Source organism: Rana temporaria, chromosome 1 (assembly GCF_905171775.1).
Source record: "Rana temporaria chromosome 1, aRanTem1.1, whole genome shotgun sequence".
In the NCBI taxonomy this organism is placed as follows: domain Eukaryota; kingdom Metazoa; phylum Chordata; class Amphibia; order Anura; family Ranidae; genus Rana; species Rana temporaria.
In genome coordinates this window covers 162,396,339-162,466,443 of record NC_053489.1, presented here as the reverse complement: position 1 = coordinate 162,466,443, position 70,105 = coordinate 162,396,339, and the positions used below count along the sequence as shown (strand labels likewise).

The 70,105-nt window shown below is 42.1% G+C and overlaps 1 protein-coding gene across 3 annotated transcripts; it reads right to left on the bottom strand.

Moving 5' to 3' along the window:
* Nucleotides 1-25,680: 25,680 nt before the first annotated feature.
* Nucleotides 25,681-69,659, bottom strand: LZTR1 (leucine zipper like transcription regulator 1). Of its 3 annotated transcripts, XM_040345137.1 has the most exons (21): nt 69,252-69,659; nt 67,088-67,150; nt 64,381-64,437; nt 64,021-64,100; nt 61,965-62,073; nt 59,338-59,421; nt 58,559-58,616; nt 58,098-58,237; nt 56,504-56,705; nt 55,496-55,555; nt 53,638-53,748; nt 52,018-52,110; nt 50,959-51,054; nt 50,472-50,658; nt 49,335-49,504; nt 47,642-47,798; nt 45,806-45,932; nt 44,606-44,755; nt 38,119-38,224; nt 29,125-29,205; nt 25,681-26,135 (listed from the first exon to the last, which is right to left on the bottom strand). In XM_040345137.1, the coding sequence occupies exons 1-21, from the start codon at nt 69,398-69,400 to the stop codon at nt 26,019-26,021; spliced, it is 2,397 nt and encodes a 798-aa protein (XP_040201071.1). In that variant the 5' UTR covers nt 69,401-69,659; the 3' UTR covers nt 25,681-26,018. The 3 variants fall into 3 exon arrangements, with proteins under 3 accessions (XP_040201071.1, XP_040201079.1, XP_040201088.1); XM_040345145.1 differs by lacking the exon at nt 55,496-55,555; XM_040345154.1 differs by lacking the exon at nt 25,681-26,135 and having other exon boundaries at nt 29,145-29,229.
* Between the last annotated feature and the right edge of the window lie 446 nt (nt 69,660-70,105).

The window sequence follows — 70,105 nt, the reverse complement described above, 5'->3', positions numbered from 1 at the left end:
TTAAATGCCATTGGAAGAAATTGTGTCCCATCAATGGTATCATTGGGCCCTATTGTTGGTGTTGTTGGGAGAAATTGTGCCATGATGCCCCATCATTGGTGTCTTTGGGAGGAATTGTGACCATTCATTGGTGTCAGTGGAGAGATTTGTGCCCCTTCATTGTTGTCAGTTGGGGGAATTTTGCCCCATTATTTGTATCAGTGGATGAAATAGTACTTCAAGGGCCAGATGAAAGGGCCGCATCTGGCCCCCGGGCTGCAGTTTGGAGACCACTGACCTAGAACATGTATATAAACAGTGTAGGCTTATTATAGGCAGAAGGTAAACACCAGAGGAGATCACTACTTTCCTAGCTGAAATCAAACCCGGCGCTAGTTTACCCTGATCTATAGTGGTCTACTGGCAAGCATCCTGGCTTTGCAGCACTGGGGTCCTGGTTTAATTTCCTAATAGGGACATTATCTGCTTGAAATTTGTATATTCTCATATGTTTATTTAGGTTTTCAGTGGTTGTTCACCCCTCAACTCAAAATTTTCTTGGTATAGGTAAAACTGAGGAAGTATGGAGCTTGTCAAAGCTTGAGCTGCCAAGTGCTGCATGCAGTCCGCCCATTCCTGCCAATGGGGACTCAGGGGCTGCAAGAATACAGCTGCTCATCCCTAGTTAACAGCCATTCAGGCGCTCAGCTCCAAATGCACACTGTTTGCATGAAACACCTGGTGGCTCGAGCTGCATAAACACATGGCCCATCCATGGACCACGGGTGTCAATGCTCATGTAAATGAGGCCAAACATTGCTATGGGTCTCAGTACATCATATTATAACATCAGGCTATATCAGTACCAAATCAAATCTTGTTTCTAGTCATATATACAAATTGTGCTTAATAAATAAAATATTATAACATGCTTAGTCTACAAAGTGATTGTTCAATAAACTTAGTGAATGAAGCAAAAATTCACTTTGCAAAGAATGCCCAATCATGTGCAAGGGAGCTGAAAAACAGGAATTGCTAACACATGATTGGATGATTGTAGCCAGTTTGACCTCATACACTAAACTATAGTGACAATTTACTTACCAAGTAAATTACTTTACTTAACATGATCTACTCTTTTTGTAAAATTATCCCCAATGTCGCTCACTTATAACAAACTAGAAAGAATGTCTTGATTATTATTTTACCACTCTTACATATGGCTATACATTTACAGAACTGTTGTCTCTAGCAAGTTAAACTGGACATACAGTGAGCGAAATTGACCTTTGTTAAAAGATCCTGCTAAAAAATGTTTGGGATAAACAGCAGCTGCATCAATTCAGACATTGTATGGCCAAGCACAAGGAAGACCAGTTCCATCATTTATGTCATCAAAAGAGTTAGAATTCTGTAAATACAGCAACATGTTTCATGGCTTTAGACAGAGTATTGGCATATTTCTGAATTTTATCTGGACATTTTTTTCAAATTCAAATTCAAATTTTTTCATAAGAGCTACACTGTTACAGGCAGCCTATGGCATGCATAATTGTGCAATGCAAGAGAAGTGACAAGAGAAGTTTACACAAAGCTTCAGAATGTCATTCGTCAGGTAAGGTCAACATTCACACATCTACTGCCTAATATGAAGGCTGAAGAGATTGTATGTCCCCTTCTACAAGTGTTATGAGAAAGAAACATTGTACAATAGACTTAAGCTGGCCATAGATGGATTGAAATTCAACCAGTTCAGCATGGAGCACGTGTGTGATATTTTTAATCTGTCGAAAGGGGCATGCTGAAACCACATTTCAGAACAAAGGCTGCAGCTACGGTTCAGTGTATTCTGATAGCAGTCAGTCCCGCTGTCAGTATACAATGTCCCGTCAGGGGGGACTCCTCTATATACCTAGTTTTTGTGGATGGGAGAGTCTGTTAGTTTTTTTTTTTCATTTAGCCCACTGGCTGAATAAAAAAAAAACGATTTACCATATACACTTGCGCCAATGTCATGGGCGCATGCTCACTAAAGAAATGGCTTGCTCGTGCCATTTCTTCAGCAACGTGCAGTGACCGGCAGCTCCAGGCCAATCACAATCCACAAACCCCGGAGATAACTCGGGGAGACATGACACAGGTCACAGTGGTGTACGAGGACCGCTGCAACAGCTTCGATCTAAGGTTAGTATTTCATAATGTCTTGCAGGTTTTTCCTTTTTTTTTTTTCTTTTGTTATATGGGTTTACAACCACTTTAATGGGCAGCTTTATAATGTAATTTCCTCCCTTCCTGGGTAATGCATATCCTTTTACTCTGACTTACTATAAGATGAGGGGAACTAGAAAGCACAAATCAGTGTTTTTAAAGACTCGTACACGCACTTTAATTTTTAGATGACAGAACATCCGATTTTTGTGGCATTCTAGTCTCATGTCGAAAGTGAAGAGGTTACTCACAATACGAGAATTTTTGTTTTACAGAATACAAATTTCAGAAGTGACGTAATGTGTTGAATAGTTTTGTATGTGTTCTTTTGTCTCTAAACATGCGTAGTCTTGCTCTTACGATTTTTTTCGGACGAAAACCAAACTAATGAAAAGAAAACCAGACGTTGTGTTCACATAGTCTGCACATCCAGCTTTTGTCTGACGAAAAAGTAAAATTGGCTATCAGAAGCACCGTACAAACGGTAAGATTTGCGGACGATCGGTCGTCGGAACACAATTGACATCCGAAAATCAAAGCGTGTGTACGGGCCTTTAGCTTCCCAGTCACACAGCATAACTAAAAACAATAATAAAATCGGACATAGGACTCTATAGGCAGTTTGTATTGTTCAGAATAGCCTACATAGTGCACCTAGCTGATAGATGACAAGTGCATTACTGTACAATGAACAATCAAAGCCTTGAGATCTTTAAAGCTGAAATCCAGGGGGGGGGGGGGGGGGAAACCTTGCATTGAGATATGTTTATGCCTTGGGTACCAGTAAAATGGATTTTACTTACCGTATTCTTTGATACAATAGCAGCTGCTAGCACACAACTTTTCTCAGGGTGTGGGTGATCCCTCAATGTCCTCACATACAATGTAGGGCCAACTTTAAGATGCCCAAAGACATGGGATTTGTATTTCTTGTTTGGGTGTCAGCTTAATGATTGTACGATCTTTAGTCTAACCATGGTACTAATCCCATATCAGCCATTCTGTAGTGAAACTTGAACACAAAACAAGGGAAATAATGTTTCTAGCCTAACAGCCTGTTCTGTGATTTTCTTGTTCAAATATTTTATTAAGATGGTACAAAGTTCAATTGACAGAACAGAAAAAATGAAATAAAACGGGGGAATAGCACCAAACATCAATAAGGGGGGGTTACAAGTAACATGTCCATAACAATAACAGGAGATGGTGACAGTGATCCATAGGGGGTTTGTGATACAACAATAGATCAGTAATGTAGCAATGTGGGGTATGGATTAGAACATGTTTTAGAAGTGCTGGAAATCTAAGTGGGCAAAGAGCTCATGAGTATCCACAGGCGACACCTGGGAAACAGGTTATAGCATATTAGCAACAGTAGAAATGGGGTGAGTGGGCACTCTGCTATGGGAGTCTATATGTGCTATGCCAGTTTGAGTGAACTGATTTAGGGGGAGATCCCGCCAATGAGAGAAGGTACCACAGTTTTATCAAAGAGAAAGAAGGAAAGGAAATGACAAGAAGAAGTAAAAAGAAGTGAGAGAATAGGTAAGGGGGGAGAAAGTGGGAAAAGATGGAGAGTCGCTGGAAAGAGAAGGGGAAAGGTGGGGTCCGTTGCCAACAGACCTTAGAGCCCTAGAAGATGGATAGTTAGGGGTGGAGGAGGGTACCGTCAAAGTCTGGTGGAAAAAATTGGTTCACCCAGGGTTACCAAAGACGCTCATATTTGGAGACTTTGTCAGGGACCACGGCTTCAACTTTGGCATGGATCATTGCCCTGTTGACTCTGTGTTTGACTTCAAAGGTATGTAGGCTGGGGGATTTCCAGGCCTTTGCGATCGTTTGCTTCGCAGCAGAGGTAACCTGTAGGAGCAATTTGAATTGAAGGCGAAATACCTCAGGGGGCTTTGTATTAAGTAGGGCGATAGAAAGGGCTGGCTCGAGGGTCACGCCTGCTAGGGCAGAAATAATTGGAAATATTTTGGTTCAGAACTTTTGAGCTATAGGACAACTCCACCAGATGTGGCATCTCCACATCTGGTGGAGTTGTCCTATAGCTCAAAAGTTCTGAACCAACCTCGAAAGCATATAGTTGGATAAGCTGGGAGGTATTTAGAAATCCAAACAGGGACCAAGTATCAGCACAATAGCACTTTATAGTTTGTTTCCGAGGCCACTACATTTTGGGAAGCGGACTTTGTGGCTAAATGGAGGTCCAAGTCTGTTTCCCACTTGTTCTTCTGTTAATTTTAATGAAAATGCATTCCTGACACCAGAAAAAAGGGCCAATATCCTGTGGAATATACAACAGTATGCCAACACCAGAACACAGCTCCCAATCTTTACAGGGGTCTTCTATAGACGACGTTAGAAATTCTTCCTGACCTTTCTTGTTTCAATGTTTTTATTGACATTTTTTACAAAGAAAAAAGGAATACAATCTTGAATTAAAAAACAAGTACAGTATAAAAAGGTTTACCAAAATCCACAGTCATCCGAACATTGAGTTAATATCCCAACAGTGCAGTGAACAGTGTTACAGGTTCCCTCATTTCCATGAGGTATTCTCAGAGCTCTCTAGGAGTTTTAGATAGAAGCAAAAGCTAATGCTATGTAACAGGTGTATACCATTAAAGATAGAGCTTCTATGTCAATAAAACCAATCGTCCCTATATGACTATGTATATATACAGAAATTATGGACGCACTTATGGACCCCTAACCGTATGAGTAAGAGGAGGCGAGTAGCTTGTTGGTAAGAAAATCACCCCACTCAGTTCCCTGAGATCAAAACACATTCTGTAAAGGTACTCTCAGTTGCTGGATTATAGAGCACCAATCAGACGACTCACTTATAACTATAACAATAACCCAGAAAGAAAGACCTACAAAAATAAATAAAAAATAAAATAAAAATGGTAAAATAGAGGAGGAAAGGAGGAAAGAGAGAAAGGATAGAATGGAAGAAAAGAGAGGAAGTAGAGAGGATAGAGAAAGAGAAAGTGACCCCGTGCTCCAACACCCCCCAGTCAGAGACATCTCTAATCTGGGAAAGATCTGGGATCTCCCGTCAAGTATTCAACCCATGGGTCCCAGACTTTCTTGAACATCTGCATTTTGTCTTGTAGTATCGCTGTCATACGTTCAATAAGCATAATCCAAGAAAGCTTATGCTTAAGTTGTGCAAATGGCAAGGCTGCCATTTTCCAGGATTTTGCAATAATAATTTTTGCAGACAAAAATATAAACGTTATAAGACATCTCTGGGATTTTGATGCCGTCTCCACCTTACTGCCCAGGATTGCCTGTTTCGGGGATTTCACTAAATTTACCTGGGTGAGGTTGTAAATAAAATGATACACCCTAATCCAGTATTGCCGTACCTTAGGGCACTGCCACCACACATGGTAGATGGTTCCCTGCTGACCGCATCAGCGGAAACACAGTGGGGATGCTCCTGGCACATATGGTCGCAAGCCTAGCTGGAACCATATACCATCGCAAAAGCACTTTGTAATTGGCTTCAATGATCGATGTATTAATGAGCGACTTCGAGGCCCCCTGAGCTATATTATGCCATTCATCCAGTTCAATAGTCTCCTGGTGGTCTGTCTCCCATCTAACCATGTAAGCCTGTTTAATAGAGGAGTTAGTCAAGACCGTATACATTTCTGAAATATGTCCCCTAATTTTATCAAAGTTCTGACACAGATAATCCATCGGAGACATAGCAGCCATGTCAGAAACCCGCGACAAAGTACTTAAAAATTGCAAGATCTGTGAACATCTGAAATGTTCAGAGTGCTGCAACTGATATTTTGCCATTAACATTTGTCTTGTTAGTATGCCCTTATGGTCACATAAATCAGCTATTCGTAGGAACCCTTTGTTGGACCACCAATCAAATGGTCTGGGAGTGAGGCCCGGGGTGAAATTCAAATTTTCGAGAATAGGAGCCAATGGGGTATGCTGGGATTTAAATTTGTATAATTTCGGTAATCTATCCCAGATGTTCAGGGATGAGGATAGCGCCGGGCACAGAATTGGGGGCCGTTCTTTAGGCAATAGCCATAGAATGTGCGATATCGGCCTTTCCCTACATGCATACATCTCCATTTGCATCCATATAGGGTGAGGCTTGGTAGAATGAAACCTGGCTAGTTGAGCCAGCTGTGCTGCTTAATAGTATTTTAGCAGGTCTGGGGTACCCAGCCCACCTTTGCTCTTAGGGGTAAATAGTGTGCGTTTATTCACCCTAGGCCTCTTTCCTCCCGAGATAAAAGATATAAGTCTATTCTGGAAGGCCAACAGTTCCGAGCGGACAATCAATACCGGTAGCGTTCAAAACAAATACAATATTTTTGGAAGAACATTCATTTTTACCGAGTGTAGTCTGCCAAACCACGACGGCGGATCTGGCCAAGACAGCCATCTGGCCAAGTCAGCTATCAAACGTTGAAATAATGCAGGATAATTTTTGGAGTACAAAGTGCGTAAGGTCGTGGTGAGATTTATGCCCAAATATGGGAGTGCCTCTGTGTGCCAAATGAAATGGAAAGATTGTTTAAGTGTCAATAGCGTATCTTCCTTTAGAGCAGTGGTTCTCAACCTGGGGGTCGGGACCCCCTCGGGGGTCGAACAATGATTTGCCAGGGGTCACCGAATCCTGGGCTGTTCCTGAAGCCTGCACAACTCTCCCAGCCTTTTTGCGGCCGCCCAGCTGGGCTGCCTTTTTACAGCCACCCATCAGTTCATGGCATGGGGGCAGAGACTAGAGGTCAGCTGACTGGTGAGGAATGTGAAGTGGGAGGGGCTGGAGGAGACCCCATCTCCTGATTTCGGCATAGGTGTCACTGCTACGAGACACCACAAAGTCGGAGACACAGTGAGTAACTCTACCTGTGATTATAGTTGCCATTAAAAGTCCCCACTACAGTTCTCAGATCAGCAGATGACCTTGATGAAGAGAACCTAAGTTGGCTGATCAGAACACACCCCAGCACTGCCACTCATCCCTACTCCCCGCCAGCACTGTCACTGATCCCATTCCCCCCAACCCCCACCAAGGAGTAACAGAAAGAATAAAAATAGAGGATACATTGAAGGGAGAGGAAAAGAGGGGGAAGAACAAAGGAAAAGGGAGCGAAAGAATAAGAGAAAGAACAAGAAAGACGCTAGAGACAGAGATGGAAAAAAAAAAAGAAAGAAATTAGGATAGAGAGAGAGAGAAAACAGAAAGAAAGGAGAACAAAAAGAGAAAGAGTGGTACATCCTAGAAATGTACCATAAGGGGTTTTAATACTGTACGAGTGGAAGGGACTCAGGGAGCGCTAAAATTACTTGTCTTACCTTGGGTGCTGACAACCCACACTACGAAAATAATTTTACTGTTAGGGGTCCCCACAACTTGGGAAATGTTATCAAAGGGTCACGACACTAGAAAGGTTGAGAATCACTGCTTTAGAGAGATGTTCATGGCCTGAGACTTGTCATGATTTATTTTAAGTACCGAGATTGCTGTGAATGGTTTGAGAATAGCGTATTGTAAGTTGGGGAGAGTGGTGACTGGCGACGAAATAATCATTAAGATGTCATCCGCAAAAAGGACACATTTATGTTCATAATTGCCTCATGTATTGCCTTGTATGTTAGTAGAATTATGTTTCCGTAAATTCCATGTCCATGAGGTTCCGAATGGGCCTTAGTCAGTGTGGGTAAGGGGATGTCACTAAAAAAGTCGTCCATTTTACCCTTGTCACTCTGCTCTGAACTACTGTATAATGTAGAGTAAAATCTGGTAAACTCTGCCAAATGGATGCAGAGGCGCATTGCGGGCGGTATTAACCCTTTATCGGTCGCTAGCGCGGGTTAATACCGCACCGCTAGCAGCCGAATCCCACAGCAATTCCGACGCTAAAGTGCCACGATATTTTTAGCAGCGCTATACCGCCACCACGCCTCCCGCCCCAGTGTGAAAGGGGCCTTAGTAACTTCTTCATTTTCGATATGAAACTAGCATCCAAAAAATAAATAAAAAATGGACGATATTTCGTCTGATAAACTCATTGTGTGTGGGCTTTAGAGAGGTGCAGAGTCAAAGCCACACTGACTTGGGAGCCGCTTTGACTCTGTATCCCTCTTGCTGTGCCTATGTGTGCGATACTAGTAATAATATCTAACAATATCTAACCATGTCTCAGAATACCTGGCACTGTTATCTGGGCATTATAAACAGTGCAACAATTGAATGATTGTGTTAACATTCTGTATCTTATATTTAAAGTCTATGGGTAACTAGTTACATTGTGTGTTTCTAGCTTTCTAATTATGCTTTAAAAATTGCCCAAATTTGCTGTACTTCTGTGTTACAATAAGAGATTGTTGGATGGCTGAAGAGGGATTAGTGTCATTTGTGTATGAAGATAGAATAACTGTCTAAAAAGCTGATAAATGCAGAGTTAATTGTTTCTCAGGTCAGCAGAGGTGACTAATCAAAGAAGGTCAACCAAGCAACTAAAAAGCAGAAATATTTGTTGAGTCTGCAGGTTTGGGCATGCATCATGTACAAGAACACAGATAGGAGTTGTTTTGTTTTATATAAACCTGACAGATCGTGAATGATTATGAAAATTGATTTTTTTTTTAATTGCCTGGAGGAACTTAGCCCTACATTTTATTACCTTGTGATTATTACAGGCATACCCCACTTTTAAGTACACAATGGGACCAGAGCATGTATGTAAAACGAAAAATGTACTTAAAGTGAAACAATACATTTTTTCACTTCTAGGGTGTAGTGGGGGGTCAGGGACTGTACTGGGGGTGTCAGGAGCTGTAGTTGAGGTCTCAGGGGCTGTAGTGGAGGTGTCAGGGGCACACTGGAACAGGGCGGGCTATGCTCTCTGAGCTTCAGCTCCTTCTACTGCGACTGCAAAATGTCTGTACAGTACTTGTAATGCACTTTACATACACTCGCAGGTATGTCCTTACTCGCGAGTGTATGTAAAGTGAGTGTACTTAAAGTGGGGTATGCCTGTATTGTTTGTGACAAAGTATACATTGCTATCACATGTGCCTTATGGTATAACAGTATATGGCTCCTTCTGGTGGTCTTTTGGGGCTGAGGAGTTCTCTAACTAGAGACGTCAGAACCTCATGTGGGGCATCTAAACTGGTGTTTGGTTGCTGGAATTCATGATGCATGTGTTTCTCTGTTCGCCTGAGCTAGTGTTTGTTTGCTAGAGTCCATGCTGTAGGTGTTTCTCTGCACACCTGAGCTGAATGCTGGGGCTGGTGTTAGTGCTGCCTTTTCTCACACAGGTTTGTGCTTTCTGTTTTTCCTCCCTTGCCTCTACCTTAATTAGGCTTCCTAATATTTCCTTTGTGGGAGCGATTTTTTTCTTTCTTTGGTCTGCAGTTTTTCCCTTTAATCTGTGGCATTTCCTGTGACTGGCGTGCATGCACGATCTGGTCCAGGTTTTGTGGTTGTTTCCGGTCTCTTGGTCGGATATGCACTGTGCAGAAGGCCCTGTGTGACAGCCATCTTTGTTTTTGCATGTCCAGGCTCAGGCATGCATAAGGTGGGTTCTGCACTGGAAACATCTTCGGTTTCCCCTGGCTTATGCTGCAGGTAAATGGGGGGGGGGGGGGGCGAGGAAGGTGATTTTGGCACTTTCTGCATAGTGCTGACATCTTTGCTCCAATATTACTATTATTACACAGGATTTATATAGCGCCAACAGTTTACACATCGCTTTACAATATAAAAGGGAGACATTACAGTTATACTACAATAAAATACAAGTTTAAGAAGGCCATGCTCAGAGGAGCTTACAATCTAATATGAACTTATTGCCATATAATCAAGAGACCTCCATGTGCTCAAGTTGGGACCAACAGTGCGGTAAGTAAGAAGAGGAAAAAGAGTGCCTTTCCATGAATATGGCCATAATCTTCTGGTGCAACCTAACCCGCTCTCGCTTAAGGTCAAGCTAAAAGTGCGTTACCATGTCATGACAAGTCCAGTGTGGACAGCGGCTCATACGGCCGCACATGTCTTGCCCAGGAGGTGCAGAAAGTAACCAGAGAGCATCGGCATTCACCCTCCCATGCGTGCTAACAGCGAGAAAAGGGTAAGAACTGCTAGGCCTGTGGTGCGGACCTATTACCAGACTAACATGTCTATGGATATTGCCCCCAAGACCTCTGTAATCTAAGGGCCCTTCAAAGACAAGTAGTAAATGAGCCTCTATGGAGGTTCAGACACTCAATACAACGGAAGTTAGAAAAAAGAAGGCAAAAATGCACATAGTGTAAATCCGTTTAAAAGTTTACTTGATAGCAAAATCAAAAAATGGGTTACACTCACATTTTCAGCATTGGTAACAGGCATGTAACAAAGAGCAGTATTGTCAGCACATTTGCTGACAATACTGCTCTTTGTTACATGCCTGTTACCAATGCTGAAAATGTGAGTGTAACCCATTTTTTGATTTTGCTATCAAGTAAACTTTTAAACGGATTTACACTATGTGCATTTTTGCCTTCTTTTTTCTAACTTCCGTTGTATTGAGTGTCTGAACCTCCATATGGACCCAAGTCTACAACCTAATACAAGGTGCTTCTGAACTGACTTTCACCTGATCCTGTGTTGGACTTCACCTCCTCGCTGGTATCATCAACTTTAAAGCGCAAATGACCCACTAGGTATATGCCTATTCTGGGTCCACAGCTTCTGGTAAGCCTCCATTCATTTCGGTGCTGGATTTATACATCTTTTTTACCTATGAAGATTTATTACCATTTCTTTATTGAAGTTTATTTTGCACATTTATCCACTGTGAACTGAATTTTGAGGATTCATTTATTATTAATTTTTTCACAGTTTTTTATGGACTACTTTAATGTGTTTCATACGGACACTTTTCAATGATTGGTTAATTATTAATATACCCAATCCTTTATCTCACTTATAATTAGCGCTACACTTTATGTTTTATTTTGTTTGTTTTTCGGAATTGATCCATTCCGTGGTGTTGGCTGCATTTTATAAGTTTTTTATAGTAGCGCGGTGTTTATCTATACTTCTAGTAAATGAGCCTCTTACTGAGTTTCCAGCCACTTATGCTAGTGGACTCTGAGCGCAATGTCAAGGATGCTGCCCTGCAGGTGAGTTCAGGCCATTACAGTCACAGACATCCTAATCAAGAAAGCCCCAAGCCCATCACAGCCATTCTTATTCATGGATCTAAGGGTACCTTTATCTAAGCCATTCACCCCTGCCTTTACCAGAGGTAGAAGAAGTTTGGTTGTCCTCCTTAAAGAGGCTTTGAGTGTCTCTTGGGTCCAGTCATTCATTAGGGCAGTTAAGCAGGCCCGGAATGGGATGACCCAGATGACTGCCTTTGAAGTTAGAACATACTTCATGTTTTTAAGGCATGGCCTTCCATACTCCTCAATGAATAGAAAGGTGAAGAGGTTGATTGAAGAGGAGTGGCAGTACAAATATGAAGTTTTACATAAGAAAGCAAGCAGTGGAAAAATTATACCCTACCCCAGAGCTAAACGGCTCTTCTCTGGTCAAAAGATTGGCATTGCAATGTGCTAACGCACCTAACATGCATTTAAGTAACACACACTTTACAGTACTGCACCCTACTGCTGCAATGTATGGACGCTACCATTATGCATTTTGTCAGGAGAGTTATTTTTCCTAGAAACGATTCAGTTTTTGTTGGCTGTGTCCTCGATTGATGAATTTTCAGATATCTGAGAGATTCATATCGAGAGGTAGGGGGCGCTTTTAAGCCAGTAATCGCAGGACGTCATGGCAAGTGCAGTACTGTTGAGACCCAGAATCTTGACATCATCATCACCCATGAATTGCTGATAGAGCAGATTATTAGTGTTCTTGGTGAGCTTCAGTGCTTGGTGGATTTTGTGGATGAAGTAGCATTAGTTTTTATCAATGTTCTCCTAAGTCAGTGCTGCATTTATTGACAATGAAGAGGGCTGTAAAGCACATTGTCAGGCAGGGTGTTTTTGGTTCCCAATGAATGGGTCTTTAATCAGAAGATCTTGCCCAAATTACTCAAGTATGGGGCATCCCTTAGCTGAACCTGTTTGCATCACCATCCATTCACAAGGTGCCCCTCTTGCTACCCTCACCCTTTGGTGGAGGAAGTGGCTGCTCTCTCACCCAAAGATTAGTCACCTAGCAGATGTCTTTCCTTTACTGCCTTTTGTTATGAAGTTTTAGGGGAGACTGTTGTCTGAGATTCTCACTGTGATAGCAAGCATGCCGATTGGCCCGCAAGCCTTGGATTTACCCTGACCATGGAACCTAGTCTGGACCAAGCACTTCAGCTACCAGTGTTTCCACAACGCCTGTGCCAGGATGGACTGGAAATTGAGAGGGAAAGGATTGGAGTGCTTGGGTCGTCCTCTGGAAATGGTTCAATCCTGGCAAGCTTCCAGAAAGAACATTAACAAACAAACGCTATTTAGTCCAAAGTCTGAAACAGGTTCACAATCTTCGTAGCTCAGCAGAATTTTGATCCTCACAACCTGGAGGTAGCCCAGTTGGTATAATTTCTTCACATGGATCTGGATTTGGGACTCTACCTAATTTTGTAAGGGTTTAAATTTCAGCCAATTTACCTTTCACCAGGGAAAATGGGCGTGTGAGCTGCCAGGGGAATGCTTTGCCCTGAGGAGAAATAACGTTCCCCAGGGTTTTTTTTTTTTTTTTTTGGTCCTGGATTTCCCTGTTTGCATCATCAGAAAGCAGTCCACAGTGGGACATCACTCAAAAGGCAATGTCAATCGAGAACTTTAGGTGATAACATCAAGGGGCATTGGATCAGCAGGTGCTTGGGGCTTCAGAGTCCTACATCTTATTCCTTCCGGACAAGTTGGGGTCTATGCCTCTCAAGCACCTTTGTTCCCAAGGTGGCTTTCGTTTTAATCTTGCAAACAAGGTTACAGTTCTATCCTTTCTGGCAGGGACAGTACCTAACCTACAGAAGCTGGATGTACCAAGTTTCTAAAATGCCTACCTTCAAGCTGCTCCCTAGTTAAAATCCTCCGGGAGGCTTTTTGTGTTTCCATCAGGCAAGTTTGGAGGAAGAAGCTACTGCAAAACCTTGTCATCTTGGAGTGTCAAGGTCTTCCAGAAAACGACAGGGCGGCTAGGCAAGAGCCTCCAGAAGTGATAGAGGCTCATTTAGCTAGCTCCATTTTTACATCTTTAAGTTCCAGTCAGCGCATGCAAAATGTCTATGGACATTCCCAAAGCAGCAGGCTGGTTGCCACAGTACACCAGCCTTAGCGCTACAGTTAAGATCCAGGGACTTGTACGTCAATGGACCTTGACAGAATGACTGTCCAGGCTTCCATGTCCATTGTAATAAAGTTGATTATACATTTTAGCTCTCCTTGTTTAGCTCGTTATGTATCACATGTAGGCTGCCATGTTGGCATCAGGAAAATGGAAAATTGTATCAAATACAAAATTTTCTTTCCTGATCCCAATCCGTGGCAGCATATGAACCCTAAACTCTCCTTTTTTTTATCTTGTTATTTTTGTGGAGAATAGGGGAGGTTGCGCTATCCTTCCTTTTATAAATTCAAACAGGTCCTGTGGGTGGATAAAGGGGTGGAGCTATACCACATGCATGCTTCCATGGATTGGCATCAGGAAAGGAATATTATGGTAAGTATTTAATACAATTTTTAAAAAAATTCCCTTCAGGTGCAAAGAGTGCATTGCTTTGCAATTACCTTAAGTCACAGGTGTCAAACACAAGGCCCATGGGCCGAATCTGGCCCTCCAGGCCATTTGATGTGGCCCTCGCACCTCTTCTACAGCTGCAGGAGAGCTCCAGCCCTCTTCTGGTCCTCCTCCAGACCCTTACTTTCTGCTTTCAAGCAATGCATCCAGCTTCTTCCCAGCAGCAGCATAAGGTAAGGGGGTGCACTGTGATGTAAGGGAGAGTAGGGAACTCAACTTCTGATGGTGGGGTTGCTCTTTTGACATCTAATGTAAGGGGAGGGGATGCGCTGGACATCTAATCTTGTAGATACAACCAGCCCTTTTGAGGTCAATTATAATGCTGATGTGGCCCACAATGAAATTGAGTTTGACACCCCTGCCTTAAGTGAATAACTTTTATCAAGTTCATTATAGAGACCATTTATGCATTTATACAAGTTGATCATATCTACCTCAAACTTCTCTTCTTAAGGGAGGAGAAAATCTCAAGGTGGCCCATTTATCTGACTCAGTAAACAAAGTGTACAAGTTTCCAGCCTTCTTACTGCAATACAATACACGCAGCACTTCCACAAAAATGATTTCAACCACACTCTCAGTAAAAAAAAAAAATATATATTTTTTCCAGTTTGCATGTGAAAAAGGGAGGAAGACGAATAGTGCAGATTATCTCTTAAGATGTATTAAAATACACATAAAAGCTATGAATGACAGTAAAATGCCACCATTCAATCCCACCAGCAGACGTGGTGAAAACAGTGTACTATGCTCCGCCCTACGTTTTTCATAATAAAAGGATGTTTCAGGGGCCTTGCATGAGCATGTTCACTAATCTGGGATTAACTGTGCAATTTGAAGCCCTCATACTTATTTTACACACAAACTGGAGAGGAGCTGTTGTGCCTTATTACAAACCACAACTCTATGGATGTGCATGAGCCCTAAAGCTTTAAAAAGGCATCCAGCATTCTCAAAAGCCTGTCAGTGATGGCAGTCTGCATATAACACTATGGGGTAGATTTCTAAAGCAGTGAATCTGACATTTACTAAATATTCACCACCAATGAATATTTGATGAAAGTCACACCCACTTGCTTTATAAATATTCCTATGAGTGCAGGTGTACCTGTGCCAAATGACGGATACTGGTATCGGCTCATTCATCTTCCGAAGTGAGATTTGATTCCAGGAAACCTTTTCTTTATTTACAGGGTGTTTTTGTCGGGAGAATAGTTGAAAAGAGCTTCTGCAAACCTAAGACAACCCTAGGTTCACCTTCTCCTGATTTTTAACCCAAATTTAGGACAGGGATGAGGTTCTGGCGTGAGTTATTTTTTCTACAAGTGATCTGAGTTGGATACACAGCCACCTGATCACTTTTATAGGGATTGGAAGAGGGTCTCCCCGCTCGCTTGCTGCCTTTCTCTCACGTTCCCCCCAGGAGCTTGGGACCAATGGAAGCAATGAGGATTTTCTAAGAACTTCTGGTTTAAGTTTGTTACCTAGCTGTTACTGGTTAGTAAACCAGCTGATCATACCGATCTTGGTTTGATCGGCTACTTTGGAGGGAAGATGAGAGATCTAGGGTCTAATAACTTCTAAGCTTTAGCTGAGGGACAACCACTCTGATATTATCCTGTAGGATATTTTGGTAAACTTGGGAACTCATTTTTCCCTCAATGATGGCAAGTGGTTCATGCCCTGAAGCAGAGAAGCAAGCCCAAATCATGATGTTCCTTCCACCATACTTCTCAGTTGGGATGATGTTTTGATCTTGGTAAGCTGTGCCCTTTTTTTCACCATACATAGTGCTGAGTATTCTTTCTGAACAATTCAACTTTTGTTTTATCAGTCCACAAAACATTTTTCGAGTAGTGTTTTGCCAAGCTGTTCTTTGGCACACCTCAGGTGTGCAGCAATGTTTTTTTTGGAGCACAGCAGCTTCCTCTGTGGTGTTCCGCCATGGAAACAAACCCTGCCTGTTCAAAGACTTACGTATGTTAGACCAGTGTTTCTCAACTCCAGTCCTCGGGGCGCACCAACAGGTCATGTTTTCAGGATTTCCCTCAGATCAAACTGCTGTGGTAATTACTAAGGCAGTGAAACTGATAAAATCACCTGTGCACAATAATGGAAAGCCTGAAAACAAGACCTGTTGGTGCGCCCCGAGGACTGGAGTTGAGAAACACTGTGTTAGACTCATGAACAAGGATGTTTGCCAGTACCAGTGATGTCTTCAAGCCTTTAGCTGTTACTCGTGGGTTCTTTACCTCACTAAGGATTCTGCATTGTGCCTTGGGGGTCATTTTGGCTGAACCCCCACTCCTAGGAAGAGTAGCTATAGTACTAAACTGTCTCCATTGATAGACAATTTATCTAACGTGTGACTGATGGATACAGTTGTATTCAAAATTATTCAACCCCCACTGAAATTGATTGTTTTGCCCAGTTTGACATTGATTTTGATCATCCTGTCATACTGCTTACAATTAAATCGAAGAGGCACGTGTAGGTCAGACAAATATAACATAACATTTATAATGAAATAACCACAAATGTCTTTTCTGTGCTCACATCATTAGCAGTTTTATTCAACCCCCAATTGACATTCAATCTTAGTACTTAGTACAACATCCTTTTACAGTTATAACAGCATTTAAACTTGAAGCATAGCTTGACACAAGTGTCTTGCAGCGATCTACGGGTATCTTCGCCCATTCGTCATGGGCAAAAGCCTCCAGTTCAGTCACATTCTTGGGCTTGCGCACTGCAACTGCTTTCTTTAAGTCCCACCAGAGGTTCTCAATCGGATTTAAGTCTGGTGACTGCGATGGCCACTTCAAAATGTTCCAGCCTTTAATCTGCAACCATGCTCTAGTGGACTTGGAGGTATGCTTGGGATCATTGTCCTGTTGAAAGGTCCAACATCTCCCAAGCCTCAGGTTTGTGACGGACTGCATCACATTGTTATCCACTATCTCCTGGTACTGAAGAGAATTCATGGTACCTTGCACACGCTGAAGCTTCCCTGTACCTGCTGAAGCAAAACAGCCCCAAAGCATGATTGACCCCCGCCATGCTTCACAGTAGGCAAGGTGTTCTTTTCATCATAGGCCTTGTTCTTCCTCCTCCAAACATAGCGTTGATCCATGGGCCCAAACACTTCTAATTTTGTTTCATCAGTCCACAGAACACAATCCCAAAACTTCTGTGGTTTGTCCACATGATTTTTGCATACTGCAGTCGACTCTTCTTATTCTTTGGAGACAGCAAGGGGGTGCGCCTGGGAGTTCTGGCATGGAGGCCTTCATTACGCAGTGTGCGCCGTATTGTGTGAGCAGAAACTTCAGTACCCACATCTGACAAATCTTTTGTCAGTTCCTCAGCAGTCACAAGGGGACTTTTCTCCACTCTACGCTTCAGATAGCGCACAGCAGTCGAAGTCAGCATCTTCTTTCTGCCACGACCAGGTAGCGTTTCAACAGTGCCCTTTGGCTTGAATTTGCGAATGATGCTTCCTATGGTGTCTCTTGGTATGTTTAACATCTTTGCAATCTTCTTATAGCCATTGCCCTTCCTGTGAAGAGTAATCACCTCTTCTCTTGTCTTCCCGGACCATTCTCTTGACTTCACCATGTTTGTAACCACACCAGTAAATGTCTAGAAGGAGCTGAGTATCACAGTCATTTTAAAGCTGCCTGATTGGTGCTTATTAGGCTTTATTGCTGCTCCCTGACATCCACAGGTGTTTTCAATACCTGATTGAAAACACTTCAATGAACCTCTGTTCTTCAGAGTGGTAGTCTTTAAGGGGTTGAATAATTGTGTAAATGAAGAATTCACAAAATAAACATTTACTACTGTATTACAAAACCAATTGATGTCATTTTAGTTGCATATGGTTCTTTAAGAAGTCCTTGTAGGATTTCATTCTGAATACAATTACAAGTGTACACTAAATTCCCTAAAACCCTTTACAGCATTGGGGGGTTGAATAATTTTGAACACAACTGTACCTAAACACATTGAGATTGCGTTGTATCCCTTTCCAGCCTAAGGCCTTTCAGACTGGGGCGGGAGCCGCGGTGGCGGTATAACGCCGCTAAAAATAGTGGCGCTATACCGCCGGGATTGCCGTGGGAATCAGCCGATAGCGGTGCGGTATTAACCCCCGCTAGCGGCTTATAAAGGGTTAATACCGCCCGCAATGCGCCTCTATAGAGGCGCATTGTGGGCAGTATTGCCGCGGTTTCCCATTGTTTTCAATGGGAAGGAGCGGTACACATACCGCTCCAAAGATGCTGCTGACAGGAGATTTTTTTGTCTCCCGCCAGCGCATCGCCTCAGTGTGAAAGCCCTCAGGCTTTCACATTGAGTCTGCAGTGGAGGAGTTTTTCAGGCGGGATAGCAGCGCTATTTTTAGCGCTGTACCGCCTGAAAAACTCCTCAGTGTGAAAGGGGCCTTAGGCAGATCAATTACTCTTGATCGTAAGTCTTCAAAAAGCTCCTTTTTGGGAGAAATTATTCACATCAGCTGATGCTTCTTATGAACAGCAATCTTAAAATGTTTGGGTGTCTTTTATCAAAGTAGCGCTAAACCACACCTCCAAACTAATTAAATTAATTGGACTCCAGGTGTGCAAACTACTGACCCCCTTTTAGCTTTCATTGAAATAATTCCTCTGCCCACGCATTTAAGGCAGATGGGGGGAATGCTCCCGCCCCCCTTTGTATTCTAATGGCATGTAGACTTCCCTGGCATCAGAATACACTGATTAGTGCTGCAGGCTATAACTGGAGACACTAAATTTGCGGCAAAAATCCAAAACGGCGGTTGTACAGAAGTCAATTGGTAGATTGACTTCTGTGCAACCACCCTGACCATACATGGATCAAAATTCAGTCAGTCCCTGCTGAACTGATCAAATGTTGATCCACGTATGGCCAGCTTAAAAGCCTAGTACAAATGGGCCGAATGTTAGGTGGCAAAGCCTGGTTTAATAGAAAACGGCCAACATTCGGCCCCTGTGTACTGCAGTCAGTCTGACAAAAGCCAGGTTGGTCGGCTTCTATCGAAGGGGCATGACCGAAAAAGGTCTGCCGAGCGGCTCCCAATCAGCGCTCTCAAAGACAGAGCGCTGATCAGAGTGTTGTGGCTGGGGAGGAAACATCCCCCTGTCAGAACACAATAGAGCACCATTGGAAATCGCTGCACTAAGGTCAGATAGATAGTACAGCAGCTCCTCCTGAGCTGTCAATTTCTTTTCATTCAGGCCTGCTGGGTTTAACAAAAAAAAAAAATCTACTGGTGTGTACGAGGTTTAAAGCTCTGTACACATGGGCAGATTGTTGGGAGACATTTGCTGGTTAAAGAAAAAAACGGCCAACATTCTGCCCGTGTGTATGTTGGTCTGTCCGACAGAAATTGGCCATTCGATCGGCTTCTTTTGTACGTGCATGCTGGAAAACCAGCAGCCGACCGTCTCCTGATCAGCGCTCTCGGGCCAATGGCAGAGAGCGCTGATCAGCATGTTCTGGTGGGGGGCCATCCCCCTGTCAGAACACAAGAACTCGCATTTCAGTTTTTTGAGCAACCCAGTGGGTTGTGTACCCGGCTTTAGACTCATGCAGGCAAAAAAACTGCTGCCTATACTGTTTGAACATTACAAAATGTTTATCTCTTGACAATGTAGAATCATGTCTATTGCCCTGTTGTCTGTATTAAAGTTATCTGCTGTATATGCCACATATGGTGTCCAGTTGATGTTTACCTGCTGATTGTCCAACCTTACCTATAATGTTATCTAGGTCTTTGTGCAAACGTTTGTCTTACTTCACTGTTGGTTTTACTATATGGCTTTCAGACTGAAAAGTTCATACACAAAATGTGCAGACCCTCATGTTGTTACTGACGCTAGGACAATATGAGACAGAAATAAAAGGTATATGTTGATAAATATTACCAGCATTTTATACGGGTAATTCTACCACAAGAGTATACAGAATACAAGATCCATGGGCATATAATACATGTATCATACTGCTTGAATAGAGAGGGCATTAAAAGTTAGGGATCTCTTTAGATATTATTCAAGGGGGGGGTTACGCAATACCAATTTTCTGCAGCACTGGTACATGGACGGTCATATGCAGTCCAGCTTCTATGAAGGAATCATTATCCATGAATTGAGGGTGATTAACCCATCTCCCAACCATAGGAGCTGTAGTTCTGCTTCTATGAATCGAGTAGCTGGGTGTAGAGAGCAGGCATATTTGAGCACTCTTGACGATTGCCTGTCACAGCTCCATTAACCCCCATTCCCATCACACCCGAAGATAACAGCAGTGGGGGTGGGGTTTCCGCTAAAGGGGGAGACAGCAGCACGTTTTGAGTAAACGTAGGCTTTATTGCCCATTTAAAATTAATTGTCAGAATATGTTCCATTTTTTTTTCATTGTAAGGTTACAAGACATGTCACATTTGGAGCCTGTATAAATGGGCGTTGGGCTTGTGTTGAGGATATCAACTTGAGATGCTTTTGAGAACACTCAGGATTAAAGGAGACATCAGATCTGCAGTTGACTTCCATTTGACCGGCTTTAAAGAATATGAAAACCTAATAATTCATATTACCAATATATGCCTGATGTACCATGTATTTGTATGAAAAAGTATCCTGTTTTCCTGACACCACCATTTATGTTTTTTTTTTTAGGTATACACAAATGTGAGGTGAGGGTTTACATATACACTGCCTTGAAAAAGTGTTCACATCTCTTGAAATTTTCCACATTTTGTCATGTTACAACCAAAAATGTAAATGTATTTTATTGGAATATTATGCGATAGACCAACACAAAGTGGCAAGGAAAATGACAAATGGTTTCCATTGTTTTTACAAATAAATATGTGAAAAGTGTGGGGTGCATTTGTATTCAGCCCCCCTGAGTAAATACTTTGTAGAATCACCTTTCACTGCAATTACAGCTGCAAGTCTTTTTGGGAATGTCTCTACCATTGTTCTTTGCAAAATAGCTCAAGCTTTGTTAGATTGGATGGTCTCATCTAACCAGAGCACCTTCTTCCACATGTTTGCTGTGTGCCCCAAGTTGTGCGCCTCACAAACAAAACGTCTTATGGCTTTCTTCTTGCCACTCTTAAGGCCCGTACACAAGATACGAAAGTCGGATGGAAAAAAAATTGTACAACGAGCTGACGATTTTCGGATCATTAGTACGGTGCTTTCGACAGCCTTTTTTCGTCAGACAAAAGCTGGATGTGCAGACTATAAAATATTTGTCGGATGTGAACTCAACATCCGATTTATTTCATTAGTACAGTTTTCGTACAACATTTTTTTAATAAAAAAATCATAAGAGCAAGACTCAAAAACGAAAGAATACATACAAAATTATTCAACACATTACAACACTTCCGATGTTGAATTCTGTCGTCCGAAAAGTTTCGTATTCTGAGTAACCTCTTCACTTTCGACATGAGACGAGCATGCAATAAAAAAAAAACAGACGCTCGGTCATCCGAAAATCAAAGCATGTGCACAAGGCTTTACATAAAGACCAGATTTGTGGAGTGCACGACTAATAGTTGTCCTGTGGACAGATTTTCCCACCTGAGCTGTGGATCTCTGCAGCTCCTCCAGAGTTACCATGGGTCTATTGACTGCTTCTCTGATTAATCCTCTCCTTGCCCAGCCTATCAGTTTAGGTGGACGGCCATGTCTTGGTAGGTTTGCAGTTGTGTTATACTCTTTCCATTTTCAAATGATGGATTGAACAGTGCTCCGCAAGATGTTCAAAGCTTAGGATATTTTCTTTATAACCTAACCCTGCTTTAAACTTCTCAACCTTATCCCTGACCTGTCTGGTGTGTTCCTTGGCCTTCATGATGCAGTTTGTTCAGTAAGGTTTTCTAACAAACCTCTCTGAGGGCTTCACTGAACAGCTGTATTTATACAAAAATGTAATTACACACAGGTGGACTAATTTTTACTAATTATGTAGCTTCTGAAGCCAATTGGTTCCACTAGATTTTAGTTAGGGTTATTAGAATAAAGGGGTTGAATACAAATGTACGACAAACTTTTCAGATATCTGTAAAAAAAAAAAAAAAAAAATGTACAACCATTTATCTTCCAATTATGTGCCACTTTGTGCTGGTCTAGCTCATAAAATACATTTATGTTTTTTGTTGCAACATGACAAAATGTGTGAAATGTCAAGGGGTATGAATACTTTTTGAAGGCACTGTACTTAACCACTTAAGGACCGCCTCCTGCACCTATACGTCGGCAGAATGGCACAAGCACGTACCTGTACGTCTTTAAGTGCCCAGCCGCACGCCCGCGACCCGGTCCGAAGCTCCATGACCCTCAATCGGTCCCCGGAGCTGAAGAACGAGGAGAGGTGTATGGAAACACAACTTCCCTGTTCTTCACTGTGGTGCTGTCATTGATCGTGTGTTCCCTGATATAGGGAAAAATGATCAATGATGCCACACGTCCAGCCCCACCCCCTACAGTTATAAACACATATGAGGTCACACTTAACCCCTTCAGCATCCCTAGTGGTTAACTCCCAAGCAATTGTCATTTTCACAGTAAACAATGCATTTTTATAGCATTTTTTTGCTGTGAAAATGACAATTGTCCCAAAAATGTGTCAAAATTGTCCGATGTGTCCGCCATAATGTCGCAGTCATGAAAAAAAACCCGCTGATCACCGCCATTGGTAGTAAAAATAAAAAATGTTTTAATAAAAATGCAATAAAACGATCTATTTTGTAAACACTATAAATTTTGCGCAAACCAATCGATAAACGCTTATTGCGATTTTTTTTTTTACCAAAAATAGGTAGAATACGTATCGGCCTAAACTGAGGGAAATTATTTTTTTTTTTATATATTTTTGGGGGATATTTATTATAGCAAAAAGTAAAAAATATAGAATTTTTTTCAAAATTGTCGCTCTATTTTTGTTTATAGCGCAAAAACTAAAAACCGCAGAGGTGACCCAATACCACCAAAAGAAAGCTCTATTTGTGAAAAAAAAAAGAAAAAAGACACCAATTTTGTTTGGGAGCTACGTCGTACGACCGCGCAATTGTCAGTAAAAGCGACGCAGTGCCGAATCGCAAAAACTGTCCGGGTCCTTTACCTGCATTTTGGTCCGGGTCTTAAGTGGTTAATTGGGTTTTGCATTACACTAGATAGAACTCTATGAGACTGCAAATCCCATTCCATGCAAACAAAAGCTCATCAACATAGTGGCTTTATAGTGATCTAATATAAACCATACCATGTAATCCAACAGTATACAATACATGCAAGGAAGGCAGATTACCGTTTTCAGCAAGAGATCTTCCAGTGTATGGCAGGCCAAAAAACAGTTAAAGATCTACCTAACCAGGACCTAAATGAACTGGGCAAAGCTGTAATTAGACCAGGCCTCGACAAAATCCGGGCGCTAAGTCGCAATTGCGACAAGAAATTGTGACCTGGCGCCTGGGGAAGCTTAGGGCTGCAGAAGGCCACGGCCTCAATTACTGGCCGGCGCGGGCTGGCCGGTAATTGAGGCCGCGGCTTTACGGCCTTTTACAGAAGGAAGCTGAGGCCTGCAGAAGGAATCTAGGAGTGGCCATCTTGTGGTGGCCGTTGGCATTACAGGTTACATTACAAGTAGCAAAAAACAGCAGTTCTAATGTGTTTTTTCACTACAATCTCCTTCCCTCTAATTAGAACCCCCAAACTACACATAGATAATAGTTTATATCAACATATAAGTTTCATTAACACATGTGCATTTTCTGCACGAAATGCAGGTTCTTGCTGGCAGAGCTAACAAAAGATCCTGTGTAAAATACATGTCTCAAGTAGACCATTTAGATGCATACAATTCATCCAATTACTTTACGGGTGGGGGTGTACATGTAAAAATCTACCTATATGTATGGTCTCAGGCATAGCCGTCTCCTATTTTTTTTGTACGCAGGTAAACACGGTGCACATTTTTCATTTAGAAGCAGCTGTGTGTATGGCCCTAATAATTTCCTATAAGGCTACATTTAGACGTGTCCAAAAAACCTATAGACGTCTAAACATGCATTTTAACAATTAGACAGCTGTAACTTGATACTGAGGATTTCTACAAAATTAGGCTACACTGGCATATCAACAGTCAGTCTCCATTGCAGGGGAAGGAAGAGCAATGCTTGGCATGTCTGCTATTCCAAAATGCCCAAGTGGGCGACAGGTCATTCACTTCGATCTTGAGAACCTATTTGGGAAATAAGCCTGCTTCCCAATTTCAGGCACAAAATGTCTACTATTTGTGTTTTTCAGTATTGTATTGATACTTAACTAAACCAGGCCCTACAGACAAACCATCAACATATTTTTAATGAAATTATGTGCAACATGTGAAAAAGCATGGGGTGGGGGTTTAAAATAAACAGTTACATAAACATGGGGCATCCATTGCTGACCTGAATACAAGGCACCTGGCTTGTATACTTACACTCTGCCCTCAGTACTTTTTGTCTGGAACAAGCAAATAAAAATGATAAGCCCTTATCAGCAGAATTGTTCTTGGTTAGCCACTCAAACCAGAGGGTCAGTGTCGAAGCCAAGGAACTAGCATTTAAAGTTTCCTTAAAAAATAAAAACATAAATAAAATGCCTTAAAATCAAATAAATATCAGACACAAGGTCCCAAGTATAGCAACTTGTATAATACTAAAATGTTACCAAGTTTAAAATGAGGTGCACAAAATTAGAGGCGACAAAAGAGACAGGCTATGTATTAGAAACTAGAGAAGACTATGGCTAGACAACTCAGTTTGACTGATCAGAACTAAAGCTTTGCCCAAGGAAGCAAAAAGCTCAGGTCAGTACATGACCCAACTACAGTCATTGACCGATCTGATGGCCATAAAACCAAATACTGCAGCAACAAAATATTTGCCAATGTCACCTTATAGCCATTTCTAGTCTCTGTTGTATTTGGCCTATTTCACATGGTCATAGCAATCTGTACACTCGCATGCATCCTGGAGTGTACATCCATGTGGGTCCAATGCATGGATCAGAACTTTGTCTGTCCTTGTATCAGACCCGCATTGATGTACACTCGGGGATGCACACAGAGATCCAAGCAGCCATCCACTTGTCAGCAATTCGCACAAACTGCCCGCATGGAAAGTTGTGCAACACACACACACACATGAAAAAAGGATCCTTCACACAAGTTTATGGAACAGTACACACCCATGTGAATTAAAGTTTTCTTTAGATTCTGTTTTTAGTATTCTATTGTGCAAGCAATTGTTATGAGGCGTGCATTTGTAGAAATTCTAATGACAGTTATATTAAAATATTCTAAGAGGTTGTAGAAAACTGAAGCAGATAAAAATTTGACGTTATCCATAGCAATTCATTAGGATTATATAGTTGATCTTTGAAACCTACATAAAGCAAAACAGCTTTGTTCTAATTGGCTGCTGTAGGCAAAATACTTGCTTTTGTAATAATTTCCAACTATGAGGGCCTAGGTGTAACTACATAAGCTTTCAGCAATAAGTTGCCAGTGAATCTACAAGGATCTCTCACACACGGATTTGGATAATTACTCAAATATACGTAAAAAGATTTACTGTTGCTTTGTTTGCCAATCCCAACTTCCATATTTATATTACAAAAAAACAGAGAAGCCATAAACACATGCAACTTTTATGTACATAAAACAAATGTAAACAATTTTGAACAGTTAAACAAAAATATTAAATATGAACATAAAGTTATAGTGTCCTTTTTAAGTACATGACTTGTTGCTGCCATAAGGGTGCAGGGCAAATCTTTAGTATGAAACATAATAGGCTACTTATATCAGAAGCTGATCATCTTTCAGCTGTTAAATGGAGGACACTTCAATATTATGGTCCCACATGTCTGACATTAGGACATTTAATTACAGCAACGAGGAATGGTTCAACAAATTTGCTGGAGACGTCCAAACAGTCCACCATGATGTGCTAGGAGGTTGTCACTCAAATGTCTGAGCCCAGTTCAGCACACTGCTTGTCCGAGATGTGACTAGCCAGAGACTCAATGATGTTGATGAGCAGATGTTGACTCAGTGACCGCAGGTTCGGTAACTTGGCAACCTTCATATAAGGAAAGGGGGAAAAGGATGAGGATTTACTGTGGAAATCACATTGGCTGAACCTGAGATACCCGATTTGACTTTGTAAATCAGTGTTTCAAGTAGATATAAGAACACCATAAAGTGGACCCAAAACGAATGTATAACCTGCTAGTAACAGCACTTCCTGTTTCAGGCCTCCTTCAGTTGGCTTTTGGACTACCTATCAAATCTGCAAAGGCCTCTGCAGACCTGCAACTCTGCCCAACAGCAAACAGAAGGAGCTTGAATAGCAGGTTGAAAACATTGCTGCTAATTGCAAGGCAAAAGCTTTGTCAGCTTGAAAGAGGAAGCATTGCCAGGCCTGAAATGCACAACAAATGTTTTGTGCATCTGTTGTAGCAAGAAAACTGTATTACATCAAGACATGATGGCAAACACACAGAGTAAATATACTGCCAGATGCTGAGTAGCTTGAGCCAGGCCTATGAGCAGCCCTATTTACTGACCAGCCTGCCCCTTCATCTAAGCCAGTGTTTCTCAATTCCAGTCCTCAGGCCCCCCCAACAGGTCAGGTTTTCAGGATTTCCATTATTTTGCACAGGTGATTTGATCAGTTTCACTGCCTTAGTACGCACCACAGCCTTTTCATCCGAGGGAAATCCTGAAAACCTGACCTGTTGGGGGGGCCTGAGGACTGGAATTGAGAAACACTGATCTAAGCTTACAGCCAGTACCTCCAACAGTTACTACATGGCAGACACACAGCACTGGTCATGCAGCTTGTAATCTGATTTTCCAGTAATCAAACGTAGCTGGAAGTGTTTTTATAGCTTAAGAGGATTTGTCACATGCATTATGTAAAATGTATAAAATCATCACATTTACACATTTTCCAATATCTAGTTACAGTTCTGCATGTCAAAATAAGGGGCTCTGCTGACCCAACGACACCTTGCCAGCGCTCCTTCTGCTGTCCCGGCCAGTAAAACAAGAAAAAAAACTAAATTTAGGCCAATGTGAATTCTGCTACATATTTTTGGTAAAAGAATCCCATTCAGCGTATATAGATAAGTTTGTGCAAAAGTTAGAGTCTACAAACTATGGGATATATTTATGGAATTTGTATTTATTTATTTACTAGTAATGGAGGTGATCAGTGACTTCTAGCAGGACTGCGACATTGCGGCGGACAAATCGGACACAGACACTAATACAGTGATCAAAAATATGCACCGTCACTGTACTAATGACACTGGCAGGGAAGGGGTTAATGTCAGGGGCAATCAAAGGGTTAAATGTGTTCCTAGTTAAGTGCTTTCTGTGTGGGGGTGCTTTAACTATGGGAATATAGAGCTTAGCAGAAACACAGGATCTCTGTCTTCCCTTGTCACAGAATGGAGATCTGCCTTGTTTACATAGGCAGAACAGTGGTCTGCCTCTCTCGGGAAACGATTGGTGGGTCCCGGCGGACATCGGCTCCTGCTGTGTCTAAAAACAGCAGGAGCTGGTCGCCGTCAGCATCTGTGACGCGTAAAATCACGTATCTGTACGTGATTTTGCACAGAAGAGCAGTCGCTCCGCAGTATATGTACATGGGGCGGTTGGGCAAGAGGTTAAGCCGAGTACACACTTTCAGTTCTTTTGTTCAACATGCAGGTTTAACGAACAAAAAAAAACGGGTCGCTGCAGTAACACAAGCGATGGTAATGCAGCGATCTCTCCTACTAAGACACTGTTTTGTGATAGGAGGGACTGTAAGCGCTGATCAAATGCTGGTTTCCCAGCAGGAACTTTCGACAGAAGCCAGTTGTTACACCGGCTTTTGTAGACTAGATAGCTGTACACATGGACCGAAAGTCAGCCTGTTCCTGCTGCACTGGCAGATTTCCAGCTCGTGTGTACGATGCTTTAACATTGGTATTTTCACTTTGCTCCGAATAGGAAAGATGACAGTAGCGCTTTAAAAAAATAACCCTTTCATTCTCTCTGAAGCCATCACAACTTCCTAAACCTTAAATTTCTATTCCTCACCTACTCATCTCATTTTGTCAATGGCATTTTCAAGGAATTTTTTCCATGGTTCTGTACTTGGTTCACTACTTTTCCCACAAATCTGTGCAGGGGTTGTGGTCAAATAAGAGATAAGCCTAGTAATGTCTTGCACCGAGTTTCACCTTTTTGTAGATACTTCTAAAAGGTACTGTGCATCTAAAGAGAACTGGTGGTGGAGCACTTCTTTTTACAGCACTGGGTCAAATAATAAAATGTTATATAGACCATTTTCAGGAAGTACACTGGGCCTGGCCCAACATCTACATAACAGAAGTAGGTACAGATTCAACTTGGGAAATGCCATTAACAAAATGTACAGACTTTTACTGCCAAATAGAGATTAAATAAATACGAGAAGCCATGCAGAGACAGGACAGACGATTATTTTTTTTATTGGTCCACAACGTTAAAGTGGCAAGTGCACTGATATCTAAAACAGATGAACACATAGATGAATAGACATTCAGGACATGTAGCTGTGTGTAGCACTGCTCAGACATTACATAATGCAAAAGTGATGAAGCCACACAAGCCTATGTTAGTTGAGAGAACAGTATGACAGCCAAAGTGGACCACCTCTGCACAATTACAGTTTGGTAATGGTATAGAAAGACATTGACTTTCATAATCAAATGACAGTGACTGTATAACTTGTATATAAAAAGGAAACACATCTGTTTTATGAAGCCATTAGCCAAGATATGCAAAATCCCCTATTTATTTCAGTCCCAAACCAGTTAAATTCACTAGACCTAGCTCTACCTGCTACACCAAGTAGGAAAATAAGCATGTACGAAGAATGTGACTATGACAAATGTCCTATCGATTATTTGTACCCACATATAAACACACATACATAAATGAAGTTAGGTTTATGGGCTGGTAGAAAAGACAGCGCCAACACTGAAGATGATTGGACAACATGGTCCCAGAGCCCAAGAAAAGATGCCACCAACCTTCGTGAACTGATGGACAATAATGTGAAGGCAATGCTTCTTCATATCCAGAGCCTGTGTCTTGTCTGCTGCTTCCAGAATCTAAAAACAAAAAAACAAAACCGACTGATCTCATCAAAAAAAAAAAAAAAAAAAAGGAAGAAAAAAAAGGAAAAAAGAATCACATTGTACAGGTTTATACCAAGTCTCTTTCCTCTACAAATGAAAAATTGACAAACAGTTGCTAGTAGCAATCGAGATGTTTCCCTGGAGCTCCTTACATGATGTCATTAGTCTGTGGTTACTGATGAAATGACTGAGGTAGAAGTAGACCCCTTTATTTATTTAACAGTGTAGAGGACTTTAAAGCACAGGAAACATTTGCTACATTTATCAAAGTTCATCCATTTGCCAAACATTTTCTAGGCCTTTAAAATAACTGCAAATTTCTCAAAGAACATTACTCTGTTCTGCATGCAAAACTCATTCAGGCAACTTATATCGAACTTTAATGTACGATAAAAACACACTCAAATGGATGAAGATTAAACACTTCAGCCTAAGAATCTGCCCAATGACCGGGCCATTTTTTGCGATCTGGCACTGCGTTGCTTTAACTGACAATTGCGCGGTCGTGCGATGCTGTACCCAAACAAAATTGACGTTCATTTTTCCCCACAAAGCGAGCTTTCTTTTGTTGGTATTTTTTGCGCGATAAACAAAAAAAAAGCGACAATTTTGAAAAAAAAGCACAATATCTTTTAGTTTTTGCTATAGTAAATATCCCAATTTATTTTTTAAAAACTATTTTCCTAAATTCAGGCTGATATATATTCTACATATATTTTTTTTTTTTTAAAAGCGGTTGTATATTATATATATATATATATATATTTTTTTTTTAAACCTGCAAGGCAAAAGGCATAATCAGCTAGTATGCACCGCATACTAGCTGATTATGAAATACTTACCTAGGAACGAGGTGAAGAACACTTACCTGGTCCACGCCGAGTGAGATGTCATCTTGCTCCGGCGTATCTTCCGGGCATCGGCGCTCCAGCGCTGTGATTGGCTGGAGCGGCGATGACGTCACTCCCAAGCGGGAGATCAAGGCGGCTGCCGGATCTTTCGCCGTGGATTCCCCCTGCGCATGCGCCGCTGCAATCAGCGGCGCATTGCGAGGGGAATATCTCCTAAACCGTACAGGTTTAGGAGATATTCTTTATACCTACAGATAAGCCTTATTATAGGCTTACCTGTAGGTAAAAGTGAAAAATAAGGGTTTACAACCACTTTAACAAAAAACGCAATAAGCGTATATTTATGGCATTTTTATTTTATTACTAGTAATAGCAGTGATGTGCGATTTTTTTGCAGTATTGCGACGTTGTCCTCATTTTTGGGACCAATCACGCATATTTATAGCACTGATCGCTCTATGTGAATGTCACCGACAGGGAAGGGGTTAACACTAGGGGGCGATCAAGGGGTTAACTATGTTCCCTTATTGTGTGTTCTAACTGAGGGGGGGGACGACGACTCACTATAGGAGATGACAGATCGGGTGTTTCTACAAAGTAGAAAACACGATCTGTCTTCTCTCCTCAGACAGCGTAGGGATTTGTGTGTTAACATACACAAACCCTGTGCTGCCACGCGTGCACGCGATCGGGCCGGCTACGTGCATCGGGTTCCCCGCCGTGCAGTGGCCGGCAGGTGCCCTCTGGTGGCTCTCCTGGGCGAAGCCCTATAGGTACAGAATTACATAAAAGTCCAGTTGTTACTTTGAGGCCAAGTCCATTTGCTTCTGGGACCAGACCTGTGTTAAAGGTTCTGGTCTGTTAGCTGCAGCCAGCTCAGGAGATCAAAAGAGACTCAGTCTCCAGCAAGGTTTATTACGGAGAGAGGAAGGGGCGGAGCAGAGGACTGCAAGGCACAGCAGACCAGCGCTAGTCCCAAGAAATGTGTGGGGTTGGTTTTTTGGGACTAGCGCTTGTCTGCTGTGCCTTGCAGTCCTCTGTGCCGTGATATTCTTCAGCCTTGGAGCTACGGACGCCACCGGAGCGGCGGGGGACTGATCCATCACCGCTACCCAGCTGGAACTAAAAGTGAGCACCCTAAAAGATATTTTTTAACAATGGGGGTCATTTATTAAAGGCAAATCCACTTTGCATTACAAGTGCATTGCAAGTACACTAAAAGTGCACTTGGAAGTGCAGTTGCTGTTAATCTGAGGGGCTATAAAAGAAAAAAGACTGAAAATTCCGTAAAAAAAAAAAAATATATATATATATATTTTTCTTTGTTTGTTATAAAATTTAGCAAATTGGAAATTTTTCTTCATAAATTTTGGCCAAAATTTATACTGCTACATATCTTTGGTAAAAATAAGTACAAATTGGTGGATATTATTTAGTCGTTGTGAGAGTTATAGAGTCCACAAGCTATGGTGCCAATATGTGAAAATTTATCACACCTGAAGTACTGACGGCCTATCTCATTTCTTGAGACCCTAACATGCCAGAAAAGTACAAATACCCCCCAAATGACCTCTTTTTGGAAAGAATACATTCCAAGGTATTTAGAAAGAGGCATGGTGAGTTTTTTGAAGTTGTCATTTTTTCCCCAAAATTCTTTGCAAAAATCAAGATTTATTTTTGTTCACAAAATTGTCATATTAGCAGGTTATTTCTCACACACAGCAGATGCATACCACAAATTACACCCCAAAACACATTCTGCTATTCCTCCCAAGCATGGCGATACCACACATGTGTGAGACTTTTACACAGCGTGGCCACATACAGAGGCCCAACATGCAGGGAGCACCTTCAGGCGTTCTGGAGCACCCAGGCCAATTCTGACATTCCTCTCCTACATGTAAAAATAATCATTTATTTGCTAGAAAATTACATAGAACCCCAAAAATTATATTTTTTTTAGCAAAGACCCTAGAGAATACAATGGCGGTCGTTGCAACTTTTTATCGCACACGGTATTTGCACAGCAATTTATCGAACGCGTTTTTTTTGGGAATAAAACTGTTTCGTCTTTTTAAAAAAAAAAAACACAATAAAGTTAGCCCAATGTTAAAAATCCCCATAGGTGACGCTTTAAATATTTTTACTGGTTACATCTTTTTAGTTGGAGAAGAGGTCTAGGGCCAAAAATTATTGCTCTCGCTGTAACGTTCGCAGCGATACCTCACATGTGTGGTTTGAACACCGTTTTCATATGTGGGCGGGACTTACATTTGCGTTCGCTTCTGTATATGAGCACACAGGAACAGGGGCGCTTTAAAAAAAATAATATTTTTTTTTTTTTATTGTTCATTTTACTTTATTTATTTTAGTTTGACATGTTTTTCCCCAAAAATAAATGTTTTGATCACTTTTATTCCTATTACAAGGAATGTAAACATCCCTTGTAATAGGAATATAGCATGACAGGTCCTCTTTACAGTGAGATATGGGGTCAATAAAACCCCACATCTCACCTCTAGGCTGGGAAGCCTGAAATAAAAAAAAACAAAAAAAAAAACGTTCCTGACTGCGATCTTAGCGGTGAGTCGGAAGAAGCACCGGAGGCAGAGGGGAGGGGGGGGGGCATCCCCTTTCGCCTCCCGTAAGAATGATCAAGAGGCGGAACAGCTGCTATGATCGTGCTTATGGTGTAGAGAATCACCGGCTGAAAAAGATGATATCTGAATGATACCTGTAGCTGCACCCATCATTCAGATATCCCTGCACAAAGTCAAGGATGTCATATGACGGCCGAGATGTGGTTAAAACTCATTTTTTTTCCCCCAGACTATTGGGCCGGGGTATTGCAGAGTACTGGCAGGGGTATTGCACAGTATTGCAGGGGGTATTGCAGGAAAGGAAGAGTATTGCACAGGGTATTGCAGGGATGGCTGAGCAGGGATGTCTGGATCTGTGACTGCAATTGTCACAGATCCAGCCCACAGTGCTGCCGACACCCGCTCTCTCCACTCACACTGTACCGATCGGTACAGAGAGGGGAGGGAGGGGACACTCCCATGTGCGATTCTGGGAGGATGTCCAGGGACGTCCTGCCAGAGTTAACAAACCGCCCTGTAGACGTCTTGTCAACGGGCGGGTCGTTAAGTGGTTAAGCAATCTTTAGATCCACTCCAAGCTGTAAAAAACAGCAGGAGCCTAGACACCGAGTATGTCCATGGAAGTCGCTCCATCTCTTCGGTAGATCCTCCGGAAAAAGACTACCGTACCCCCAGCATTGTTGAGATGACGGAGTCGAACAGACCCCTCCTGTCTTACAGTCTGGCTTCCAATAGCCATGTTGAGCAAGTCAGTGACTGAACAACAGGAGTAAGTATGGGGCCTCGAGACAGAGTGACCTCGCGCCCTGGCAACCGCCAGGGTACCTCTGCTACCAGGCGCCCGATATCGGCGTACCAAGGACGCTGAGGCCAATCTGGAGCAATTAGAATCATCGGGATCTCCTCAGCCTCCACTCTGTGGAGCAGCCGAGGAAGCAAATACAAAAAGGAGGAACGGCAAAAAGTCGCTGATACAGACCCCACAGGGCCACTGACGCGTCTGTACCAGATCACTAGACCTGGCCACTAACTTCGAAACCCTTGCGGTGGAGACGAGCGGCCAGGAGGATCCATGCCCTGTGAGGCTCACCTCCTGCAAGGGAGCCAAAACACCAAGGACAAAGACCAGTCGCCCTGGTCCAGCATCTGGCGACTCCAGTAGTCCGCCTGCCGGTATACCGGATGGTAGACCGAAGCCTCGGCCGTGGCATTGTCCGGCTGAATCCAGATCGGACGACCTTGTAATCTCCTCGACCACGAGGAGAAGCATAGCCTGATGGCCTAAAATAGTAGGACAATGAACGGTAGACATGGTCCACACAGCACCTGGTATTCACAGGCGGTCTCCCACCCTGGCACGACCCTGGGTAGTTACCGAGACTAGACGAGAACGGGCACATTCAGGGAGGTGTGGCCGTAGGTCCACGCAAGTCCAGCGACTCAGGGCCGACTGGACCCCCCCAGGTGCCCCCACAACCCGTGAGGCTGGCATCCATCGTAAACACCGACCACTGGAAGGAAGAAACAACTTCCCGGACCGAAGAGTCAGGGATCTCCGTCACCAACTCAGAGAGACCGACTAGGTGGCGCACCGGAATCTGAGGATTTCAGAGAGACAAGAGATTTTTTACCACCTGGACAGTATTTCCCCTGGAAAACCTGAGTGTGGAACTGGGCATACAGTACCGCCTCAAAGGAGGCTACCCACAGGCCCCGGACCAGCAGGTGCCCGGAGAGACCGATTGTGTGATGCCAATAGCTTCACCGCAGACTGAAGAGTCTGCAATTTCTCCAGGGGGAAGAAGGACCTTCGCCACCGAGGTGTCCGGATCAACCCTAAATACTCCAACGATTTGAACCCTGGGTCGCACACATGGAAGACGGGCTTGCTGCCACTGAGCTACACCTCCTGGCCTAAATGTTTAACACCCACCCGAATCTTCGGAGGGTCTGAATGGAAATAACACATCCACTAGGTCTGAGACAGAAGCTGCTCTCAGAAGAAAGTCGTCCAAGTAGCCACGAGGCAAAGCCTCGCTGTCCCAACAAAGTTAGGATAAGTGCGAGCTCCTAGCTGAAAACCCATGGTGCTGACGCCAGATCAAAAGGGAGGACCACAGGCTGACAGAGACCCTATTTCATCACGAAGCACAGAAAAAACACTGACATACGCAAAACGGGAGATGCATGTATGCGTCCCTGATGTCAGAGGACGCCAGGACGTCCCCCGGGTGGAGCGCAGCTACCACCGAACGAATGGATTCCATGCGGAACTACCCAACGTTCAAAGATATTCAGGGCCTGAGGCCCATAGAAAACCCCAAACCTCTCGTCCTACAGGAAAGGTAAAATTACCCCGTAGCTTAGCAAGTCCCACACTACCCAAGGCAGACCGACGGGCCGGGAGAGGAAGACACGAGGAAAGAACTTTGTTCTGTGGATAGGAGGAAACCCTATCTAGTACTCCGAAGAGACCACCTCGCAAAACCACTGGTCAGAGAGCAGGGAGGTTTCACCGAATTGTGAACCTGCAAGTCGCCCCCCCCCCACCTAGAGACAGGGAGGGAAGGCTACATACATTGGCAGGATTTTGGTGCCGGCGTGATCGGCTTACGCACCCACAGACCTATATGAGACCCTGGACCAGCTGGTCCACTAGCCTAATAACTTCGGGAGAGAGTCGGTGCTCCTCCACTGTCTGGGGCAAAATGCTCACTCCGTGAGTGACTGAGACCCCAGAGCAGCGGCCACAATAGGCCGCAAGACAGACCCCAGCATGGTAAACATGGAAAGGGTCAGTACTTCGGATCTTCTATCAGTCAGATCCATACAAGCGGGGCCTCCCGCAATAGGGAGAATGGTCACCTATACATGACACCCGGAGGGTCCACCACCAGAGAAGAAGCCCACCTCTTGAAAGGGATCTCCTCAAAGGTGCACTGAACCGCCCGGCGGTGAGGGACTACAAAATCCCTCAGCAGCTTTTCTCATTCCGCATCCAAGAAATTATCAAAGAAGGGCAAAGAAGGAAAAAACCTACAGAGAGCGGTCCGATTTGTGTGATCCAAAAAAAAGACAGAGCCCTCGGCGGAAACCCAGCTGCACGATCCAGCATAAGAGAGTCCCTTACAGCAGTCAGAAGCGCACCCATAAATGCCTTATCCTGCACCGACCCAGGTACTTGGTCCACGGCTCCATAACAGAGCATTCTCCAGGGGATAACGGGGGGAGGGAGCACTCTTTAAACCTACGGCTGTCCGCAGTCCGCCCCCACCCTGGCACAAAAGTGTCAAAGGCTAACAATAAAGTCTCTGTGGGAATCCCAGGTGCTAACACCTGCTGCTACCACCAGCATGTTGGGGGAAGGATCCAGGTACTGGCTCCAAATATTAAAACATTTACATAGTGTGTATGTATGACATGTAGGTGCATCAGCATGCAGCCTCCACCTGTCCTTACAATAAACTGAAGCTCCTAGGGCCCTATGCAGGGCCTCTCACCCACACTGACCAGGGGTACCCAGGGGACTCACCTCAGGAGTAGACTGCCCAGCGCTGCCGACCGCTCTCAGTACACAGCGTGTGGAGAGGAAAAGAACCGTGAAGGACTGTGCGGCATCTGAAGGGAACCATTTGCGCCATAGGATACAGCACTAGGGGCCAGGACTGCACAAAGATGGCCGCCGAGCGTTCAGAACGCAGCCACAGGAAAATGGCCGACCGCAATGTAAGCTGCGCAATAGTGCGGCTACAACAAAATGGCCGCCAATTGGAGTTTTCAATGTAATTGAAAACCTCCCAAAAAATGGCGCCAGCGCCGGCCAAACGCCGCATTTAAACAGGAAAAGCCTCGTAGGGCTTTCACAGTGAAAACCCCACACAGGAAAGTACCCAGTACAACAAGAAAAAATACCCGATAACACAGCCCCCCAGGAAGGCCCCCCCCCCCCCACGGACAGCGGCTTTAGCAATGCAGCAGAGGGAAAGGAGCAGGGAAGGGAGGAGAAAAAGACCCCAGAACCCCAGGAATGCCCAGCCGCACCAACCCACCGAAGCGGGAGGGACTTTACTTACCCGTCCGAGCGAGGACTCGCTGACGCATTCCTGACAGAGCTACAACCGCAATGGAGGTAGCTGTCGGCCCAGTCCACTGAGTGAGACAACACCACAGCCTAGTCATATGCGGACCTCGGAGCAAAGCTCGCCGGCCACACAGGAGCCATAGGGTGGCATACCCAGCCTCTTTGCAAAGGTGTGCCCATGCTCGCTGGTCGAACTGAGTAGACTACAAGGATCTATATTATCCAGCCTGTCTCAGCCGAAGATTCTTCAAGAAAAGGTAAAATAAAAAAAGAAATTTCTCCTCAGGGCGCTGGGCTCAAAGGGAGCCATACGTCCATCTCCTTTGCTAGGCAGAACGAAACTGAGGCTGCATGCTGCAGTGAGGAGGGTTATGTCTGGAGGGACCGCCCCCTGGGCGGGGCCGTTCAACTCTGTTAATGTAACATGTATTTAATTATCCAACATGCTTCTGCCTAGTCCTCTAGTCAAGTCACTTGTCAAGATTTAAGGAGTGTCCGTCCATGGACGATAAGAGAAATATGCATGATCACTGTACCGAATACTGTCTGGGAAGGGTTAAACATCTAGGGCGATCAAATGGTTAAGAGTTTGCCTAACCAGTGTTTTGGTGTGCCATCTGTGGTGCTTTTACTAAGGGAAGTGATGGATTTTTTCCCTGCTTTGCGGGGAAAGAAAATCCATAACTTCCCCGCTGACAGGACAGAGCTCTGGCTTGTTTACATAGGCAGAGCTCTGTCCTGTGCCTTCCTGATGATCGGCATCTGCCACTGCCGAGTCCCCAGCAGCGCATGCTACCCACCCGGAAGTGCCTAGCACGTGATCTGACGCAGCAGAGCTGCCTTGCATATACGGAATAATGGTCGGCAAGCGGTTAACCTAAAAAAAAAAAAAAAAAAAACAAGTTGGAAATCTGAATTTCACACTGAAAATGTATAGAGACATTAGGAATGCCCCCTGCAAATATACCATGTACAAACTTGCATACTCACTAAATGTGACAAACACACATTTGTTGGGCGGAAAAATAACCTAAAATCTCACCAACGTACAAAAGAGGAAAATGCTAGAAATTACCTTTCCCAAAAACTTGCCACCACTTCCAAAGCAATAGCAAATACGAACACAACTATTAATTGCCTATAAATGTCATCTGCCCAGATGTAGCTTTTCTTCATGCTCATTTCCAATACACAAAGAAGCAGAAATTGTAAATTCACATGATGAAAACTATATAAAAAATATTTGTAATGTTACTTGCTTATATTTCTAGGGAATGTCAATTAGAACTTCTACAATATAGGCTTATTATGGTCCTTCTGCTTTCACACATGAATCATTAACAAGAAGTAATACCTGAAGCACATTCTCAACGGTCACATTCATTTCCAGGTTCTGCCTGCAATAGGCCTGCAGTCGGTTGCTGAAGAATCCATAGTAATATGGAGCAGAGAACAGGTAGCTAAAGATCAAGTTAAGGATTGATTTCCAAGCATTAGAAGTGTTTATATTTTGACAGGCAGTATGTACAGGCGGTCCTAGTGGTAAATTACACAGGGGGGGGGTTCTTTGTGGCTGGGAAAGATTGCTCAATAGCACAGAACAAGTAGCCTAAAGGAAGGGTGTAATTAAAGTGGTTCTAAAAGCACTTTAATACATTCATACATCAAGATAAAAACCCTGTGCAGCAGCCCCCTCATACTTACCTTAGCCCCATCGCAATCCAGCGATATTGCACAAGAGTATTGGTTGTCCGGAGACAATTCCTGAGAGAGAGAGAGAGAGAGAGAGAGAGAGAGAGAGAGAGAGGCAGCTCTGTGTCTGAATGGACACACAAAGCAGCAGCTTGGCTGCCCCCACAGCAAGCTGCTTGCCGTGGGGGCAGGAGGAAGGGGCCAGGAGCGATGACGAGGGACCCGAGAAAAGGAGGATCGGGGGCTGCTCTGTGCAAAACCACCAAACACAGCAGGCAAGTATTACACGTTTGTTATTTTAAAACCCCCAAAAAACAAGACTATATCACTTTAAAGCAGAGTTCCACCGAGAAACAGAACTTCCATGGATTGGATTCCTTCCCACCTCCGATGCCACATTTGGCACCTTTCAGGGGGAGCAGATACCTGTCAAATCCAGGTATGTGCTCCCACTTCTTGTGTGGCGAATTACCCAATGTCTGGTCCTCCCCATCCCGCTGTCTTCTGGAAGGCGCACAGGTCCCAGAAAACAGCAGGGACCATTCAAAAAGCGCCGCAAGGCTTTACTTCCTGTTTTCCTTAGTAAGGATGCCGGCGCCTGCACCCGGAGCCAAGGAGCGGCTCACTTCGAGCGCCGACATCGCGGGCTCCCTGGACAGGTAAGTGTCCATATATTAAAAGTCAGCAGCTGCAGTATTTGTAGCCGCTGACTAAATTTTTATTTTATTTTTTTACCCAGGCTTAACTCCGCTTTAAGATAGGCAGGTTTTACCAACAAATGGTAAGAATCAGGGCTTTCCTATGGAATCTTGTTATTTTTTTTTGTTAATAAAAGTGGGCTGGAGGCCTTAAAACACACCCTGGCGAGTGGACCAAGTCCTTAACAGTTCTCTTTTTGATACTAATAGTTAAAATATGTAAATATCAATCTTCAGTTCTATTATCTAGACATTATTGTGCAGGTTTTATACTAGTCATTAACACAGTGGTAAGGTCCAAAAAATTTTTAGCTAAAAAATTTCTATTGCACAGAGCAGCCCCAAACCACCTCTTTTGGAGGTCCCTGGCCAGCACTCTTGGCTCCTCCTTTTCTCTGTGTGCCACCATAGGAAGCATTATAAACCATGTGTTAAGTATGTGCACACACTATCATGTATCTATAAGTGTATACAGAGTTGGCTTTTGTGCAAAGTAGGGTTGCACAGATACCAGATTTTAACCCGAGAGTACAAGTACTGATACTTTCTGTCAAGTACCAAAACCTTTGCAGTGTGATTTGAGCCCATACAAAATGAATGGGCTCAAATCGCACTGCAAAGAATCCTATGAGATTTGAACAGAAATGCGGTGCAATTCCTGTGTAAATCGCATGTGGTTTTCTGCACCGGTCCTGTGTGAACCCAGGCTGAAGTTACTATGACAAGCTAAGGTTCACACAGGAGTGGTGGGGAATGCACGCGATTCAAACAGGAATTGCACTACACTTCTGTTCAAATGACATGTGATTCTTTGCAGTACGATTTAAGCTCATTTATTTTGTATGGGCTCAAATAGCACTGCAAAGGTTTAGGTATCGGAGCATTTGCACAAGTACTTGTGCAATTGGTTAGTATCAGCACCAATACAATATCAGTGCAAAGTCTTTACAGGAAGCTGCTTGCTGCAACAAAAACAGCTGGCTTTACCTTTGTACTGAGAAATATTAGTTAAAATTTGCATAACAAAGCTGACCGCTTACCCTTACCCCCAATTTAACAATACAGTGGTGCACTGAAGCAGTTAGTGACTTTCTAATTGTAAATAAGTAAGTAATTGTAAAGGTTTGTTTAAAAATAAATAAAAACATACATGTCATACTGACCCACTCTGTGCCTGCTCTCTGCAAGGCCCTTGCACAGAGCGGCCCGATCCTCCTTTTGCAGGATCCCGGGCATTTCTGACTCCTCAAGTGCCCCCAGAGAGCGCTTTCCATGGGGGCACTCCCAAGCAATGCTGCTGCGTCCATTGACAAAGACAGCAGTACTCGGCCCTGCCCGTGTCACTGGATTTGATTGACAGCCCCTGGAGCCAATGGCGCCTGCTGCTATCAATCTATCCAATGAGGACCTGAGACAGCGTCTGGAGCTGCTGTGCTCATCGATCAGGCTCAGGTAAGAAAAAAGGAGTTTTGGGAGGCAGCTGCAGCACAGGTTTTTTCACCTTAATGCATCAAGGTGAAAAACCATGAGGGTTTACAACTCCTTTAGGCGGCCCCCCTGGTCATACAAGAGTAATTTTGCAAAAATGCTCGTATGAATGTTTGTTCAAAAGAGTAGATTCGATGAATCTACAAATGTTGATCAAAAAGTATTTAAAAAAGTTTGTTCGCTCTTAACACTGGATTTTAGAGTGAATGCAACGAAAACCACACACACACAGTTAGAGATTTTTTATTTTTTTTCCATCCTACTCCTTCGAATTTTCTCCTTCCTGTGTTTGAAAACAGACATTGCCTTGACCCTCACTAAACCATCAGAGAATAGAATTACTGTTTTTAAGCAAATATTTTCTAACAAAATACTGGTGTACGGCCATAGATTGCTCATTAAAGGCAACAATGAGCTCATTTTTGAGCATAGCTTGTGATTATTGGCTAAATTTGTTGTGTTGACAGTAATAATTGAGGAGTCTGGCAGTATGAGGGACTGTTGCACTGAAAAATTTCTCAAGTTGTGGGCGGAACCCAACAGTCCGTTTTGTATAAAGAGAAGCAAAAGTATTCAAAATAATGTGTTTGCATATCACTGTCTGATGAACAAGTTTTAAATCAGTCCAATGGAGATGCGGTGTTAAAGCTCATTTACATGGAATCTCGCCTCATTCACTGGTCAACCTCCAAATAAAACATTTATTGGAGGTTCCACGTTAAAGTGCATAATTGCAGAGTACAAACACGTTGCAGAAAGCACAAAGACCTTGCAGTGTAGTGGATTTCAATGTGAATGATAAGTACTCCTGACACTTGTTAGGAACTATGTACAGGTGCATCTCAAAAAATTAGAATATCAAAAAGTTAATTTCAGTAACTCAATTCAAAAAGTGAAACTCGCATAATAAAGATTCCTTAGAGTGATACATTTCAAGCATTTCTTTCCTTTAAATTCGAGGATTAAGGCTTACAGCTAGTTAAAACCCCAAACTCACCATCACAGAAAATTTGAATCTTGCATAAGGCCAAAAAAATAAAAAAATTATTTTTAATACAAGAATTGTTGGCCTACTGAAAAGTATGTCCATGTACAGTATTGTATGCACTGAATACTTGGTCGGGGCTCCTTTTGCATGAATTACTGCATCAATGCGGCATTGCATGGAGGTGATTAGCCTGTGGCACTGCTGAGGTGTTATGGAAGCTCAGATTGCTTTGATAGCGTCCTTCAGCTTGTCTGCATTGTTGGGTCTGGTGTGTCATCTCCCGCCCCTGACAATACCCCACAGACATCTTGCCCCTCCCCCCTCGAGCGCTCCGTAGCAGCCAGTAGGTTTACACTTTCTACTAAATTCTGCCCAGCTAGTAACCCTCTTAAGATGTCTTATTAGTAATTTGTTCCTCCTTGTCAGAAGGCAGTACTCGTACATGGCACCTGCGTCAGGGTTTGCATCGCTTTTGGGTTTCTGCCCTTTTTCTCCCTGTCGTAATCTCACGCATTTGCAGAGAGTCTGTAGCCAAGCCTCATTTTCGTTGTGATTATAGCAACCCTGTCACCGGCATAGCAAAAATCCCAGTTGAGCCTGTGCTCTTGCAGGATTGCGGAGTGAGACCGTGATATTGGCAGGGCATGGTATTGCAAGGACTAGCGGCACGAGAAGCGCGCAGTAAAGAAAAAACAGCAACTGATTACAAGAAAAGTAAGTATGATAGTAGAGATCCAAATACAGCAATTTGCACAGTTTGTGCCGATTCTTTATATTAGGAAAATTTGGCGAGTTTGCTGGTCAGTCAAGCATAGTGATATCATGATCATTAAACCTGGTATTGATACTTTTGGCAGTGTGGGCAGGTGCCAAGTCCTGCTGAAAAAAAATAAATCAGCATCTCCATAAAGCTGGTCAGCAGAGGGAAGCATGAAGTGCTCTAAAACAGTGGTCAACCATGTCCTTAGGGCCCACTAACAGGCAAGGATTTATGTATTACCTTGGGGAGATGCAGAGCAGCAAATGATATCACCTGTGATGTATTTCAGTTATCTTGCAAACATGGCCTGTTAGTGGGCCCTGAGGACAGGGTGATGACCACCGCTCTAGAACATCCTGGTAGACGGCTGCGCTGCCTTTAGACTTGATAAAACACAGTGGACCAGCACATGACATGGCTCCCCAAATCAGCACCGCTATGGAAACTTCACACTGGACCTCATATTCAAATTTTCTGAGATACTGAATTTTGGGTTTTCACTAGATGCAAGCCATAAAAGTTAAAAAAAGAAATGCTTGAAATGTGTAATGAATCTACAGTGCCTTGCAAAAGTATTCACCCACCTTGGCATTTTTCGTGTTTTGTTGCCTCACAACCTGGAATTAACATGGATTGTTTGAGGATTGGCATAATTTAATTTACAAAACATGCCCACAACTTTTAAGATTTGTTTTCCTTTTATTGTGAAGCAAACAACAAATAGGACAAAATAACAGAAAAAGTCAATGTGCATAACTATTCACCCCCCTAAAGTCAATACTTTGTAGAGCTACCTTTTGAGGCGATCGCAGCTCCAAGTCGCTTTGGATAAGTCTCTATGATCTGGTCACATCTCACCACTGGGATTTTTGCCCATTCCTCCTTGCAAAACTGCTCCAGCTCCTTCAAGTTGGATGGTTTGCGCTTGTGAACAGCAATCTTTAAGTCTGACCACAGATTATCTTTTGAATTGAGGTCTGGGCTTTGACTAGGCCATTCCAATACATTTACACGTTTCCCCTTAAACCACTCAAGTGTTGCTTTAGCAGTGTGTTTGGGGTCATTGTCCTGCTTGAAGGTGAACCTCCATCCTAGCCTCAAATCACACACAGAGTGGTACAGGTTTTGCTCAAGAATATCCCTGTATTTAGCACCATCCATCTTTCCCTTAACTCTGACCAGTTTCCCAGTCCCGACTGCTGAAAAACACAATGGTGTTCTTTGGGTGAAGTGTTGGGTTTGTGCCAGACATTGCGTTTTCTTTGATGGCCAAAAAGTGGTGTGCGGCCATCTCTTGGCAGGTTTGCAATTGTGCCTTGTTCTTTCCATTTGGTTTCGATAGATTTGATGGTGCTCCTAGGGATCATCAAACATTTGTATATTTTAATTATAATCTAACCCTGACTTGTACTTCTCAACAACATTGTCCCTTACTTGTTTGGAGAGTTCCTTGGTCTTCATGGCAGTGTTTGGTTAGTGGTGCCTCTTGCTTAGGTGTTGCAGCCTCTGGGGATTTTCAAAAAGGTGTGTATATGTAATGACAGATCATGTGACACTTGGATTGCACACAGGTGGACATCATTTCACCAATTACCTTCAGAAGTCACACAATTAGTTGCACCAGAGCTTTTTATGGGCTTCATAACAAAGGGGGTGAATACATGCGCACATGGCAATTACTGTATTTATTGGCGTATAACACTCACTTTTTTACTCTGAAAATAGAGGGTAGACTGTGCCTGCATGTTATACGCAGGGGGTTGTGGAAAAAAAATTCCTGAAACTTCGCTCTTAAAGTTAGGGTGCGTGTTATACGTCTGTGCGTGTTATACGCCGATAAATACGGTATCAGTTTTTTATTTCTGAAAAATAGCTATGTATATATTTTTCAAATTTTACTTCACCAAATTAGACTATTGTGTTCTGATCCATCAAATACAATTCAGATTAAAAAACCATTGAACTAAAGGCTGTAATGTAACAAAATTGGTAAAAAGCTAAGGGGGTGAATACTTTTGAAAGGCACTGTATATAATAAACAAGTTTCACTTTTTGCATTGAATTACTGAAATAAATTAACTTTTCGCTGATAGTCTAATTTTTGGAGATGCCCCTGTAGTTGCTGTGCACAACTAAAATCTTATTTATCTATCACAGATAAACACGGTGGCATTAATGGAGGGGGACAACCAATCTGATAACATAAAAAGGATACAGTGAATCTTCAGGGGGCATATTCACCTCCCCATAATAGATGTATCGTAGTAGTGACTCAAAAGCTTGTTTGCTGGGCACCATCTCACCAATAGAGATGTTTACTTGACCATCCTCAGGCATGAAAGATCGGAACATGGCCTCGAAATAGCTGCAGATAAATAGTAAAGTGGAAAGCACACAATTACATACACTTACATGCAAGGCCCAGTCTATTTAATTGTAGATAAAACTGGACTGCTGCCTCCCTGATAAGCTGATAGAATTTCATTGTTCATTGAACTCTCCTGCAGTAATTTCTGCCATGTGGAAAATCTACTGCATAACTAGAGGTACAATTAACAGGATACACAGTACAATGTGGTCTAAAAAGGCAACCACTTTGCTTTTATCTACCATGTTTCTAGATTTGTAAGATAGAGCAACAACAATTACACTGGACATCTCAAACATGATTAAACTGTGGGCTTGCATACTTGGGCATTGTTAACGCTTGTCATCAAATTCCCCAGGCTGCATTTAACCTGCTTTATATTAGTTTATAGTAGTTTCTCTGAAATATATCCTATTAGAGACGCATTTGCACTGCATGCAAAGGCAGTCAAATACATGCTGAGCGTTTGACAGCAGCTCCCATGTATACAAGCCCTCATGCAACAGTACAGGTTTGTAGAGGCCATACTTCAACATAAAAATGAAATCTTATTGCCCAATATTTGCCACTAACAGTAATTAACTAAGATATGTCTAATAGCACAAATTAAGAAGTATAAAGCTAATTTGGCTGTACTTCTAGGGATCACAGGAGTGCAGTTCAGGCTACATCCCTGCCAACAGTGGGCTAAAGTTTGCTGACTTTACTCAGCCGGGCCCCTCTGTTGAGCTTTCGAGGCCCAGGCCCAGTACAACAAGGCTGTACCTGCCTTATCGGTGACCCTGGATACACTTAGAAATTTACAGCTAGTCATTAACCATTTTAGCTTTTTCTATCACAGTCTACAAAAAAGGTATATATTACCTGGGTCCAAACAGTTGTTCATTGATTCCCAATGTGTAGTCTGATGTTTTGTTAGAATGCTAGTTATTCTACTACACACCAATATTTTAATGGTAGAAAGATAAAAAAATAAAAAAATACTCCCAATATTTAGTTCCCATTTGTTTTTTTTATCAAATGTGCAGCTGTGTAGTGAATGCACACCTGGATCGAGCAGCCAGGATGGCTGTATGTGCTGGTCTTGGGTGTCCGTCTAGCAGTAACGTGATGTCACAAAAATCTCTTCCTGCACCTTCCAGATAAGCTTTCATATCCTGAACGAGGGATGTGCCTAAAAACACATGAACACATACATTGGAAAGTAGCAGTAGTGAGTCTTAAAGAATATAAAATTGTACATCTTTAGGCAATGGCCACAACTTCTAGCAGTCCTAGACGTACAGCTATGCACGGCTAGGAAAAATGTCCTGGTCTGGTGTAGCCAGACTTGCAGCAGATTCAGCTTTTTATGGTACCAACTTAAAATTTGGCTTCAATAAAGAACATGCTGCAGCACTTATCTGCATATCTGAAATGATAGAGTCAATATGTATGGTCTGCACAATGGCCATGATTTATACACAGGCATCATAAGTCATAGCTTTTGCATAATTGGGCATCTGAAAGGGCAACATTTTTAATCTATGAACATGTGAAGCTATACTATGCAGAAGGGTTTCTACCAGCCTCTTCTACGGTTTATCCAGCAGAACTTAAAGCAGAGTTCCACCCATTTAAAAGTCAGCAGCTACAAAAAGTGTAGCTGCTGACTTTTAATAATCAGACACTCACCTGTCCCACGGTCCAGCGATGCGGGCGCACGATGCCCTGCTCCTCCTTCCCTCCTCTCCATGGCGCCGGCATTGTTACTGTGGGCGCCCAGCTGTGGCTTCAGAGCCCTGCACGCTGTGATTGGCCGTGCAATTTTCTGGGACCTGTGACCATGTCACAGAAAATGGCAGGGAGTGGAGGAGGTGATCTTCCTTCCGGCGCCAGGGAGAAAGTGGGAGCTGGGCATCTAAAAACAGGATACCCACGCATGTCATGGGGTCACCTACAATGCTGAAGTTCCATTTTCAGGGGGAACTCCAATTATCTTTGCAGTTTCATAAATCAGATTCTTAAAGCGATTTTCATATTCTTTTCAGTTTAATTTCTGAACTCCATTATACAGTGAAGAGAAGTGAAAGCCAAAACCTAAAATTGTTTGCTATTGTAAGCTGCATGGGGTGAAGTTTGCTCATTTTAATATGTAAATTCATACAAACACTCCCCTCCATAATGCAGAATCTGTGAAGTGCAATCACAGACGATTGCTTAGTTCTCGGTTTGCTCCGACTGGAGAGCAGTGTTACTCACCACTCTATGCTTCTCCAGTGCACACTGTAGCACCAGTCTGGGGAGAGGGAAGGTGTGGCTAGCTCTGCCTCCCAACTGTAAGCTGAAAGGCAGAGAGCCAGCTGTCAATCAGGCAGCAGGGTGGATCCAGACGATATTGTCTGGATCCTTCCCAGGCCTGGCAGGTCTCTGCCCCATCAACTAATAGCACGCAAAAGATGACTCTGGGTGACAGGAGGAATACAAAAGTAAGTGTACTCCTGTAACCCACAGGAAAAGTTTAGCCAAAAAAAAAGCTTTCGCCATACTTCTCCAAAATAAATACACATATATATATATATACACATATATATATATATATATATATATATATATATATATATATATATATATATATATATATATATATATATATATATATATATATATATATATATATATATATATATCTGAGGCTTTATTTTTTTACTTTTATAGTCATGAACAGGCTGATTGCTACAAACATGTAGTAAGAGGGTGCATGTAGTCCACACCAAAAAAAAAAAAAAGTTACATTCTAGACCTAGGAGAGACTAAACCGCTTAGAAAGATTGTTGCACTACAAAAAAGTTACTTGCTGTAAAACATCAGTAGCATCATATTTTTGTCCACAAAGCAACAAACCTATATCAACAGGCTGATCCGAGTGAATACGGATGGGAGGCTGCTGTTTCCTGCGTACAATCTCCACAATTAAGGGTGATGACAAACGCTCAAACTCTTTCATCATGATCACCTGGTTGAAGTGGGATTCCTTTACTACAAAGTTCAGGCAGTGTTCCTAAAATATAAGATAGGTAATTAGCCGTGGCAATAACAATAACCTACGAGAAAAACTAGCATTATTCAAATATACATAATGAAACAAAGACTTTCTACTAGGCGTGACATTTGTATTCCAAACAAAAATAGTACACAACTTTTTTTTTTTCCCCCTTTTTTATTTTTATAAGCTTGTTTTTCTAGGGATCATTTGCACAAGACTGTTGGCAGCTTTAAGTGGGACGTGTGAGTGTTAAAACATAGAGTAAAGGTTAAAAAAAATATATATATATATATATATATATATATATATATATATATATATATATATATATATATATATATATATATATATATATATATATATATATATAAATAATTAACCTATTTTATCAGATAATAGTCCACCTTATGGCAGCTAAAGGTAGCAGTGATAAATTAGGTAACATAAAGTTACACAGTAGTAGAACAGGAAACAAATGGTCTGGCTCCCATGTCAGGAATTACCATCCTCAAAACAGGGAGAAACCTTGGTCATGTTGACAAATTGTCTATTAACCCTTTCGTCGCCAGAGCCGTTTCTGCATTTTTTTTTTGAATTATTAGATTTAGCCGTGAATACCGGCCCTATATTTAATGCTCGCACTCCAGCACCACTGTGTGGTGGTATGTAACAAGTGAAGCACAATCTTGGTTTTTTTATAGGGACACCCAATGTATGAGTTTATGTTGACATGTGCTTATGTTTTAATATAGAAATTGTTAAAAAAAAAAAAAAAAAAAAAAAAAAAAAAAAATCCAATATGGACCCACCAAATTCCATAGAACAGTGTTACTGAGAAGTGGGCAACCGACTTGGAACCTACTTATGTCTTTACAGAAAAAAAGCAAAACAAAAAACTGTTTAATAGGAAATGGGTACCGATTCAATCGTCAGGAAATGAGAACCTATTTAGCATTGGTAAAAGGTAAATATTTTAAAATGAAACTTTTTTAATCAAAATGATTTTTAATCAAACTATTGAAAATAAGACCTATATCTAAGGCAGATTGGACGCCACCACAGTTCAAAACGCAGTGTGGACAGAGAAGATTCTGTTTCTCCCTATCCTATAAGCCAGGGATAAGCAATTAGCGGACCTCCAGCTGTTCCAAATCTACAAATCCCATCATGCCTCTGCCTTTGGGTGTCATGCTTGTTGCTGTCAGAGACTTGCTATGCCTCATGGGACTTGTAGTTCTGCAACAACTGGAGGTCCGCTAATTGCTTATCCCTGCTATAAGCCATGGGTCTTCAAACTACAGCCCTCCAGTTGTTCAGGAACTACAATTCCCATCATGCCTAGCCATGTCTGTGAATGTCAGTGTGTTACAATGCCTCATGGGATGTGTAGTTCTACAACAGCTGGAGGGCCGTAGTTTGAGGATCCCTGCTATAAGCAGACCAGAACACATGCAGTACAAAAAGAACACACGCTATATAAAAGACAACACAACACATCTGCTTCTTCCCATGCTGTGGAAAGTTAAAACCTTGAGATGTGAGAATTCGTACCTTTAACTGATCCAGCTGCAGCTTGTTAGCATTTTCACACACTATAAGGACGTTCTGAAGGTCAACAGATGCTTCAATATACTGAACACAAAGCTGCTCCAACCGTGACAACTTAAAATGTAAAGCCAATTTATATACATCCATGATGAGGAGAACATCCTCAACGTGACCTAGACGGTGAGAATTAAAGTAATGAACAAGTGATGCATGCCACTAGTCAAGAAGCATTCAATAATACACATACAGCACAAAGCAGATGAGGTCTGATTATTTTGAATACACACGCTAAACATGCATTTACAAAAATGTATGAATATATAGCTGATAAAACTACATTATGATACAGCGCACACAGCAGCTAAAATCACTTTTAGTGAAATAGTTTGTTTGGGCCAGCTTGGAGTTCAGCTTTAGGACCAACTAATAACTGCTGCGAGTACATTTTTCAGTGTTCTTACCTCTCTAGAAAGACCAATAAAAAAAAAAAGGGGACTGGTAATCTAGAAAATAAATAGCTGGATTTACATTTTGTTAACTGAGCCACTGTCCTGCCTCCCAGTTATAAGAGCAGCATACATGCTGATACACAGCTGCTCCAAGAAAGGTATGCATAGATGGTGGTTTCAAAAAGACTGATTATCACATCAATGGGTAACAGCAGACCATTCTAAGGGGTACAGCTGATTAGCTGCCTGACTTTGCCTGTTTAAAAAAAGGTTTTCCCTGAAGAAGGCCAGCACTGTGTGTGAGTGTTTACTCTTCTTCCACCACAAGCATTAAAAGGGGTGCTATGGCTACACAGATAACATGTCTGTTCAAAAATGTAATCATCTCCTGGTTGGAACATCTGAGAAATATATTTTATATTCTTGTCCAGCTTATAGACAGTTGATGAGCAGATATCACTAGAGATGCAGAATGAGACAGAACATTAGATATGTTTATATACTCAAAATGTTATTGTTTTCCCCTCCACTGTTATTATTTCGGTTGGTCTCAGACCCAAGTTAAATCCCCACCCAAAAGAGTCAGGACAGTAATAATAAAAAAAAAAAAAAAAAAGTGAAAGATAGTCTTCCTAAAATTCTTTGCAGCAAATTCTGCTACATCCTGTGCCCAGTTAGCAGTCCCACTGACCTTTCCGTGGGTACTTTATCTTGTCTGTATACAGGAACTGCATAAGCAGTTCAAATGGCCGTGCTTCAGCATCTCTGATGACTACTTCCAGTATGGGCAGAGATCGGAACAATTTTGCATTGCCACTTCCATTTTCTTGCTTTTGTGGTGCACTTTGACATTCTTCCTCAGAATCGGGTTTTAATTTCTGGTTAAATAAAAAACACAAGAAGAGTATTGTGTATATCAAAACTAAAATACATACCAAAACCTAACAAATATGACAGAGCAGCGAGTGGCTGATAAGTTCAAAATGACACCTTCATTCCTGGTAGTATAGCCATGCCAGTGTGTCGGTTTTAACTATGTTAAAGGCAACATATCAGTAAACCAGTTCAGGACAAAAGCCTGTTAAAAAAATAATTATTTTTTTATAAAGATCTTTCAATTTTAGGACCCTTTGGCTTTTCTGGTTCTCCTTTGCGAATTTTTAATTGCAATTACTTACATGTCTCTGACGCTCTCTTGCCTGAGTTATCTTTTTTCTTAGCCATTGACATCGAGCAGTCACAATAGCCGTGTGTCCTCTCACTTTCTCCTCTTTCTGGTGACAAAGAAATACAACATTAAGGCATAGTGTAAACTTTCATATCAGAAGACAATACCAAGATTCTGAGCTTTGAACCATCAGCATCCCTGCATATACCACAGATCTGGTTAGTGATTGTCACATGTTTAATGTGTTCAGAACAAAATGCACACATCAACTTGTTACAGGCGATTGCTTGGTTAACCTGTGACCTTCATGGCTCGAAAAAGTTCTTCAGATAGAATTCACTGTACAGCATATTAAACGTGCTCCCTATACACAGAATCCATGTGCATTACTCCGTCTCTAAAGAAGACCACATTTAAATACTACCCTTAGTGCCCCTTCACACGGGCGGATCGCCAGCCAGTTTTTTAGGCGGACCTGAATGGGCGCTCCGTGCTCCTCTATGGAGCCACAGATGTCAGCGGTGACATGCCCGCTGACATCCGACTCGCTCTGACCTGCCAAAGTGTGACAGAGGAAAACCCTACTTTTCCTTCCGTCTGGCAGATCGGGTGACAACGGACTCTACGGCCCTTCATCATCCAATCCTCAATAGGGACAGAGACAGACCTGTCATCTGCCTGCTCAGCATAGATCGAGGGAGCGATCCACGCTGAGTAAAGCGGAACGTGCACACGGACAGCCCCGTGTGAAAGGGCCCTTGCAGCTTACTAAGGCCAATTTTCAAAGAAAGGAAATTAATGCAAATCAAGCCAGGGACCACATTGCCAAACACTAAAATACAACGTTGCCCACAACTGGACTAGAGTAATAAAGACAACATTTTATACAGGCTGTAGGGCCATTATTGTTCTCCATAACGAACACCCCACAGGTACATTCCGACACATAGTATTGGACAACCAGCCCCCAAGATCTGTACTTAAGAGTATAGGAGACATCATGGTGGCAAATCGGTCATGTTATTACCAATCCTCAACTTGCCCAACATACCTTACAGCTACAACTTACTTCTCCTAAAATAAATTCCACGTCACAGAATTGTTGGTTCTCAAACAGCCTTCCATAGTCCTCATGTAAAGTGCACTTGGGGTAACAGGAGAACTGCAAAACAAGAAAAAATAAATATTGTACCAATTATATTAGAGCCTCCAAAACAAGTTGAGAGAAAAGGGATCACCGCTCCAGGTGGGTCAACTATATAACAATAGACTGACTCAGGATACCGTGGGTGCTGGCAGTGCACTAAGCATGCATGGGATATGGAGAGAAGAATGGATAGCCGCACTCCGATGACCATAAAGGTTGTCTTTTATTCAAACGAACAGCAGGTACATCACATCACAAGGTAACAGCAAAGGAACAGCCGACGCGTTTTGCACTGAACTAGTGCTTATTCATGCCATTTTTTTTTTACCACTTGCCACCCACCGTCAAACAGAATGGCTCCTCTGCGTGAATCACTGTAGTTGTACGGCAGCCGCGGTACTAAGGAGCTGATGCGTGTGCGTGGCGATGTCTGCCGGGCACCCACTCCTGACAGACAGAGCCAGAACATACGTGTGTGTGCGCAAGTAGTATGTATGTATATATACATATACACACATACATACATATATACACACACACACACACACACACACACACACATATACACACACACACACATTGATGAGGGAACACATTTAACCCCTTGATCGCCACCTAGTATTTACTGTATAAATGTCACTGGCAGGGAAGGGGTAATCGGTGGCTATTTTTAGCTCTGATCGCTGTAAAAATATCAGTGGTCCCAAAAAAAGTGCAATAAAAAGTGTCCGATCTGTCCACCGCAATGTCGCAGTCCCGATAATCGCAGATCGCCACCGTTTAATAAAAAAAAAAAAAAGCCATAAATCTATCCCCATTTTGCACAAACCAATCAATATACGCCTATTGCGATCTTTTTTAACAAAAAGAACATATAAACTGAGGAAGACTTTTTTTTTTATTGGGATATTTATTATAACAAAAAGTAAAAAAGAATGTTTTTCTTTTTTTCAAAATGTTTGTTCTTTGTTTATAGTGCAAAGAATAAAAACAGAGGTGATCAAATACCACCAAAAGAAAGCTCTATTTGTGGGGAAAAAAAGGACGTCAATTTTGTTTGGGTAAAGCGTTGCACGACCGCGCAATTGTCAGTTAAAGCGACGCAGTGCCATATCGCAAAAAATGTCCCGGTCAGGAAGGGGGTAAATCCTTGCGGGGGCTGAAGTGGTTAAACGATACCCATTCATAAAATTGTTAGAAAATATATGTCATCTACAAATCAGTTTCATCAACGGGTTATATTATACGAATGTGCAAATCTGAGTTTTGCAACACTTTGATATCTACCATTGGTACAGTAGGTATCCTCTGAAGTAAAAAACTGGGTCAGAAGTCTTGGACCTTTTAAATATTAGATTCAAGGTCCCATGTCAAAAGTTCAAATTTAAAACCAGGAAAGGAAGGAAAAATCTTTATCAACAATTCTATAAAACCTACCTCTGCACCATTGAATTTAGTAGTACACAAGGAGGCAAGCTAACAGAATAGCAAAATCTTAGTTCATATTTGAGGATAGAAATATACATTCATCTATTTTCTTACCTGAAAGCGATACATCTCTCCACTTCTGACATTATTATCCACAGTCCCGCCAAAGATATACATGGCATCTGCAATCACAGCTGCAGCATGAAACAAGCGGCCACTGGGCAACTGCAATACAAACAATGAGTACCCATCACAAAGTATTGAATGCTGCAAAGCCTGTTAGAGAATAGGAACTATTTCTGTAAACAGAGAAATTCTATTTGTACTACAGTTCACTTTAGCCACACTAAATATTAGGAGATAAATATCTCTATCTAGATAGATATGTATCTATTATAGAGAGATGCGTCTATCTAAATCTATAAACAAAATCACTGAGTTGGAAAAAACCCTGTGTCAGTATTTTGTTGAACCAAAATGTTGCTTTAATTCCAGCCTTTAGTCTGTTGGGATATGTCTCTACTAACTTTGCACATCTAGACTTTGCAATATTTGCCCACTTTCATTTGCAGGACTGTTAAAGTTCAGTTAAATTTGATGGAGACTGTTTGCGGGCTGCAGTCTTCAAGTCATTCCACAGATTTTCAATGGGGTTTAAGTCTAGGCTCTGTCTAGGGCGGCCATGCAAGGACATTCACCCTTTTCTCCTTCAACCACTGTGTGGTCATTTTTGCTGTGTGCTTTGGGTCATTGTCATGTTAAAAGGTAAACCTTCTTCCCATTGACAACTTTCTGGCAGAGGGCAACAGATTTTCCTAAAGTATCTTTCCCCATTCATTTTCCTTGTATCCTCCAGTCCCTGCTGCAGAGAAACACCCCCATAAAAAAGAGGATTTAACCACCTCCACGCTTTACTGTAGGAATGGTGTTAATTTGATGGTGAGCTATATTGGATTTCCGCCAAACATGGTTTGGTGTCGAGGCCAAATAATTAAATTTTAGTCTCATCTGACCAGAACACCTTATTTCCATGTGGCCTTAGAATCTTCAAAAGTTCAGTCATGACTGCAAGAGGCCTTTCTTGAGGAGTGGCTTTTTTCTTGCAACTCTCCCATACAAGCCACATTTGTGGATGATTTGTAATATTGTTACATGCACACAATGACCACTCTGTCAAATTCCTGCAACTGCTTCAGAGTTGCCCACTTCTTAATATTAGACTTCACTGTGTTTCTAGGCATTGATAGAGCCTTTAGCATTTTTTTTTTATATGTCCTGACTTGTTCACAACTATATCCCAAAAGAGGCTTCCGTTGCACTACCAGGGACTAAAATGCTCCATGAAAGCTTATTTCATGCTGAACTAATCAAAATTAGCACAACTAAACACAGTTGAAAGCCAAATGGCTTTGCGTGCCATTAAGAAAGTTATTAGCTACACCTCAATGCGTTTAGGAGTTATTTTTAAGGGGGGGGGCGAACCTTCTTCCAACTATATCTTTCACTTGGGTGTTATAAGTTGCACGAAGTAAATACAGCTGGATAAAACAAAAACCGTCTCATTTCAGGTTGAAATCAGTTAATAACCAGCCGACATCCAACACTTGTACTACTGCAGACAACTTACATGCCAAATGCAGTAAGCCATAGCAACCAATCATTTGTTTACTGTATTCAAATTTGCCATTATGGTCCACATATGATCAATTATGACACCAGCCATTGGATGGTTTGACAGTTTGGTTGAGAGCACAACCAAGGAGTATTTCTGGCATGCGACGGAAGCGAAACTGTTTTATGGATGGGTTTATTTCCGCTTTAAGAGGTGTGTGAACTGAAAATTAATGTATTCCTCCTGATATCAACAATCCATACTTTATTATAAAAGTACTGTTCCCTATGCCATAAAAATGCTAAAGTGAACATAAATCTTCATTATTTTTTATTAAAATAATAAGCCTGTAATACTTACCTGCTCTGCGCAATGGTTTTGCACAGAGCAGCCCTGATCCTCCTCGTCTTGGGTCCCCATCTGCAACAGAAGGAAACTGTGAATAAATGATGCAGCCGTGTGGGCGGAGCCCTCCATGGCCACGCGTTTTTCAAATTATGACAGTGAGTGTGAGGAGAAGATCCCCTGCTAGCGGTCACGGGGACTAGGGATCAGCTGTAGATGCTGGAACATGTTACAGGTTTCACCCTAAAAACGGGTAGAACATGTACCATGATCCAAAGGTGAATTTAGACTTTAATGCATACAAACCCAAAAAAAAAAAAAAAAAACACACAACACACAGCACACACACACACACACACACACACACACACACACTTTAGGGCTTTAAAACCAGGCAAGAAGTACAAACTATGCAACTGTGTGCTTCTACTTTCTCTGACCATGCCATTTATGACAGCTCAAGGTTTCCAGCTAGTGATTAGGAACAGCATTCATTATAGTTCCCAATCAAGCGATCACCATGACAGGCAATTGTGGCGATCTCAGAGAAGTCAATGTGCCTTGCACAAAGATGCACAGTGGCTGGCAACAGAAGTTGTCAGGCTGCAACCTTCAATGAATTACAATGTATATAAAAAAATTACAGCTGAATTTTTTTTTAATAAACTTTGCAATAAGGGGGAGTTTACTACCTAGTTTTCTGGCAACAAAATAACCGAGAACCGCAGGTTTCCAGATAGTGAGCAGGAACCAGTACGGATGGTTTCAAATCATGGGATCAACCATAACAGCCAATCATGATCACAGAGGTTTACAAATAAATTTATTCAGGGCTTTTAGGCTATAATGATCCCCAGTCATGAAAAAGTTAATGGCTGCATTGCCCAATTAGCCATTGAGTTTTTCCTCAAATTTTTTTTATCATGCAGCACATGCACAGCAACAAATGTCAGGCTATTTACAGACATTATAGGGCTAGCTGAAGGGATAAAAAATAAATCTATACAATGTAGAAGATCTCACCTCACTATCTGGACTAGGCTGGATCACCTCCCAGGACTGAGAGTCCACATCATAGCAGTGCAATTCATTAGGCAAAGTGTTATCTGCTGCACCCCCAAACACATACAGGTGACGGTCAAAAGCCACCATTGTGTGTCCATAGCGTCTCTGCGGGGGAGGAGGGGAACCACGCAGTAAATGCTCAGTAGGAATACGCATCCAGCTGTACCACAAGAAACAACATGCATCAGAACAGTAAATCCTCTATCATTTTGTTCATTACTAATAAAATTACTACCGTATATGCTAATGTGTCCGTAGTCTAGGAACCACTACATAGTGTAAGGCATTGAGATCTACAGACGTTAAAATGTATCTAGAACCAAAATGTTTGTTTGTAGGAAATGGTTAAAAACCATAATGCAGTAGGAAATGGTTAAAATCAGGTCAGTTTGTTTCTGTCTGTATCCCGTTAGTGAACTATAAACTTTAAGTGTCAATGTCAGTCATCCACAAGCTAAAAGTTGTGGTACATTGCCCATATGTAAATTGATCATAGATCACTTTAGGGCTCATGCTGTAAGTGGCGAGTTGTACCATGCACACACCGTGCACTGCTCTGTATTTCTTCAGCAAAATAGCTTTACAGTCTCTGCTGCAAAAGCAATATACTTCAACTATGGTGAATGGAGTGGTTATTCAGTGCTGCCAGAATCTAGTGCATTCACAGTACATTTTGTGACTGGAGAATACCTTTTGTGAATGAACACAACAGCTCTGCCAGTCTCACTTTTCAACCATGGAGTCAAGGACACAGTTGTGACTTCATAGAGCAAATTAGTCCAACAGTATAAAAAGGACATTGTTATAAACAATAGTGAGCTGTTTGAACACAGAATTTAGGGCCAGATTCACAAAAGAGATACGACGGCGTATCTCTGTTTCTATCTATGCGACCGATTCATAGAATCAGTTACGCATAGATAGCCAGAAGATCCGACAGGTGTAATTGTTTTACACTGTCGGATCTTAGGATGCAGTACCTCGGCCGCCGCTGGGGGGAGTTTGCGTCGTAAACCAGCGTCGGGTATGCAAATTAGGAGTTACGGCGATCCACGAAGATTTTTCCCGTCGTTACAGCGTCGCAAGTGTTAGATTTCCGTCGCAAAGATAAGGCACCTTTAACATGGTGTAAAAGTACTCCATGTTAAAGTATGCCCGTCTTTCATTTTTTTTTTAATTTTCCCGGCGTAAGTCTTTTTTCACAAAACGTCGGCGCGTCGTAATTTCGCGCAAAGCACGTCGGGAAATTTGCGACGGGAGCATGCGCAGTACGTCCGGTGCGGGAGCGCGCCTAATTTAAATGGTACCCGCCCCATTTGAATTGGGCCGCCTTGCGCCGGACCTGTTTACGATACACCACCGCAAATTTCCAGGTAAGTGCTTTGTGGATCGGGCACTAAATCGCAAAAATTGCGGCGGTGTAACGTAAACCGGTTACATTACGATGCGCCCACTCTACGTGAATCTGGCCCTTACTTTTCTGGCTCAAGATCCCTGTTTATAGTCAGGCATTCAGTGTGTGAAATGTATCAGGAAAATATTTGATCCTCACACTTTCTCTGCAAATTCAAATTGGAACAAGTTGTTTGTGATCTTTGCCCCACTTTGACCAGAAAAGACAAACATTTTATCCCTGCAGACAGCCACTGGGAAGTTACAGCAAGATGGTGGGATCTCTCCACTCTGCTCGATCTGCAAAACAAACACCAAGTCTTCAGTTACATTCACCTGAGACATGTCACAGAGCAATCAAAAGCACACCCCATCCACCCACAGCCACACAGATATTGGGCCTACAATGATCTTTCATTACCAAGAAGGATTAAATTACCCAGCCTCACTTATCAGGCAATCAGTGGTAAAGACATTAAATTAGATGGCTGCTAGATGTTCAAAGTCTTTTACATTCATTTTGTTCTATTCATATATTCATTGATGTTTGCAGCCTATAAATGCCCAATAACAAATTCAACTATGATAAACTCCAGTAATTTTGTGTACATTTCAGATTACCTCCTCCCAAGTTGATAAATCCCGGTCTTGCAAACTGATTGTCCACATGTCATTTAGTCTAAATACAAGAATATATATCAGTTAATAAAATGTGTGTATGATCAATGCATAAAACCTATACAAAGTGGAGCAATGTGCATGGTCTATACAGAGCAGATGGGTGTGCTGGTTCTAATTGGTTAATATTAATATTTTAGCTTCGAAATGTCACTGCTTTATTTGTGCAGAATTGTACTGTAGGTCCCGCGAGTTCGCTTTTTTTTTGTTTTTTTGAAAGGTTAAAAATTAGAGTGGTATGAGGGAGAACTGAAACCCATATCCAGCCTATGTGACCCTGGCTGGGATACATTGCCCCCAAAACCAATCCGATCATAACAGCCAAGGCTCTGCAGTGATCTAAATCTAGCACTGCTGTCTGAAGTGCATAGACCAAATATCATGTCATAGAAAATCTACCCCCTAGTGGGTTCTTCATAGAATACATGAAGGGTGAACAGCCAGAAAGAGGAGCAAAGATCAACTCTCAAAGAAACAGTGGTAAAATAAACCCTAAATCACTCCACCCAAAACGGTGTATGTAAAGTTACACCAGAAGGTGGCATACACTAGCACAATCAAACTTGATGAAATCGATGACAACCCACTTTCCTTTAAATCGCATCATATTTTAAGGCATTTATATGACTAAAACAGCAGTTTCTACGTGGCAGTCCTAGGTTTGTTTACTCCAATACGCAATACTTTCTATCCAAAGAAAACACTGAATATATTTAGCATACCTGGCATTGCCATCATATCCAGCAAATATCCAAAGTTTATCATTGTATACTGTAGCTCCGTGTGCTGAGCGCGCCACTGGTAATCTAAAAAGGAAAATAAATGAGGAGACATCATAAATAAGGCAAGTAAAACAAGTCTCCATGTGTTAAAAGCACCTAAACCAACTCAAATAATCTGGCCATTTAAAATATCATCTGCTTAGAACTTGCAAATAAATGTTCTAAGCAGATGAGAGGACACATCAGTGGAATGAGGACAGAGGGTGAAGCGTATGTTTGCGAGAGGAAATTAGTGTGGGGCCAAGTTGGTTATAAACGTACATTTATCATGAACCTTCGAAGATTACATCAAATTATTTTCAAGCAAGTATATTTTTATACCCATGTTTGTCAGGCTTCCGAGTTCATTAACAATTAGTCCAGCCCTGTGTATAGAACAGATTTGAGGGTATCCTAACAAAATCACCCAGATCTTGCCATGTAAATATCAGGTAAAATGCAAAGAAGACATCATGAGATACTGCAGTGGCGGCTCGTGCTCAACATTTTGTCGGTAAACAATCCACCCCCCCTCACTTACTCACACCGCTGCCACCCAAACAGGAGATGGATGGGAAGGCGGTCTTACCTTAGGAGATGAAGATTGAGGATGCAGCTCCAGCCGAGATCTCAGGACCCACTTCCTGATTGGCCGGGAGGAGAATCAGGAAGACAATAGCGATTAATTCGCTATTGTCACACAACTGGGTGGGCTCAGGGAGCAGTGCTCTGCGCCTCGAGCCCACCCTTTTTATTTTTGCCAATTAGAGCCTTAGGGAACAGGCGCATGGAGTGGGGGGTGGACAGGCCGCCACTGAGATATTGTATAGAGAACAATAACTATTTAAAAATCACATTTGTTTTTCAAGGCTCGCCACAGATATAAGATGGCAGAAGATCCAAATTGTGGAAGACATCCTTGCCTTCCATCAGGGAACCAATTGAAAGGAATAATTTTTCAACCGAAAAACAGTCAGCTTGGGGGTGTCTGTGGAAGGGATAGCTCAGATTTGGCATACACTGGCTTTTACAAAAAATTTCCAAACAAAATCAGGAAATAAAAAAGCAATATACAGCATGTAAAGCAAGTAGTAAACACATCACCATTTTTCTAAGTATATATAATTTCTAAAGGTGCTATTGAGATGAAATTTTCACCACGTCTGTAACAATCCATACAAAGAAACCAAAAACAAATACATTAAGAAATTAAGTTATGTGTAAAAAAAATGGAATGACACATGGAAAAAAAGTATTGAACACATGAAGAAAGGGAGGTGCAAAAAGTCATGGAAACCCATCAGTAATTAGAAAAAATTCTGCCGCTTGTCGGTGCAAACTAACATCAGCTGGTTCATTCTCGACTGAGGGCCTATAAAAAGGCGTCTCATTACCAAGGTTTAATACAAGAAACATCTCATGATGGGTAAAAGCAAAGAGACCTTTGCAACCTTATTGTTGCAAAACATACAGATGGTCGTTACAGAAGGATTTCTAAACTTCCGAAATGCTCCAGTGAGCACTTTTGGGGCCATTCCGAAAGAGGAAATGACAGAGGAGTGAAAAGAATCAGAAGACTTGTGCAAGAGCCAAGGACCACTTGTTGAGAGATTCAGAAAGACTTGGAATTAACAGGTACAACTGCATTATTGCACTCAACCGCCATGGCCTGTATGCACGCTTACCACACAAGACTCCATTGCCGACGCTTGTTTAAAGTTTGCTGCACAACATTTACACAAGCTTGAGAAATACTGGGAGAATATAGTCTGGTGAGATGAGACAAAAATTGAACTCTTTGGATGCCACAATACACACCATGTTTGGAGATCAAATGGTACTGTACATCATCCCAAAAACACCCCCATACCAACAGTGAAGTTTGGAGGTGGGAAAATCATGTTGTGGGGCTGTTCTTCAGCATACAGTACTGGCAAACTTCATATCATTGAAGGAAGGATGAATGGAAAAATGTACCAAGACAATAAAAATCTGCTGCCACCTACCCGGATAATGAAAATTAAATGAGTGCGGACATTTCAGCAATACAAGGATCCCAAACACAAAGTCAAGGAAACTCTCAATTGATTTCAAAGAAAGAAAATAAAGCTGCTAGAAAAGCCCAGCCATTCACCTTACTTGAATCTAATAGATTTTCTATGAAAAGAACCAAAGATTCAGGCCCACAAAACCTTTAAGATTTAAAGTCTGTGTGGAAGAATGGGCCACAATCACACCTGAGCAACGCATGCAACTAGTTTCTCCACACAGTAGGCAACTTGAAGCCGTCATTACCAACAAAGAGTTTTGTATGAAGTATTAAATACATTTCAGTTAGCGTGTTCAACACTTTTTTCCTGTGTCATTTCATTACACATAAGTTAATTTCTGAAGTGGTTTGTTTTGGTTTCTTTGTATGTGGATTGCATGGGTTGTTACTTACACGTGGTGAAAAGGTTCACGTTAATAGCACTTTTAGAAATATATTTACCTAGAAAAAATGGTGACATAGTCAATACTTAATTTTACTTACTGTATGTTATAATATGTATTCCCTATTAAGCATGACAAAAGGCAGATCTACAAACCTTCCTTCAATTTTCCATTCTGTCCAGAGACCTGTTGCAAACTTGTACTCAAACAAATCGTTCTTGTTCTTCAGGTTTGAATTGGAGTAGATATCCCCAGTGTAGCCACCTAGAAATATATACGTTAATGATATGCATCAGCGCTTATGATGTTTAGGAAGAAGCTTAAAGGATAAAGTGCACCTATGGGAACATGTCACGTGATTCATACGTTTTTATGCTCCCAATGCTGCAGCCGCTGTGCGATTCCTCCCCCCCCCCCCCTTCCTCCCTGTGACAGCAGTAAGGGGGAGAAGTTCCCCTGTGCTAGCTGTCACTTTTTGAAATCAGGGCTCTGCCCACAAGGCCGCATCATTCATTCACATAGCTATGTGTGTGAATGAACTACAAGCCCCAACATCCTTCTTTCGACTGGTAATTCTCAATTAACTACCGCGGCGTTCATTGATTCTTCCTGTCAGATTGTATCTTACTATGCAAAGTTAAAACAAGGGAAGAAGATTTAATAGATAGAAATTTGAAAACTGACTGACTGAAGGTCTGCTTTAGGCCCCTTTCACACGGGGATCAGCTTTCAGCTGTCCGCCAGCTCAGTGGGAGGGGCTTGTCCAGCGCCGCTGTCTCCTATGGAAAGATCTGATGAAAACGGACAGCATGTCTGTTTTTATCAGATCTCACCCGATGCATATGCCATGGACGGATGGCGATGTATCGCCATCCTTCTGATTTAAGTGGATCGAGTCGGATGTCAGCGGACATGTCTCCGCTGACATATGATGCTCCATCGAGATGTATAGGAGCGGCCGTTCAGGTCCGCCGACAAAACTGACAGGCAGACCTGAACGGTCCGACCGTGTGAAAAGGGGCCTTAAAGTTCATGTGCGTATAAAGGCAGGCATCCCAATACCTTTGTCAATATTGTATATATACTAGATTTGCACGATCAATCGTGTAAAATAAAAAAAAAATAAAAAAAATCACAATCTCGTTTCAACCCCCCCCCTCACAATCCCTATAGAGTTCTAAAAAAGTAAAAAAAAAAAAAAAAAAAAAAAACTGTGCAGCCTACCAAGTTTTTCACATTGTTCCTGCTGGTAGATAACTATAAACATTGTAACTTTTCCTTCTTAAGCTCCAGTCACACCTTAGAGTTTTGTAGCTTAAAGCATAAAGCTACAAAAACGGTGGAAAAAAAAATAAGTTTATTTTTAGCATTTTTCTGCTTTTTACATTGGTGACCCTTTGACCTGTAGAAAAATTGCGGTAAAAAACGCGCCTGAAAATGAAACGCTCAGGTGTGAATGCAGCCTTAGATCAAAAGGGATGAACTTCGGACATTAAATGTGGGAAGTTTAACCACTTAAGGACGAAGGCTGGGTTCACACCCAAGATGGATCCGTCGCACAGCAGGGGTCCGATGCTTCCTGGTTCACCATTTCAGGTCCGATTTCTGCCCAAACTTTGGGCTGAATTCGGACCTGAAACGGACCAAAAAAGGCACACTATTTTCCTGCAAAACGCACCGGCCCTGCTGGGGAGATATGTGAACCGGCTCCATAGAGAGTCAGTCACATTTTCCTGCTATGCAAATTGGATGCGGGGAAACTTGCATCCAATTCGCATAGGTGTGAAACCCAGCCTAAAACTTTTTCTGACACTTGTTTCTTACATCAGTATTTTTTGCCAGAAAATTACTTGGAACCCCCAAACATAATATATATTTTTTTAGCAGAGACCCTAGGGAATAAAATGGCGATTGCTACAATATTTTATGTCACACTGTATTTGTGCAGCGATCTTCCAAACAATCTTTTTGGGGAAAAACACACTTCAACAGTAAAGTTAGCCCAATTTTTTTTTTGTATGAAGTGAAAAAATGAGGTTACGCCGTGAGAATTGTGAGAGAAACCTGATCTTTATCTTAAGCAAAAAAGATAAAAAAAATCGTGATTCTCATTTTAGTCAGAATCGCGCAGCTCTAATATACACAGTGTACACACACACACACACACACACACACACTAGTCTATTATATTAGAACTGTCATTTTACTCACCAAACACAAACATGCTGCTTCCATATACCACAGCTGAATGATGATATCTTGGTGCTGGGGGAGTTCCTGTTGTAAAAGCCCTATTAATTTAAGCAAATACAAATATTTATCTGTTATAGAGCAGTTTCCATTCTCTAGAACATACCCCAGAAATGACAAAATACATAAATTTAAAGATCCTGTTTTGGAAAGAGCGGTAAAGAGTTACTGCTTCTGTCCAGTTACATTTGTCATCTGTGCCCCATTTCAGGGAGATTTCCCTTCACTTCCTGTACATTTTAAATACTTCAAAAAATAATGAGCTGACACAGAGCAAATAAAGTTATAAGTAGCCACGATGCTGGCAGAACAAACACCTACCTGCACCAGGAGCAGTCTTTCACATCAAACCTCAGCAAGTCATTTAGCATGTTCTTCCTGTAGTAAGAGAAAAAAAAAGTTAAACACTTATTTCATCTCCTGACATCCTGTATTAAAGGAAAACTATACAGTATTTCCAGTCTTTACAGTTGTTGGAGTAACATTTACCTTAAAGTTAACTGTTAATGTGCCCATCATTTTGCATACCATTTTATAATGTGAGGATTGTATTTCAAAAACTATGCTGAATATTATTTTTGTCTCTAGTACCTTTATATCAGGCATTGCACTCTGTAGCTGTTACCTTTGACATTAAATCAGGGACCAGGCTATGCACTGTGGAGCAATTCATCCTCAACATGTACAGCCAAAATCACTGCAGCTCTTCAGGTCAATCTCTCAGCCATCTAGCTTGCCCGGCTCCCATTCACATACCACCTGCTCTGTGTTAGAGATTAGAAAGATACCCAATCAATACTGGGAAGGAGAGGCAAAACGAGCTGGGGAGAGAATTATTTGAATGACTTCAGTGGCTTGTTTTAAAGTAGAACTATAGGCAAAACTCCCCCACCCCCATTTTGGATAGAGCAAGGGATAACCCCTACCAGATTTTTTTTTTTACCATCTGTGTCCCATCGGGGAGATTTACCTTCACTTCCTGTTCTATAGCCAAACCGGAAATGAGAGGAAATCCTTGCAAATTAAGAGAATCTCCTGGGGACCCCCAGGTCACCAGAACTATTGTCCCCATTGGAAGATTTCCCCTCTATTACTTTTCCGCGGACAACCCAAAATTTGGGATTTTCTTTTACTCTCACAGGTAAAGAGGACAAATGGAGAGGGTGAATCTCCTTAACTAATTGAAGACCAAAGCACTTTTTCTTTACAAGTTTAAATCAGTATTTGTTGCTAGAAAATTACTTAGAACCCCCAAATATATTATCTATCTATCTATCTATCTATCTATCTATCTATCTATCTATCTATCTATCTATCTATCTATCTATCTATCTATCTATCTATCTATCTCAGAGACCCTAGGCAATAAAATGGTAATCATTGTAATTTTTTATGTCGCACAGTATTTGCGCAGCGGTTTGTGAAACGCAATTTTTTGGGGGAAGAAAATACACTTTAACCACTTCATACTGGCCACTTTCCCCCCTTCCTGCCCAAGTCTACTTTCAGCACCATCACTTTTCAAATGACAATTGAGCGGTCATGCTATACTGTACCCAAACAAAATTTTTATCATTTTGTTCCCACAAATAGAGCTTTCTTTTGGTGGTATTTGATCACCTCTGCAGTTTTTATTTTTGCTAAAACAAATAAAGACCGAAAAAAAAAATAAAAAAAAATAAAGCTTCTTTGTTATAAAATGTTGTAAATAAGTACGTTTTCTACTTCATTGATGGGCACTGATAAGGCGGCACCGATGAGGTGGCACTGGTGGGTATCACTGATGGCACTGGCACGCATTGCTGATGGGCACTAATTGGAATCTGCATGATGGCATATCTGGTGGGTGTCCTTTGTGGACATCCACCGGCGGGGGTTGGTCTGCGCTGATAATCAGCACAGACCCCCTTATCAGGAGAGCTGCCGATCTTTGTCAGACACGATTGAGGAAAAGCCGATAAACGTCTCTTCCTGTTAACACTGATCAGCAGTGATTGGACACAGCGCATCACGTGGTAAAGTTCCGCCTGTGTTGCGTCACGCGATCACGGCTTATCCTGCTGGACGTCATACGATGCCCAGTCAGGATAACTGAACCACCGCCCAGCCGTAATTTTTCTATAGGCCCGGGTGGGTTAATGAATTCAAAAACCACAAAAAAAAAAACACAAACATAAAAAATAAAAAAAAAATAGAAATAAAATACATACCCCATTTTGCTTTTCTAATATGAAAGATGTTATGCCAAGTAAACAGATACCCAACATGTCATGCTTAAAAAATGCGCATGCTCATGGACTGGTGACAAACTATGGTGCTGAAAAATCTCTATAGGCGATGCTTTAAAAGCCTTTACAGGTTACCTGTTTAGAGCTACAGAGAAGGTCTAGTGCTACACGTATTGCTACCGCTCTAACGTTTGCGGTGATACCTCACGTGTGTGATGCGAATACCTTTAAATATGCACGAGGTGACTTACGTATGCATTCACTTCTGCACAAGAGCATGGAGGGATGGGGGTTCCTTACATATTTTTTTTTTTTTTTTTTTTTTTTTACACCGTCCCTTTAACTTTTTTTAATTACTTTTATTCCTATTATAAGAATGACAGGTCCGCTTTATGGAAAGATATGGGGGGTCAAAAAGACCCCAAATCTTTTTTTTTACATTTATAAGCAAAAAAGATAAAAAAATTTAAATGTTTACTTCCACCCTGGACCGGAAAAGACGTCATGACGTTGCTCCGGTCCTCCAAGGCCATAGAGGTGATCAAAGACCTAGTCTTATTGCCTTATTGCCTTTGTGACCAGCCGGAGGCACCAAATCGTTTCTCAGGCGATCCAGTGGAAACCGCAAGCCCAGTGGGGAAATGTTCTCTCCCACCGCTTCTGAAAGCTCCCCAGCGGTTTATGAGCCGCTCTGAGCACTTTCAAGAGAAAGCCGGCTGCAAAAAAACAATACCGGGGTGAAAATACTGCAGGGAAAGGGTCCTACATTACTTTTATTTACACATTTTATTTTAACCTACCCGTTATCACCACCAAAGACATATATAGCATCTTTGTAAGCTACAACAGTGTGTTTACTGCGCCTGTGAAGAATAGAAAAAGCATATTTAGAAGTACAGAACAGAAATCCATAAACAAATGTTGAGTTACAAATCTGCATAAAGAAAACCTATCAGACACTTTAGTGCGATAGAAGGTAGTATACTCATCTTTTTCAATCCATCTCTCCTACTTTACCTCCATTCTAGTACTGCAGCCTCAAAAAGCCTTTTCAACATTTGTCACTTTCAGAAATGCCAGATCCTTCCACTGACCCAGATGTCATTGTTGATTCCCACAGTGATGTTGGGGGTCAGAAGGAGAAACCAGCGTACAGCAAGTGGCACACAACTGACACTGCCAGAAGTGTTGAAGGCAAAAATTTAAGCACTGTACGTTTAGGAGAAACAGGCTGTCATGGAGAAGAGTATACATGATTTTCTATCGCAGTGAAGCACAGCTCTTAGAGGCCTGACGTGGTATATTTAGCTACATAGCTGGTTTTCAATAAAACCAATGAAAAGCAGTTCCTGGGCTCTAGTCAAGTAACCGTTCCAAGGTACAATTACACTAAATCTGCTTGAGAAAAACATATTTAAAAAACTCCCTGTGGTCATTTTTCTTTCCACTGGCAACCTTAAAAGAGAAGTTTGTAATAAAAAAAAAAAAAAAAAAAAAAAAACAGTTATACTCACCTAGGTGCTTGTGACATCGATCAGATTCTGCATCTGTCCTCCACCCACTCTGCAGTGAGAATAGAATGACTAAACACTGCTGATTGCTCATTTTTCCCCCTTCTGCTTCGAGCAGAGAGCCATGACTGCCAGTCAGCACTCACTGGATTGCTGGGATGTGGAGGGGGCAAGGGGGGCCGACTCAGGCTCTCAGCAGATCGCAGAGAAGCTGAGCCAGGTTTCTGGGCAGATACTGAACATATGGTTGGGATCTTTCCTGACAGCGATTGTTAGTCTCGTCCAGGTTCTGTGCTCTTTTTAATACTAACCATAGAGGATCACTCACGTGACACTGCCACCAGTCACAGAACATCCTATATTAATTTTTATTGAATGCAAGGTGTTCTCCGATTGGATGACATAGGGAGTAAGGCTTCACCATCCCCCTCTCTACCACATTCAACCAGAGAACGTCTTGCAATCAATGAAAAAATAAAGTGTTTTGCGAATGGTGGCAGTGCCAAGTGAGCAACCCCTAATGGTCAGTATGCAGATGAGCACAGAACCTGCACAGCTGCAGTGATCTCTGTAGCAGCACTGACTACTACAGTGATTGTCAAGCTTTCACAGTATTCTGTCAGGTCTCAGATATACTTATTTACCTTGTGCCATGCTAGGCCAATATAACTTCAAAAATAAGTTGGTACCTGGGCTTAAGCAAGCCCGCCATCCATCGATAAAAATGTGCCCATTTCAGCAGGGACTGGCATCCATGTATAGGCACCCTAATTGTACAGCTATCAATCAGCTTCTGTACAACCAGCCTGTTGGGTTTGTCCCAATCGATTAGTGCCACCAGCTATAGCTGGCATCACTAATCATTGTATTCTGACCATGGGGGAGACGTTCCTGCTGTCAGAACACAATAGCACAGGAGTAATTCCCCCATTTACTTTGAATGGGGCACTCAGATAATTTCTTTCATTCAACTGTTCTGGTTGAATGAAAAAAAAAATAAAAAAAATAAGCAAAATTATTAAATCTTAAGATATGGGCTCGGCATTTTTTTAGTCCCACGTGCTTGATCCAGCCAGGAAGCGGACAATGCACATGGCTAATCACAGGCAGTAAGACATTTCCCGATCTGTGCAGCTGCTAACTGGGAAATATCTCACTGCCTGTAATTAGCTGTGTGCAGTGTTGGCTTCCTGGCGGGATCAAGCACATAGGATTTTTGAACACGTTCGAGCCCATTCCTAATGTATGAGTGTCCTTAGTCACACACGTTCACTTTCATCTAGCAAAACTCTTGCATTTTGCTGTATGAAAAGCATTACAAATAGAAATCTCATTAGTTTGTATTTGGCTGGTTCAGATAATGGGCAGCCATTGAATTATAAGGATATCATTTGCGGATTCTTGCTCAGCACTGTGTGATTTAATGAGAACCAGACCTGTCACCATCACTCACCTGGCTCCTACAAACTCATCACAGGGCAGCAATCTCCTCCAGCGGTGGACACTCTCAAAGGGCCCAAAGTTCAGAGTCAGGTACTCCACACTGTCTGAGCAGCTGTGATCAAAGTCCACACTGGGGGCCACCTTAGACTTGCACGCCATTGGAGCTCAGGCCCTGGACTCCTAGAAGAAGCAGAAATAATCAATAAGGTGCTGCCTGACAGCTTCGTCCTCCACCTAACCGTTCCCAGCCATAGGACAGCATGTCAGCCTGTGCTGCATGGGACACTAAGGGCTCCCCGCACATAACACGGGCCCCGGGTACAGGAGAGCCATCTGAGGGGCTCATATCAGGAAGAGTCACTGCATACAGGACTGGGAGCGGCGCCCAGCCGACAGGAAGGAAGAGGAAACGTGACAGGAAATGTCAGAGCCGTGTTAGGGAGACTATCTAACCGCACAGCTCTATGGTTAGAAAGCCGTCTGTAGCACATAGCAATGAGCTATGTCTATTATGGTGCAAGGGTGACATCTAGTGGTTGAAGAACAAACTGCGATGCAGGCACCTTCTCTCATGAGAGAAAAAAGCAGTTTCTGAAAATTTTAGCAGGGCTGTTAGACCCCTTTCACACGGAGGCGGTTTTTAGGCGCTTTTGTGTTTAAAAAAACAAAACGCCTGAAAAGATCACGAAAACCTATTTCCAGTAAAGCGGAGTTCCGCCGAAAAAATAAAATAAAAGTCAGCAGCTACAAAAAGTGTAGCTGCTGACTTTTAATAATCTGACACCAGTGGCGACTGGTGCTCAAAATTTTTGGGGGGCGCAAAAGAAAAAAAAATTGCAGTCTCACTGTGCCCAAACACAGCCA

Coding starts and splice junctions, on each gene's coding strand:
- LZTR1 (XM_040345137.1), bottom strand. CDS start 69,400: ATGGCGTGCAAGTCTAAGGTGGCCCCCAGTGTGGACTTTGATCACAGC. Junction 67,151..69,251: donor GATGAGTTTGTAGGAGCCAG/GTGAGTGATGGT, acceptor TATTCTTCACAG/GCGCAGTAAACACACTGTTG. Junction 62,074..64,020: donor AAGCAGCATGTTTGTGTTTG/GTGAGTAAAATG, acceptor ATATATTTCTAG/GTGGCTACACTGGGGATATC.